Source organism: Myxine glutinosa, chromosome 11 (assembly GCF_964187855.1).
Source record: "Myxine glutinosa chromosome 11, kmMyxGlut1.1, whole genome shotgun sequence".
NCBI classification, from domain to species: Eukaryota; Metazoa; Chordata; class Myxini; order Myxiniformes; family Myxinidae; genus Myxine; species Myxine glutinosa.
In genome coordinates, this window is record NC_136271.1 from 38,061,086 (window position 1) to 38,133,174 (window position 72,089).

Genomic DNA, 72,089 nt, shown 5'->3' on the forward strand with positions numbered 1-72,089 from the left:
GGTTTGCACGCCGTCCCTCCGTCTGTCAGTCTGTCAGTCCGTCAGTCCGTCAGTCCGTCAGTCCGTCAGTCCGTCACGCAAAGAACAGCTTTCCGGACTTTTTTTCTAAACGCTTAATGCTAATGATTTCAAACTTCGCACATGGTTTCCTCATGATAAGTTACAGATCAAGTTCGAACTTCACGACGTTTCGATCATTTTTGACAAAGTTATGGCACTTTGAACTTTGGGAATTCTGATAATTCTGATGATCCTTAACTCAGTGCCATTTTAAGTTTTAATTTCCTTTAAAAACCAATTTCTCTGCAATATTTGGACCGATTGAGATAAAATTTTCACCATAGGAGGGACTCGATCTGTAGAATATTTTAATGGTAATTATGATGTTACAGGTCACGTGGTTCGGCCGCCATATTGTTTTTCTTGAAAACACGGAAACCCCTTTTTCTCTGCAACGGCTGAACAGATCGAGACCAAACTTTGCAGGCAGAATCGCATACCCATGACGAACAAAAAAGGCAGCGAGCATGACGTCATACGTCACATGGTTTCAGAGTTATTACGTTTTTAAGCATGAACATTTAAAACCGAGCTCCTCCGTCATTTTTGATCCAATCGAGGGGAAACTTCACAGATATGTTCGGCATGTCAATCTACTAAAATGTCCTTATATAATTTGCGATAGGGCACGTGGTTTGGCAGATATCGTTAATTAAACGAAAATATTTTTAAAATGGATATCTCTTGTTTATTCTAGAGTTCTCCTCAAGCCGCACCGCGCGCCCTCAGCCTCGTCTCGCGAACGTCAACAGCGAGACACAGTGCGCGCTTTCCGAAGAGGCGGAGCCAAGCCGAGCAACATATATATATATATATATACATCGATCATTGATCGTGAACCGGAAAATATAATAAATTACTGATATTTAGCGACTCGAAAGGTTCTTTATCAACAACTTTTTTTCTCGTGCTTCTGCTCACCTGTCTGCAAGGTGTATAAATCGAAGTCCCGAGTGCGAATCACAGGTGAGCCCGTCCTGAGGTAATTAGAGATTGGGAACGATTCAGAACCTGTGGGTGAATAACCCTTGGTAATTTCCCCAACAGTTTTCCGGACGACAGACTGCCGGTAGGGGACATGTATTGCAGCGCAATACTCAGAATGCTTGTTTTATTTATACCTTTGCTTGTGTTCTGCAAGTGATATGTGTATGTTATAAGACGCTCTTTGAAACAAATAATAACATATTGAAGGAACTGCGCTCCAACGCGAGTCGAAAGAATTGACGCGACCAAAGACGGAATTCGTCCGAGTTGCTTTATTGAAACAAAACAGCTCAGGTATTCTCCCAAGCCCGTTTATCAGGCAGCAATATATATACACATTTATGTCGGGAAGTTTGCCCGGCAAAAGCTATACCGGGCATGCCCGGGTGTCAAGGGCGAGCCTTGGAAAGGCGAGTCTGGACCTGCCCGGGCGTGTTTGGCTGCGGCCTGGCAAGTCGAGGCTGGGCGTGCCCGGGCGCTCTGGACGAGCCCTGGAAAGGCGATAGCGGGCATGCCCGGACGCTCTGGGCGAGCCCTGGAAAGGCGATAGCGGGCATGCCCGGACGCTCTGGACGAGCCCTGGAAAGGCGATAGCGGGCATGCCCGGACGCTCTGGGCGAGCCCTGGAAAGGCGATAGCGGGCATGCCCGGACGCTCTGGGCGAGCCCTGGAAAGGCGATAGCGGGCATGCCCGGACGCTCTGGGCGAGCCCTGAAAAGGCGATAGCGGGCGTGCCCGGACGTTCTGGGCGAGCCCTGGAAAGGCGAGAGCGGGCATGCCCGGGAAAGACGAGACCGGGCGTGCCCGGGAGGTTCGGGCGTGCCCGGGAACAGTGAGTCCGGGCATGCCCGGGAGAGGCGCGTCTGGCCGTGTTCTGGCCGGTGCAAGGCGATTGTGTGCATCCAGCAGTAACCGCTACAATATTCTGATTCTGATGTACCAAAATCTGTTTTGAGTGTCGGTGTTGGCAAAGCAGTTACTTGGCAAGGGTTATACTGGGTGGTTTGCCATTGCCTTCCCTGCAGTAGTTCAGGAGGGAATTTGACCATGGTGTCGGTGACAGCTTGCGTACTCTTTTCCAAGGGCAGCATGGGATCTTTATCATCCATCAACTAATTCCGGAAGACGGGATGCCCAGTTTAACGTCCATCCGAGGGACGGCACACACATTGATGAATCATCCTGCCTGTGAAATACCAGAATGACAGTTTATAGCTGGGTCGTGACTCTAACCCAGGCCAGACAAGTTAGAGATGGGTGTGTGTACCTAGAGGCCATCCTGCCTAATAACATATACTTCAACATTTATAAACATTGCACATTGAGTACAATTGAGTTGTAGATAAATTTGAAACCCATGTTCGTTTTCTAGCAGATGATGTCAAAGTCTTTGTAAACCTGGAACTTTCCTCACCTTGTACTTTTTTATTTTTGGAAAACAAGGAGGTTTAAGTGTTGCACTAACCCTACAATAACCCACGGCTGAGTATTACCAAGGAAAGAGGAAATGGTTTTTTAATGGGATGCCTAGCTTCTGGCTAAGATTGTGTCTGTCCAGGTTGTATATCGTCAGTACTTGTCTCTTAATCGGTCCTTGGTACTCAACTTCAGTGCCATACTAAGGGCATTGTGCATGAAAACTGTAGATTTTGATAGCACCTGTACAATTGCCCTGCATGGCCAGGGACCTAAATCACTGATTACACTATGCTTACAATTAAGGCGAATGAAGTGTGCCTTCCCTCATTTTAAAGTTGATTTCCTTTTGTGGATCCAAAATGTGGGCTTGTGAAAGGGCAAGGTTATGGGGATTTGAAGGTTAACCTACTGACAATATAGGTTGACAGAGAAATAACTGGACAGGACCAACCCATCCACATCCTCTTGGCCCTGGTACAAATGAATTCTCTGAAGAGGCGATTGGGGGTTAAGCAGCTTGCTTTTTCAACGTGTAAACCAAAACATATTGGGGGTAACTTTAGGGCCACTACATAGGTCACGCAACAAGTTGTTGTCCATCCCAAGGCAAGATGTAAAACATTATATTGCAACTCTCAAGGCTGAATACTGGTTTGAGTTAAAATGAAAATGGGGTGGATGAGGACACAGTAAAGGCAAACCAACCACAGAAAGACAGAAAAACTCTATCAACGAGGGATTTTACTAAATAGAGGAATTGAATGATCCCAATCACAAGACCCATGAGAGGAATCAAGAAAGTTAAAGGGGAAAAGTTGGTTGTTCTGGTGGAATGAGGCTTTCCCTTTATCCTAGGAGCTGTGGGATAGACTTGATATATATTTTTTGTATACAAAGTCGAGGCTCATGTAAGACCTAACACATTAAACACAAAAAACATAAACGAAAAAATAAAACATACAATAAAGGGAGCAGGAGACAAGAGGGGGAGAGAGAGAGGGAAGCACACAAGCACAACAACAGTAGAGAACAGGAACATCAGGAGATCTGTGGGAGAGGGCAGGGTGGGTAGGGGATAGGGAGGGGGATCACGGTTTACAACAAATGGACACTACTAGGAATTTCAGGAATGAAGTCGAAGATTGAAAGAGGTGGATTTGGGGTGTATTAACAGGGCTAGAAAATATCATGGATTCGGATGGGGGAAGATAAGAGATGGTGGTGAACAGCTGTTTTTGAAGACCTGGAGGAAGAAGTGGGATTGAAGAGAGTGTGGGAGTTTGTTCCAGAGGCAGGAGAAAAGAGGAATGAAAGAGTGAAGGTGAGCAGAGAGTCTTGATTTTGGCAATTTCACAAGAAGAGGGTTGCTGGCGGCAGATCTTATGCGTCCTGAAGGAATACAGAGCACAGATAGAGCAGGGGGAGCCAGGCCGGAGAGGAGTCGGTAGAAGACAGAAAGACCACCAACCTGCCGAGAGAGAGCGAGAGAGAGAGCGAGAGAGAGAGCGAGAGAGAGAGCGAGAGAGAGAGAGAGAGAGAGAGAGAGAGAGAGAGAGAGAGAGAGAGACCCTCAGAATCAGCTTCATTGCGGGAGATGCCAATGATTCTGAAAGCTTTGGTTTCCACAGCGTGAAGCCAAACTAGGTGTGAGGCGGGTGCACCAGCTCAGAGGGGAGAGCAGTATTCCATCAAGCTGTGGATGAAAGCTTTGTATGTGGTGAGGAGCTCAGAAGTGCCAAGGAAGGACCGCACAAAGGAGGATGCCCAGTCGGCGACTGGCTTTTGAGGAAAGCTTGGAAATGTGGTTTTCCCAGGAAAGATGATGGCAGATAGTGAGACCCAAAAGCTTGAGTGACAGAACTTCTTCAAAAGGATTGTTGAGAATGTAGATGGGAGGGTTTATCAGATGGTCTTTTTGGAGAGACATTATAATGAGAGTGTGAGATTTGTCAGGATTGAAAGACATGTTCCACTTGTTTGACCAGTTTGTGAGGTTATCCAGGTCTGCAGAGAGTAAGGAGGTTGCTGCCTGCCGTTCTAAGGGTTGAGATATGGAGCGGCATAGAGTGGAGTCATCAGCAAAGAGATATAGAGGATTTTCAAGAGAGTCGGAGAGATCATTGATGAAGACCAGAAAAAGCACAGGGCCCAGAACACTGCCTTGAGGAACTCCAGCCTGAACAGGAAGGGGCGATTAGAGAATTCCATTCAGGGCCACACATTGACTGCGATCGGAGAGGAAGTCTGCAAGCCATGAGTGGAAATTTCCATGGATACCGTAGGAGGAGAGTTTGGCAAGCAGGGCGGGGTGCTAGACCGTATTGAAGGTACGAGATATGTCAAGGGAGACAGCTCTGATTTCCTGTTTGGCATTGAGAACCTCCATCCATTGTTGAGACAGCATAAACAGCATGTCCAGAGTAGAGTGACCTGGTCTGAACCCAAATTGATGACAGGCTTCCTCCGCACCACACCACTAATTCGCAAGGTGGGCTGCCACGGGTTTGACCATATTAAAAGAACGCCATCCTTCAGGGCCGGGGTATTTGAAGGAGCCGAGGGAGGACATGCAGGCGTGGAGGAAAGGAGAGGACGGGTAGGCCTGGAGGAAAGGGGACGAGGTGATATGGTCAGGGAGTGGTGAAGGGTGGCAGGATAGTCAATTGTGGAGAGTGCGGCAGAGTGAGAGCCTGTGGAGCGAGAGATAGACTTGATCGCACAAGGAACTTTTACAGAGTCTGGTGTGTGACATCACACTTGCTGTTCATTGGTCGCCTGCTCTGGTTGGGCCAGCTTCCCATTGGTGCTCATGTGGAATTTAACCCATTCGTCTGCAAGGCCCCACGTAACTGCCCATTCGGCCAAGGCAGGTGGTCTCTTCAGCCAAATTGGGAGCCGGCTTTCGTTCTCTATGACGTCACATGGACCAGACATTTCTAAGACCATTAGGCATGCTGTTTTCAACACCTGACCATTCGATAGATATGGGTGGGTGATAAGTTAAAAAAGAGCATGGAATTCGTGAAAATACTAATTGATGGAGGGGAGATGAGGAGCTAAACTGAATGGCAATATTTTTAAATGAAATAATGGGTGTGAATATGCCATTTGAATTGAAAGGCACTCATTGTTCAAATTGCAGTCGAGATAAATCTTACATTGCGGTAATCACATTTGCATATTTCAAAATGAAGTTGTCCAACAACCTACAAATAAAAAGCAAATGTTGTCACCTCACATGCACTTTTGTTCTCCGTTTCAGCAATGCTATGAAGTGCCGATTTTACTTGGTTCATATGGTTTTTGCAATCAGTGGCAATATGCCCACCATTGGTTCTCCGCTAAGTTGTCTTCCTTGCCTGATATGATCTGTATGTGATTGTGGTTGTGGTTGGCCCTTAAATGTCCTCAGCATAACTCGGGTTGGGTAATGGAAACTCACTTAAACTTACTGCAAGGTAATTAATGGCATGAAAAGGAAAACTTACAGTTGATGATGATATTGTGTCCTGATAATAAAATTATATAGGTAATTCGTCAATTTTGACAAGGCCATAAATAATATATTATCATTTAATACCATGGTCGTTTTAAGACACAAATTCATAGTCATGATGCTTTTAGAACCATAACTATCAAAATGCTAGAAAGTCAAGTGCCCTTTATATTTTCTCTATGTCCCTTCCATTGTAATGAAGCTTTCAAGGACTGGACAAAACAAGTATTTTTATTCCACTAGTACACCGGTCACTACGGGAGCAGCAGTGGGAGTCATGTTATTATCCTTATTATTATTATTGCCAATTGTTATAACGATTACTTATGTTAGATCAGGTCATTGAAAGGAGCAGAACATGCATGATATAACATGTTAGATCAGGTCATTGAAAGGAGCAGACCATGCATGATATAATAACATGTTAGATGAGGTCATTGAAAGGAGCAGAACATGCATGATATTATAACATGTTAGATCAGGTCATTGAAAGGAGCAGAAAATGCATGACATTATAACATGTTAGATCAGATCATTGAAAGGATCAGAACATGCATGACGTTATAACATGTTAGATCAGATCATTGAAAGGATCAGAACATGCATGACGTTATAACATGTTAGATCAGATCATTGAAAGGAGCAGAACATGCATGACGTTATAACATGTTAGATCAGATCATTGAAAGGAGCAGACCATGCATGATATAATAACATGTTAGATCAGGTCATTGAAAGGAGCAGACCATGCATGATATAATAACATGTTAGATCAGGTCATTGAAAGGATCAGACCATGCATGACAATATAGCATGTTAGATCACGTCATTGAAAGGACAGGAACATGCATGACATTATAAAATGTTAGATTAGGTCATTGAAAAGAGCAGACCATGCATGATATTATAACATGTTAGATCCGGTCATTGAAAGGAGCAGACCATGCATGATATAATAACATGTTAGATCAGATCATTGAAAGGATCAGAACATGCATGACATTATAACATGTTAGATCAGATCATTGAAAGGATCAGAACATGCATGACATTATAACATGTTAGATCAGATCATTGAAAGGATCAGAACATGCATGACATTATAACATGTTAGATCAGATCATTGAAAGGATCAGAACATGCATGACGTCATAACATGTCAGATCAGATCATTGAAAGGAGCAGACCATGCATGATATAATAACATGTTAGATCAAGTCATTGAAAGGATCAGACCATGCATGATATTATAACATGTTAGATCAGGTCATTTAAAGGATCAGAACATGCATGACATTATAACATAAGTGTTGGTATTACGTTTGTAATGAGAAGCAGCTTTGGAAAAATCAAAACACCGTGAAAGCGCCTTGGAAGAACTCCACGGAAGCGCCAGGAAGAGTCGTGTTATTAACCCTTGTGGGGTATACAGACTGCAGTATATCTACGATCAGGACCGATCGTCGACGTGATAAGCATTGACTAATGTCGGAATTTCTCTAAACTTATTTCAGTTCTTTGTCAAACAGCATTATCAACCATTTAAAAACGTAATCATACGTGTTTGTGGTTTACAATGTTTTTTACTTCCTGTCAAAGCCGTTGCTCCCACGGAAACGCCATTATAAGCTATTTATACACGTATCACTTCATCAAAAACCCCCTGTATTGGGGAAGTGGGACATTATTAGTATTAATACTGTTTTGTAATAACATTAATACTAGTACCGACTGCAAAGCCGCAATGAGCCGGCGAAGCCAAAACCTCTTGCCACTATTTTACCCATCACCATGGCATCAGTAGGTTAGGTAGTTGGTAGTAGGTAGGTAGGTAGTTGGTAGTAGGTAGGTAGGTAGTTGGTACCGTACCTGGTAAGACTTGGTAAAAGAGAAGAGCAGACAGTCCTCAAAAAAAACATGACCCATCACCAGGGACATCTACTGCAGCATATTCCCAAAAAGAAGACAATGGTGTCACATCCGATGGCTTTACTTGGTGCAACGTAAAAACCTCTCTCAAGTTACCACGGACTGTTGTCGAATCATGTTTCAGTGATGATAGCACTGGTGGAGGTTGTACCATTTTTCCTTTCATTTCGGTTCTTGTTCTTTCTCCGTAACAGACAACAGTGCCCAAAGCAATGACGATTTAGCTTAGGAAATTTGAGTATATGATGACAACTATTTCGAGCAGCATATGCTTACGCGTGATTCGGTTGTTTTGCACCAACCTCGTTCCCAGCGTCGCAGACGTGTCGAGGGCGCTGGTAAGATGTCCTGTGTCGAGGGCGCTGATTGGCTGATTCGGTTCTCCGACGGCCACGAGATTTCTAAAAGATAATTTTTCGTCAATATGAAAATATTTGACGCCGTTTTCACCGTCCGAAACGCGTAATAAGCTTGTAAAAAAATATTTTTTCAAATGCTCGAATCTCATTGGTTCTGGTCTTTGATGACCATTTTCGTTGAAGATAACGAGGTTGGTCTTAACGTATTTTAATTACTAATGAGAGGTTTCATTTGATTATGAATCAAAGAACGACGGGTGAAACAAACTCCTATTGAACTTTTTCGCAATTGTTTTATGCAAACTTCCGCATCCGGTCGATGGCTGTCTCCAGCACTCCATCCAGTGAGTGATTTCATTTTAGAAATATTTTTGCAAATGCTCGACTCTCATTGGGTCCGGTGTTTGGTGACGCGTTTTGTTGAAGATAACCAGGCCCGTGCGGGCCGATGTTGGTCTTAAATTATTTTATTAATACATCGGAGGTGCATAAGATTGTGAATCAAACGACGACGGGTGAAAGAAACTCCTAATGAACGTCTTAAATTTGTTATGCATACTTCCTTAATATTATGCTATTATCGTTAGTTTTTCTATTAGAAGTGTCCTTGGAAAAATGCCATGATAAAGCTAACGTAACATGGATATACACCTCAAATGCAACCCCATTGACGGCAATGGCGGGGAAAACCCGCTCGGGGGAGAAAAGCCCATTGGGGAGGGGGGCAAATGAATGCACTACAACCTTCATTGTGTAACCCTTAGTCCTCCTGTCAGGTTTGGTTGAGTTGGATAAGTAACGACAGAATGTATCACAGTTTAAAATCATCAAACAGACAGATACCAAATCGCGTATTTTATTATGATTAGATGAAATCAACAGGACGTTTATCGAGATAAGACAATCACCATAGGAAGCAAAGTGAAGGTGACATTTTGGGCGTTAACTCTTCACCAGAGCCAAATAGAGCCTTCATGAGCAAGACTCGTCCTCTATTCTCCATATTGTACACCGCTCCTTTGCTATTGCTGCTCCAGGTGCTGCATAACGTCATCGCCAGACGCCGAATGGGGCCCGCGATGACGCACGAAGAAAGGGAGTCTCAGTCTTCACGTTTGTTACTTGCGAAAATCGAAGATTTTTCAAGTGTATTGGTGAGTTATTCTGTCTATGTCAATAGCCTACAGGTCACAATTTCAAACTGATCTTTAAGAAACTTCACCAAATGGTCGAGTTGGTCATAAGGAAGAAGGCCATTCATTTTGAGGTCGAAAGGTCAACCTAGGCCAAAGGTCAACAACTTTGTCAAATTTGTAAAATCCTCTGTTTTCATCCGATTGACTTGAAATTTGAATATAATTTACACATCAGATCACTGAATTCTACCACCAATTATTTTTGAGGCCAAAAGATCAACATAGTTTTTCATACATTGCCCATTGCATCATACATAACCACATAGCCCAGTCAACATAGCCCATTGATTAAGAAATTCATTATTTTACAATTAATATTTATTTATTTTAATTACGCAATTAATCTAATCAATTATTGTACACCGCTCCCTTCCAATTCCATCTCCATGTGCTATATGGCGGCAATGTCGTGCTGTGAATATGAATGAATGAATGATCGTTTTAAGGCCATTTTCCCCGCTAGAGCAGGGGTTAGCCTTGCGGGCCCCAGGCCCCCATGACAATCATGGTTCCCTGTTTGAGGCAATGTTTTTATGGCCGGATGCCCTTCCTGACGCCAACCCTTGATCACCTCTTACGAGGCACAGGGATACAGTGTACCTATTCTAAACCAGGGTACACACCATGATCATTCATCCCAGCAAGCTGGTACTCAATTTGCCGACCTCAAAAGGATGACAGGCTGAGTCACCCCCCTGGTGTTAATTCAGCGATTGACCGGGATTAAAACCCAGGATACTAGAATCCCAAGCCTGCACCCTAACCGCTAAGCCAACACCAGGCTGTAGGATATGTTATTTATTTGGCATGGGGATGGTGTACTTTGAATGTATCTTTACTTGTTGTCATTCTAGTTAACATACAAAAGTAACTTCTGTTAATCAGGTCTGCAGCAGTTTTCCTGCATCCCATAAATTATACAATTGTTACTTAAAACACAGTTTAAAGGATGATTTTAGCCTTACATGTGTATTTGAGTAAGCTGGGCTCTCCACATCGCCAGCGACCTTTATCTGCAGCAGTGTTTGCCTGTGCCGTGAGTGATTAAGTCAAACGTCTTTGTCTGACATTTAGGGTGAACTTCACTCACTAAATGTCCTTATCCTTTGGCGATACATTCTTCTTCCCCCCATTTCCACCCACATGTTTTGGCAACCCAGCCTCAGAAACTATGCGTGGTATAAAAGTAGCTGCATGGTGAATGATAAGAGAAAGCTGGATGGTTCTGGAGAAGCATTGTTTGAGCCAAACATAAATCACCAGATTATCGCTTGTGATATACGTGCACGATTTCTCATTTTGTTATTTGTTGACACACCTTTCGCGGAATATACGAACAATATATTACCAACGTTAAGTATTAAGGTCAGTACCACAGGCTCACGTCTAAGTGCAAGCTTCCATGTGACAGTCACAAAGAATACAGATGCGACAACTTATGTCCAGACCAAATAACTAAATTCCTGCATTCACAAGTTTATAAGTAAAGGTCGTGAGAAGCTTTCATCTCAATAAACACATACTATCACATATACAAGTACATATTGATAGATGACAAGACGATGGCCTGATGAAGATGGCCAATTAATGAAACTCTGAAACAATTAAAAAAGGAAGAATTATAATTCATAAATAAAATATAAAAAATAAATAATGAAAAAAACCCAAATAATTCATGAAACTGAAAAAACCCTGCCCCAGCGCTCTCCCTTCCACAGATCTCCTGATGTCCCTGCTGTCTACTGTTGTTGTCCTTCCCTCTCTTGTCTCCTGCTCCCTTTAGTACATCTTTCCATCTTTTATGTGCGAGTTCTTACACCAGCCTCGACGAGTACATACTTGGTATAATACCAATACTTAGTAGACTTAGTAAATCCTACTACTCTTAGTATACGAAGAAGACATTTTCCTCCCTTTTTTCTGAAACACTTTTGAATGAAATTTTCTACTTTATTCCTTTTACAATAAATTTCAATTCTGAAATTAACTATGACCTGAACTATAATTTTTCCTGAAATTCTTGGTAGTGTCCATTTGCTGATGCTGACCATTTTGTTTTGCTGATGAAAATTCTGCCATTACGTTTTTGGCTTAGTTTTTCTCCACCACTTTTTATTTTTGGACACCCAATAAGAAAGTAAGTATATCAAGGGATTACTACGTAAATTTTATTTTGGCCTCGACAAAACTTACAATGGACAAAAACAGGAGAAAAATAATATTGAAAGTGATGTGGTGCAACATCGGTTTCCATACATGAAAGCTTTATTACCCTCATGTATCATTTCAGAATTTATGGTGGCACAATATTCTCAGACTATTCAAAGGTTTCAATAAATTTGAATCATAAATTATGCAGTTTGTCATATTTTCCCACAACGTACCTTGTTTTTACACTTATGATTATAATTTATTTTTTAGCTGCGACGAGCAGATCTATGAGAGGACCGCATTGTTGTTCTTGTTGTTGGGGTGCCTTTTTGAATAGCGCATGCGCATACACTCGGACGTGCGTTGGTATGAGGTAAGAACATCGCGGACTACAACAACAACAACATGCATTTTAAGGCCATTTTCCCTGCTAGAGCGGGGGTTAGCCTTGCGGTCCCCATGACAATCTTCTCCATCTTGCCCTATTTTCTGCATCTCCCCTTGCCCGAATTTCTTCTTCCACCATCTTTAGCCAAGTCTTTCTCGGTCTTCCCCATCCTCTACTTCCTTCTACATTCATTTCCATCACTCTTCTCAACCAGTCACTTTCATCCTTCCTCAACACATGACCAAACCATCTCAACCTGTTCCTCTTCACAGGAAGAACATCGCGGACTAAAATCGCGATTTGTTTGAGGAAACCAGAATAAATTTAGCAACAAAGACAACATGAATGTTTTCATATCAATCACGTTTCACAGAACTTGACACAAATTAGGTGTAATTATTGAATAGCGCATGCGCATACACTCGGACGTGCGTTGGTATGAGGTAAGAACACTGTGGACTAAAATCGCGATTTGTTTGAAGAAACTAGAATAAATTTAGCAACAAAGATAACATGAATGTTTTCATATCAATCTCGTTTCACAGAACTTGACACAAATTAGGTTTAATTATTGAATAGCGCATGCGCATATACTCGGACTTGCGTTAGTGTGAGGTAAGAACATCGCGGACTAAAATCGCGATTTGTTTGAAGAAACCAGAATAAATTTAGCAACAAAGACAACATGAATATTTTCATATCAATCTCGTTTCAGAGAACTTGGCACAAATTAGGTGTAATTATTGAATAGCGCATGTGCATACACTCGGACTTCGCCTAACGACCAAGCCCATTTCAAATTATCCCTCTGCCACCCAGAATTAACATCAATAAATAACATTAATGAATTAACATTAACATTAACAGAAATAACATTCACGTCCATACATTATATGTAATCAGTTGATGAAGCATGTTGCGTCGCAAAACAAAGGACAAGACCAGAACTGAAAGACAAAAAGACGCATGCATGCGTATAATTTAATGACTGGTCGAATTTGGTAGTGCATATTGCAACGGATATCCTTACGATTCTACACGTCGCAGCTGGTGACCACACTATGGTCATTTTTCTCTTGTTTTGGTACATACTGTTACGTGGAGGGGAGCTCCCAAAATGCAGGCTTTCTGGCCACCTCCACTATTTTGTTATTCTTTCCTCCCGTTTGTGGAACTGCCTTTTGTACACTGTTGAATGGCACTCTTCCATCCAGAGCTTTTAGCAAATAGTTGTTTGTTCACCATCTTTCTTATCCTTCCCTGTACAGTTTTCTACTTCTATTAACCATATGTAACACAACCCTCTGACTTGCAGGAGGGTAATTTCTTCTGAAATTACCTTTTTAAAAATCATATTACTAGTACCCGACTGCAAAGCCGCAATGCGCCGGCGAAGCCAAAGCCTCTTGCCACTATTTTACCCATCACGATGGCATCAGTAGGTTAGGTAGTTGATAGTAGGTCGGTGTAGGTACCGTACCTGGTAAGACTTGGTAAAAGAGAAGAGCAGACAGTCCTCCCCAATACCTACATGCAATAAATGTCACAAGAAGCTTAAGGAAGTAACTATACGATGTGCTAGCTTAAGGCCTATTTTAAGAAATTTTAACTGGGCTTAACATACGTTTTCACAGTATGTGTGTAGTCTTCTAACTTCAGTCGCTGTCAGGGCTGGTTCTATCCGGGCACGGCAGCTTCCTCCACCAGAAGAAGTTAGCTTGCAGTAAGATCAGTGCCGACGGGTCAGACGATAGCGCCGTTTCAACGGCAATGTGTGACTGTTGTTAATCAAACCGAGCTTTCTTTCTTTATGTAAAGTGCTTATACCGTATTTCTGGCCATGAAAAACTATCCCCTACGGCCGCGAGATTTCAAAAAAATTATTCTTCGTCAATTTTAGAATATTTGATGCCGTTTTCAGCGTCCGAAACGCGTAATAAGCTTTCAAAAAATATTTTTCAAATGCTCGAATCTCATTGGTTCCGGAGTTTGGTGACGATTTTCGTTGAAGATAACGAGGTTGGTCTTAAAGTATTTTAATTACAAATTAGAGGTGCATTAGATTGTGAATCAAAGAAAGACGGGTGAAACAAACTCCTATTGAACTTTTTCGCAATTGTTTTATGCAAACTTCCGCATCCGGTCGATGGCGGCCTCCATTGCGTGATTTGGTTTTAGAAATATTTTTTCAAATGCTCGAATCTCATTGGTTCCGGTGTTTGGTGATGCTTTTCGTTGAAGATAACCAGGCCCGTGAGGGCTGAGGTTGGTCTTAAAGTATTTTAATAATAAATTGGAGGTGCATAAGATTGTGAATCAAACAAAGACGGGTGAAAGAAACTCCTATTGAACGTTTTTCAATTTGTTATGCATACTTCCGCATCCGCAAGATGGCGGCCTCCATTGAGCTTCGGAATTCTCAAGCCAAGGCATGATCTGGTTTTCGACATAATACGTACGCGTTTATTGACAACACCGGCTTTGCCGGCTACTAGTACCCGACTGCAAAGCTGCAATGAGCCGGCGAAGCCAAAGCCTCTTGCCACTATTTTACCCATCACTGTGGCATCAGTAGGTTAGGTAGTTGGTAGTAGGTAGGTGTAGTAGGTACCGTCAGTGTAGTAGGTGTAGTAGGTGTAGTAGGTGTAGTAGGTACCATTTGCATTCTGGATGAGATTAAAATTGATAAAATTTACTTCTTGATTAATTCGGTGAATTCCGTCTCAACTTCGGATATTTCCGGCCGTAAAAACTATCCCCGACGGCCGCGAGATTTCTAAAAAATAATTATTCGTCAATTTGAGAATATTTGACGCCGTTTTCACCCTCCGAAACGCGTAATAAGCTTAAACATTTTTTTTTTCAGATGCTCGAATCTCATTGGTTCCGGTGTTTGGTGACGATTTTCGTTGAAGATAACAAGGTTGGTCTTAACGTATTTTAATTACAAATTAGAGGTTCATTAGATTGTGAATCAAACAACGACGGGTGAAACAAACTCCTATTGAACTTTTTCGCAATTGTTTTATGCAAACTTCCGCATCCGGTCGATGGCGGCCTCCATTGCGTGATTTGGTTTTAGAAATATTTTTTCAAATGCTCGAATCTCATTGGTTCCGGTGTTTGGTGACGCTTTTTGTTGAAGATAAACAGGCCTGTGCGGGCCGAGGTTGGTCTTAAAGTATTTTAATTACAAATTAGAGGTGCATAAGATTGTGACTCAAACAACGACGGGTGAAAGAAACTCCTATTGAACGTTTTTCAATTTGCTATGCATACTTCCGCATCCGCAAGATGGCGGCCTCCATTGAGCTTCGGAATTCTCAAGCCAAGGCATAATCTGGTTTTCGACATAATACGTACGCGTTTATTGACAACACCGGCTTTGCCGGCTATTATTTTAATTACCTTTTTGAAATTATCTAATTACCACTTCTTCTTTGTTCCCCACCCTCTCTGCTTTTTTTTTGTTTGTTTTTGTATACAAGATCGAGGCTCGTGAAAGAGCTAACATTAATCACACAAAAAGTCAAACCGACACACAAAACACAAAAACTAAGGGGGAGCGGCAGACAAGATGGGGAGAGAGGGAGAGAGGAGAGGGGGAAGGACACAAACACAACATTTGAGAGCAGGGACAACGGGAGAAATGTGGGAGGGGGAGGGCTTTGGGGGAGGTGGGAGAGGTATAAAATATATGAACACTGCAAGGACTTCCAGGAAAGAAGTTGGAATTAAAGAAAGAAAAAAAAGTGTATCTGGGGTGAATTAGCGGGGGTAGAAAACATCCAGGTTTTGGATGGGGGGAAGATAAGAGATGGTGGTGAACAGCTGTTTTAAAGACCCGGAGAGAGGAGTGGGATTGAAGGGAGTGGGGGAGTTTGTTCCAGAGGCGGGAGAAAAGGGGAATGAACGAGTGAAGGTGAGCAGAGAGCCTAGATTTTGGCAGTTTAACCATTAGAGGGTTGCAGGCAGATATTGTGCGATCTGAAGGAATATTCATTTTTGGATACATAAAAGGGAAAAAGACAAGACAGGCCAAAAGTAAAAATTGAACAAGTACAGATATATTCAAAGTACACCACCCCCATGCCAAATAAATAAATATCCTCTAGCGCGGCATTGCCGGGGTGCCTTCTGCGCCTGGCAATACCGCCGTGCAGCTCAGAGGCTGTATTGGGAGGGAGAGGTGTACAATAATTGATTGATTAATTGCATAATTAAAATCAATAAATAATGATCACAAAATATTTCCTTAATCAATTGGCTACCTCAACCAATTGGCTACCTAATAGCATACCTAAACCACCAGTGCTTCATCCGAAGCTGTAACTTTTTGAAAATTAATTAAAGAAGTCATTAATGGAAAAAAATAATTAATTGATTATTCAATAAATAATTAATCGATAAATTGATTATTCAATAAATCAAAAATATCCTTGATAGCCACATCAATTGGTCACTGTCATGTCCAAATATCAGCTTCCCAGCTCAAAAGGTGCCTGAGATATTGCCCAGATGAGAAAGAAAATAAATAAATGATTAATAATGAAAATAATTAAATCATAATCATCGAATAATTAAATAATTATTCAATTGGCTCATAGAATACCTAAACCACCACCATTTCATCCGAATCTTTAACTTTAAAAAAACGAATTGTCATTAATCGCATAATTAAATAAATAATCGATTAATTGATTAATCAATAAATCTAAAATTGCTTTTATAGCCACATCACTTGGTCACTTTCATGTCCAAATATCAGCTTCCTAGCTCAAAAGGTGCCTGAGATAATGCCCAGAGGAGAAAGGAAATAAATAAGTACTTAATTAATCGATAATAATTAAATAACTAATCAATTGATTGATTATTCAAAAAACAAAAAATAACGTTTTTGCCAAAGCACTTGTTCACTATTGTGCCGAAATTTCAGCTTCCTAGCTCAAAGGATGGCTGAGATATCTCCTGGACAAACAAAAAAAAAAAAAAAAAGAAACCGGAGTGAAAAATGAGTACTCCCTTTCAGCGCGCGTCATTGCCGGGCCTCCTTCGGTGCCCGGCAATGACGACATGCAGTGCCTGGAGATGGCATAGGAAAGGAGCGATGCGCAATACCATTTCTGTACATTATTTTGCAAAAGTTTACTGGAAGGTTTTCTCCCAGATACTCATATTTTGTTTCTCTCTCTTTTCCCTTTATACTGCTCTTCCCCAATAACAAGCTGCCATTTATGTGAGCAATCAGTGGAGTGGTCTCCTTGCTTTATGGAAGATAAAATGCCCCATGAATAGGGAAATGTATCAAATAAAACTTCCGTTTGGCGAAAGTGTCTCCGACACTACAAATTATGAATTGAAATAATAAAGAACAAAAAATACTACCATACAGGAAATTCAGAAGATTACAGCACCAATGGCCCTATTGTAAGGGATAAAAGGCATTACACCTTTCATTTATCACCCACGGTGCTGCAAATGTAGTGCACAAAGTGTCTCCATCTCTTTGAAGTAGATCTGAAATTTGGAAACAGCTTCGCCATTTGTACGATACATAATAGAACTGAGCATTTTGCAGTTGTAAGTCCAGGCACTTTGATGCAAATTCAGGGTTTATACACTCAACCGGCTTTTCCAGAGACTGCCTTGAAGTCGAGCAGCGTTTGTACAATTCATGACCATGTTATATTCCCAAAGGTTTCCTTCCAGCCCATTTGCCGGCAAATGGTAGATGTGAATAAGGCTGATTTACCCACCTTCTTGTGATGTGTCTTTTGTCTCTGTTGTGTGAGGTAGGGCGTGTTCCCGAAAGGATGTCCTTGCGAGGAAGGAAGTGAGGGTTGACTGCACTTGTCTAATCACCGAGACACCGACCAGACTTTCTTTGGTAACCTTTGGGATTCAAATGCTAGAATATCTGCCTAATGAAGTGCTGCGAGCTTCCAACTGGTAATTGGCGTGGGCAGAAACAAGCTCATTAATGACATTAATAGGTCCAACCAAATGTTCTCAGGAGGGAGGCTGTTGTAGTTCGAATTGGCAGGGTGAATTGTTTCGAGACAACAAACCCCGCGCCTTGACCTCGAAAGGTAGTGCTACTTTTTGTTATAAGGCTTTCACAATTTGACTGGGTTCATTAGGATGTCAGGTGGCGTAGGTAAAGGGTTTTCATCATATACACACTGATGAGGGCCTGATGAATAAAATTAAGGCATCAATTTATTAGTTGACCACTTTCGATGAAAATTAATGCAACTAAGGGTTGTAAGTGATTTAAAGTCCCCAATGAATTGCATATATGGGCTGTGTTTTTTTAATTAAAGATGAGGAATTGAGGCATTTTTAACAATCTATTAATTTAATGACAAATCTCTGTCTTACCCATTCATCTTCAAGTGGAATTCAAACATTATTTAGGATCTTCCACATTGTAATGTTGCCTGGCCATTGAAGAATGAAATATTGTATTGACAGAAAATTAGGATAGCTTTCTCATTATATCTACAAGCGTGAATCAACTTGCTACGCTGGTCTCACCACACGTTGCTGCAGAGAAACGAGCTTGTTTAAACTGAAGCTAATGACCTGACTGAACTTGAGTTGTTGTAATACGCCATTTGGTGTCTGTCTGTCTGTCTGTCTGTCTGTCTGATGAATATTTGACCGTGATACATTCTGTCGTTACTTATCTAATCTCAACCAAACTTGACAGGATGACTAAGGGTTACACAATGAAGGTTGTAGCGTATTAATTTGCCCCCCTCCCCAAAGGGGTTTTCTCCCCTGAGCAGGTTTTCCCCACCATTGCCGTCAATGGGGTTGCATGTTAAGGTGTATATCCATGTTAAGTTAGCTTTATCATGGCGTTTTTCCAAGGCCGCTTCGAATAACAAAACTAACGATAATAACATAATATTAATGTTATTACAAAACAATATTAATACCATTAATATCCCACCTCCCCAAGGTGTTTTTCCTCCTTGAACAAACGTCGAGTTAACGTTTATATATAGCTTATCATGGTGTTTCCGTGGGAGCAACGGTCTCGACCAGAAGTAAAAATATTATAAACCACTAACACGTATGATTAGCTTTTTAAACAGTCGCTAATGCTGTTTATAACATTAAAAAAAGAAATTTGAAGGGATCCCGCCATCCGTGAGGTAGGTTTACTTACAGAACTGAGTGAAGATCTACTGTACTCTATATACCCCACATGGGTTGGGTAAATAACATGACCCTTCCTGCCGCTAACGTGGCGTTTTTCGTGGTGGCCTTTTGAAACTTGTTCCTGCTGTTTAACACGAAACTGAAAGGGAGTAAGCCCGGTTGTGCTCATTTACGAAGCAGCTACCCAGTGCTTGCCAAGCCTGCCGTTCCTTAACGGTTTTGAATGGAGTGCTTACTCGAATGCTTAAACCACTTGGCGATCTCTCCAAAATAAACTTGGTAAATTAACACACTCCCAATGTTCTTGAGACCCGACCATAGATCGACTGTAATTTATATACCCCAAAGAGGAATGATCCTTCCTGCCGCTCCCGTAGTGCACGGGTGTACTAGTCATACTAAAATACGAAATTTGCCATCTGTCTGATGATTTTTGACCACGATACAATCCGTCGTTACTTTTTTAATCTCAACCAAACTTGACAGGAGGACTAAGGGATACACAATGACGGCTGTAGCGCATTCATTTGCCCCCGCTCCCCATTTGGGTTTTCTCCCCCGAGCGGTTTTCCCCACCATTGCCGTCAATGGGGTTGCGTGTTGAGGTGTATATCCATGTTAAGTTAGCTTTACCGTGGCATTTTTCCAAGGACGCTTCAAATAGAAAAACTAACGATAATAGCATAATATTAATGTTATTACAAAACAGTATTAATACTAATAATGTCCCACTTCCCCAATGGGTTTTTCCTGCAATGATAATGTGTATAAATAGCCTATAATGGCGTTTCCGTGGGAGCAACCATAGATATATATATATATAGATTGGCAGTTGCCGGCCAAGCGCAAGCGGCCGAGCGAGATTTGCGTCCGCCATCTTGCCACAGGATAACCGGGCGTTGTCATCAATCTGCGCTGCTGGTAGCCAGTGGTAGGTGCCACGTCTTAATGAAGTCTGACGTCGGCCAGGCTTCAAATATCACAATGTGCTTTAGGCCTTTGCTGTAATTATATTTTGAAAGGAGTGGGAAGTCAGAAGATGTTTGGAGACTCTTGTAACGGGCTCGAGAGAGGAAAAGGAAGACGTGACTGGCACTGACAGCTCTTGTTTCAGGATTCGCGATGGTACTCTATATCAGCCTGTGGATATGGCCTGTTGTTTGTTCAGCGATTTGTTGACCATTCAACAAGGATAAATGCAAAGTCATGCATATTGGTCCTGGCAACAAACATATCGACAACATGGAAGATAAAGAATTGAGCGAAACATCACCAGAAAATGAATCTTGGTGTACGGATTAATATAACTAGGGCATGCCCGTACTATATATATAGGACGTGCCCGTAAGTGCGTGATGTTACCGTACAATGAATGTATCGTCCCGACGCCGCAGCTCGGATGGCGCTGCAGTTAATCGGGCCCCCAAATTCCTCATCGACGATAACTAAACAATATATTATATGAATCGCACCGTACATACCTCCTTCTAGATCTTGTTCTTGTCTTGATATACTCACTCAGGCTCACTCTATCACGCTGAGTCCTCCCAGCTCCTCCAAATGGCGCCCGCTCGCCGCTACGTAAGTCCGGAAGTGACGTCCTCATTTGACTGTCCGGAAGGTCGCATATCGCAGGAAAGCGAAAGAATCGCAAATTAGTTTTAATTAGTTTTAAAACATCGTTTAACGCCAACATAGCGCCAACATAGTTTGCCGATGGGAAATAAATGAATACGCTCTCAAATGTGCCATCCGAGGCAGAGTCTGTTCGCCACGTTCGGCACACGTGATAGCTCGCTGCTCTCTGATTGGTTGAATCGTTTTTTGGACATAGCTCGGTAACTACTTCTGCGATTAATTTAAAACCTTGAAAAGGCACATCCTCGGGTCCCCAGCAATATACCTGGCAAGTTTCAAGTATATCGGACCGGTAGTTGTCGAGAAACAGCGGTCACAGACATACAAACATACAAACATACAAACGTACAAACAAACATACACACAGAGATTAGTGGAATTATAGATAGATGATCTCAAACCCAGACTGCAATGCTCCAAAGCCGCAGCTGAAGCCATTTTGGGACTAATAAACAGACCATTTAAATACATGGACAAGGATGAATTCATCATATTGTACAATACAGTACCTTATACTGAGCGAGGGGTCTGGGACTATTTGCCCCAGTGTGAGAACAATATGTTCACATATTAATTATTGTAACAGTGTCAAGGCGTTCATTGTTTGACTTGCTATTTGCAGGAGTTGAAGGTTGTCACTCACAAGCACAATGTGGATCTGTCATTGAATTTAACTGCTTTCTTTAACATTTGTACTTGTCCACTTTTGCGTTGAAAATAGCAATAAATATATAGGCTTACATTATATGCTAGGGCTGTCAACCGAGCCGAGACCGGGACGAAATCCTGGCGGTTTCGGCTTCGAGACGGTCTCGGGACGGTCCCGAGATAAATTGATTGACGCAATTTCTCGGTAAAAAAATCCCGGTTAAAATTCCAACTTCTTGCAGATATTTTCCATAATAGAGGCATTTATTGAGCCTTGCTTTCATTACTCTGCTTCTGCACAAGCATCATTTTTCGCAAGTGCAGCTGAACTGACAAACGATGATAGATAAAGTAAACTCACTGTTCCAGGATTTTCCCCTTGTCAACAAACAATGCACTGCAAACGAATCCGAATTCCGAATCCGGATCTTCACCAACATCTAATCATGTCGTCCTTGTCACACACGCTGCATCTCCACAAAATTTCGTCCGAATCCGTCCACAACTTTTTGAGATATTGTGTTCACAAACAAACGGACAAACAGACAGGAGTGAAAACATAATCTCCATCCACCTTTGGTGGCGGAAGTAACGAAATCAGGATTAAAGGTCACAATGAAAATCCGCCGCATCGCGGCTTTATTTAAACCGTTGAATCCTTCCGCTGTATCACTCCGCCTCGCTCCGCTTTACGCTGCGGTCACGTGTCCGTCCATGGAGACGAGTTACGGAATGTGGTTGCTATGGTCTTTTGCACATTAATATCGAGGGACTCGCTCGAGGCTCCGTGAATGGAGGGACGATGTTTATTTAGATTAAAAACACGTTTATAACGGATTATTCTACACACAATGTATTAATACAAGTACAATACATTATGTAGTTTTATGAAATGAGTTTTTGATGAACGTTTATGTTTAATTGCAACGCTAAATCTATAAATTGTAAGAATCCCTCGGGGTTTGGTGTGACGGTTTGAATGTGAAAGTATTTTGGTTATCTTATCTCCACTTTAGGCCTGATAAGTTGATTACGTTTACTTTAGTCACAGAGTCAAAATAAGGAGGGGGGGGGGGGGTGATCACTACACCGCCTGCTTTATAATTTACTAGCAGAAGTACCCGGCATTGCCGGGCGGGGGAGGGGAGGGGAACGGGGGGGGGGGGGGGGGGAGCGAGCCCCTTGGCGATCACAACTCACAAAATGATAATGAAACTCCAACCGGGACTCGAATATGCCTGGGCAGAAACATTTTCTCCCTCTCTCTGACATTCCGAGCAAGAAATTACACGACAATACAAACTGTAATGAGATAACCCGGTCCCATCGGTGGCCGATCATCTGCATGTAGGCGGTGTATTTTATTTCATCCCGGTAAATGGAAGCTAAGTCGGAATTTAAGTACTGAACATCAGAAATGAATTTTTTTCATTGTTGTTTATATATTGTAATGAAATTCCATTATTTCTGAAGCCTTATTATTTATTTATTTATTTTTTTATTTTTATTTTTATTTTTTTTTATTTTTTACTTTGCCGGGAACCGAGCCGAGCCGAGATCCCGTTATAAAAATTGAAAATTTATCGAGACGGTTCCGAGACGGGATTTTGAATCTAGCTAACAGCACTATTATATGCACCACACTTTCCTTGCGGTTTGAACTCTGCCTCACAGCAATAGCAGACCAGCACATCACACTAGTTAACGACGGTGCAATCTTCGCAACACCAACGAAAACTGCTCTCCCAAGCAAAGTTGAAGGGATATGAACAGAAAACTTACGCAGACACCCACACAAAATACCAGCAGCTGTGGCCAAATCTCTGCCAAGCATTTGTTGGTTTCCTGTGCAAATATTAACGGAGAAATATTTGTTTGAATTAAAGATGCCACTATCATTGCGCAATTTTAATAAAAAGAATCAAAGATTGTTACATGTAATATATTCATGGATATACACAGAGCTAAGAAATAAAACCACATCACACGTTAACAACATTTTAATAAAACACAAATACACGGGTTAGTGATATCACACATGTACATATAGTGCAGCGGCATAGCAAAAATTTAAGAAGAATTGTGCATTTTGTGATGGAAGCACCAAATTTGGCACAATGATAGAATGTTATATTTAGAACATTTTCAGATATGGAACCACTTTGAAATTCACCCAAGGTCGCCGCCATATTGGATTTCAAAATGGCGGCTTTAAAAATCTGTAACCCTTAGGGGGGGTGGCGGAAACAAATCCTACAGGCACAATTATTGCCCCATTCACCCTATATCTTTTCTAACATCAGTAGACACATTACAGCGGCGATTCTGAGCTCAAGGGAACATCTAGGGGTCTGGGGAGTGAAAAATTTGAAAATTTCGGCCAAAAATACCCCTAAAAGAGGTCATTTGGTGTCAAATTTCAGGGGGGGGTCGTGTATTGTCCTGTAGATAAAACATGCTGGTCCGTTGATTAACCCCTAATTAAACGACTTTTTTGTTTGTTTGCTCCATCCAGGTTTCAATCATGTCGAAGCAGTTCAAGTTAGTTCATGTTACCAAGCATGTAACTTCAACGCCAAAGACGCCACTGGACTGGGAACTCTGTGTTCTGTGTCAAGTTGATATAGGAGAGTCCCTACAGTGTCCTGCTGTCACGAAAAGAACTGATGCAGGTGCTGGATACAAGACACTTGAAGACAATCTATCAGCATTCAATAAACTAGGCAAGCTGCCACAAGACGTGGACTTGCAACGACTGGATGAAGGCCAAGGGATAGCTGCCACTCTAGCTGCCCACCAAGCCAAGTGGCACAAGTCATGCAGGGTGAAATATAACACTACCAAGCTACAGCGGGTACAGAAGAGAAGTCATCCAGAGGGAAGCCCTATCCCCAGTACAATCACAGATAAGTACAAGCTTACTAGGTCTCAGGCAGCTTGTGTTGATAGCATATGCGACAATTTGTACTTCTTCTGCCAGCAAGAGCTTGGTTTGGAGTTTCATCAAGCAGCGACATTGGAACTAGATAAACACGTTCGCAAGGCTGCAGAGTTTCTTCAGGATACCACTTTGTTAGCCCAACTGAGTGCTGGGGACATGGTCGCAAGAGAGGCCAAGTACCATAAGAAATGTTTGACATCCCTATACAACCGCGTGAGGGCAGCAAAAAAGCTTGCTGAGCAAAGCCAGAGCACGGTAGATGTCATTTCAGCAATAGTCCTTGCTGAACTGGTAACGTACATAGAGGAAACTGCTAAAGAAGAAGACACTGCTCCTGTATTCAAGATGGCAGACCTCACCAAGCTCTACACAATGAGAATGGAACAGTTCGGAGTTGTGCTGGAAACACGAGTCCATACAACCAGACTCAAGGAGCGTATCCTGGCACACTTCCCTGATCTGCAGGAGCACAGGCAGGGAAGAGATGTCCTGCTGGTGTTTCAGGAAGACATTGGCAGTGCATTAGCCAAGGCATGTCAACATGATATTGACAGTGATGTTGTGCACCTGGCACGAGCTGCAGGGATTATAAGGAAGGATATGTTCCAGTCATCTCAGCCTTTCAATGGGTCCTTCTCAAACAAATGTCAAGAAGAGTCTGTGCCACAACTGCTGCTGACAATGGTCTCCATGATTTTAGAGGGCGCAGGCATCAAAGATCAGGCATGTCAGTCATCGGCATCGGCGTCTGTGACAATAGCTCAACTTCTCAAATACAACAGTGTGAAGCATGAGAGGAGAGGTGCAGGCACAGACGTACGACACAGCATTAGTCAAGAGACTCCTTTGCCAATATATCTTGGCTTGATGCTTCAAGCCCATACGAGAAAGAGGGAACTGGTTGACACATTATCTGGACTAGGGATCAGCATTGCCTATGATAGAGTGCTACGGATCTCTGCAGAGCTGGGGAACGGGGTCTGTCAGAGCTTTCGGGCGGAGAAGGTGGTCTGTCCCCCAAAGCTCCGCGGTGGAGTGTTCACCACATCAGCTGTGGATAATATAGACCACAATCCCAGTTCCACGACAGCACACGACTCCTTCCACGGAACTGGTATTTCATTGATACAACATCCAGACTATGACAATCAAGGCACAGACCGAGGTATTGTCATCATCGGGGGTGTCTCAAATGTCAAGACTGTGGAGGACCTTCCACGGTATTACACAGATGTACAACCAGTTAGTTCACTTGCCAAAAGCCACCCTGTACCAGCTGGAACCCAGGCGTCGCTGCAGAGGAATCCTGCACAAGCTGAACTGGATAAAGAGAAGAGGTGGCTCCAGACTGTGAAGGATGCATGTGACAGTGGTGACACACAGAATCCAGGAAACATTTCTTGGGCTGCACATCACGCAGAGAACCAATCGGCCAAGGATACTAGTATCACAGTCACACCCACTGCCTTGCTTCCCCTCTTCCATGACCAAGCCCACTCAGTGCCAATGATCCGCCATGCCATGGATGTCGTGAAAGCAGCGATCAATGAGCTAAACCCTGGACAGATACCCGTCGTCACACTGGACCAACCACTTTATGCGATCGCCAAGCAGGTGCAATGGAACTGGCCAGACACACATGGTGAAGATCTCTTTGTGGTCATGCTGGGTGGTCTACACACAGAGATGGCAGCTTTGAAGACAGCAGGAGACTGGCTGCAAGACAGCGGTTGGACACAGGCATTGGTTCAGGCAGAGATAGCAACAGCTGGCACAGCAGACTCCTTCTTGCGTGCAGCTCACGTCAGCCGTACAAGACGCGCCCACCAAGTAACTGTTGCTGCCCTACACATACTGCAGCATCGTGCATATGACATATACAACGAAAGAGCAACTGCAAGAGATGAGGAACCATTGGAGTTCGAGGCATGGTGTGACCAGAGAGCAGCGGCATGTCCACAGTTTCAGTACTGGGCCACTGTACTTAACCTGGAGCTCTGTATACTCCTCTACATACGTTCACTGAGAGAGTCCAACTTCACGCTGTACATGGACACCCTACCAGAGCTAGCTGCATGGTTCGCTGCATTGGACCATATCCACTATGCTCGCTGGTTACCAGTCCACATCAGGGACATGGTTGGCATTGCAGAGAAACACCCAGATGTTGCTGCCAAGTTCCATGCGGGGCACTTCACATCCAAGAAGACTAGGCATGCTTTCTCCGCCATCTCCCTAGACCAGGCTCATGAACAAAACAATGCCACGGTCAAAGGCGATGGCGGGGCAGTGGGCCTAACTGAAAATCCAAGTGCCCTTCGACGGTGGATGGTGGCTGGCCCCGAAGTTGCTCGGGTCATCACAGAATTTGAGACCTCACAGCAACTGCGCCAAAGGGGAGAGCACACCCACCACCATGAGCAAACCGACAGTGTGCAGAAGAAGTTCGTCCAAGATGTCCGTGCACTGACAACAGTCATCGAAGAGATGGGCAGCCCCTTTGAAGAAGAAAGCACAGATTTGCTGGTCCTGGGCACACTGGAGATCTTGGGCCCAGCTGTTGTAGATACTGTGCGTACAGCTGTACAGATTGGGAGAGATCAGTTCCATTCATTTGAGAAGGAACGTCTGGCAGACAGATCCAAGCCACTCAATGATGTCATCAAACGCAACAAACTCCCGTTGTTTTCATCCATCAAGGTCAAAGCTGCCCAGAAGAGCAAACAACAAGTAGCCTCTGCAAAGAGTGATTCAGAGCTCTTCTCCAGACTATACATCGCATGCCAAACCAGAGATGGGGGTCTCGAGCAGTTCTTCAAACATGAGAACAGCGCACATCCGCCAGCACTCTCGCAAAATGGACAGCTCCGCTTTGGTTCCAAAGCTGACTTGTTGCAGCCCTTAGAACAGCTTGTCGAAACAAAGTCGGACCCACCACAAGTATCTTCTGTGATCCTCGATGGAGCTGTAATAGTTCAAATGCTGAGCCCAGGCCAGACCAAAACATTTCTTGACTATGCCACAAAAGTATTCGTTCCATACATTATGTCACAGCTTCAACATCGATCTCGTCTCGATCTAGTGTGGGACCGCTATGCAAAGTCAGGCAGCCTGAAGGCAACTGCAAGGACCAACAGAGGCAAGGGAATATGCAGACGTGTCACTGGCTCTGCCCTCCTACCAGGCAACTGGCACAGTTTCCTCCGTGTCGACGAGAACAAGGAGGAACTCTTCAGCTTTCTGTCTAAGCAGGTCACGGAGTCCATCGATGTGCCAGACAAACAGCTGATTGCTACTGACGGTGAACAGGTAATGTGCATGATGTATGTTAGTGTGTGTTAGTGAAAGTGTGTGTATGTGTCTGGGTGGTGAGAGTGGGTGCGTGCCTGCTTGTGTGTTTGAGAGTGTGTGTACAACAGCCATTCCATGTCAAATCATCAAAGAATCTGCCGTCATCTCTCAGATTTTTGTAAAACTTTGGGAACCAATTGGGACCCATGAAAAACGGCAAGAACTCAAATATTTTTGCTAACAGCCTCTTAATTAGTGAGATACAGACTAACGAACTTTGGACTAATTAGCGCGACGTCGCAAATTCAAATGGCCATATCTCTAAAAGTATAACACCTAGAGAGCTGGTTTTGGTGTCATTTTAAAGGTATTTTCATGCCCTATGAATTTGTCTGGGCAACATTTTCCTACCTCCAACCACAAAAAAGTTATCACAAAATATAAACGTCAATTGTGAATCCCCAAAAAATGTATCCTTCAAATTTCCTCAAATTCATCCCAGAGGTACCCTATGATGTCAAGAAGCTTCCACATACATTTTGTGATGGGCACTCCAATAGTTTCTGAGATATGAGCAATAATGTACATGTACGTATGGCATATAGGTTCGAAAATCAGCATTTGTAATGTATTATACAATCAATAAGTGAGTTCAAGTACACAGTGTTCACTAACCTGACTTAGGTTCACTAACCAGTGTCACCGATTTTCTTGGTTTTGGATTTCACATATTTATCTGCAGCAAGTCTCTTTTTTGGAATAGGTGATTCTCCAATCAATCCCAAAGACTCATTCAGGGTATTCAGTTCCATTTCAGGAGAATGAAATTCAAACTCCCCTGAACTGCCTGGTATTGGTGATTCACCTCCACCATCATTGTCCTCACTACTGCTAATAGCGCTGCTGGTCACTGGTAATGGTATTTCACTCTGAGTCTCTACCACACCTGGTTGTCTTTTTGCCAGTTTTTTTACGACACTGGGTACAGATTTTCTGTGCACTTTGCAGTTTGAGGCTTGGATGAGCGGCTATGGCTTTTTGGCTAACAGCTCTCAAGCCAGACGACTTTGGTTTTTCATGAGCTCCAAAGGGATTGCAGCAGGATTTCTGCTTCAAGATGAACTTTTCCTTGGCAGTCGTCATTTTTCTGCAGCTCCTTCAGAAGTGAACTGCCAATTTCTGTTGGTGGCAGGCCTAAGCATTACACTAAGCCAACTTGGACTTTCCCTGGGGATCTTAGACTGTGAAAGTTGCATCACCTCGAATTACCAACATGGGAAATCCCAGTTGGAATTCCCCAGATGAGAATTCCCCTCAGGCCCAGTTGAAAATGAAAGTATATGATACTTCAAAGCAATTGATGGTTGTTCCCTGTGTTCCCTGTCATGGCTAGGTTAGAATGATTGTATAATACATTACAAATGCTGATTTTCGAACCTATATGCCATACGTACATGTACATTATTGCTCATATCTCAGAAACTATTGGAGTGCCCATCACAAAACTTATGTGGAAGCTTCTTGACATCATAAGGTACATCTGGGATGAATTTGAGGAAATTTGAAGGATACATTGTTTTTGGATTCACGATTGAAGTTTATATTTTGTGATAACTTTTTTGTGATTGGAGGTAGGAAAATGTTGCCCAGTCAAATTTATAGGGCATGAAAATACCTTTAAAATGACACCAAAACCAGCTCTCTAGGTGTTATACTTTTAGAGATATGGCCATTTGAATTCGCGACATCGCGCTAATTAGTCCAAAGTTCGTTAACCTGTATCTCACTAATTAAGAGGCTGTTAGCAAAAATATTTGAGTTCTAGCTGTTTTTCATGGGTCCCAATTGGTTCCCAAAGTTTTACAAAAATCTGAGAGATGACGGCAGATTCTTTGATGATTTGACATGGAATGACCCACAATCTTCTGTGGTTTCAGTACATATTATACAATGTATTATTGATTTATGCTGTTGTAGAGTAAATTCTTACCCACATATGTGTATTCTTTTCATATAATTTAATTTTGATTATATAATCCCGATTTGTATTATCTATTCGGAATAATATTTTGTATTGTATATATAATCTTTAGCTGTCCACGGTACACTCCCTCAAATTGTTAAGAAAGGCCTATTGGCCATAGTGTTCTTGAATTGCTTTTTTCTTTCCTGGCATCTTGGGGGAGTGTACATGAACAGGCTACTGTTATATGTACAATGTCATATTGTATGATTTCATGTGTTTGATGCCAAGTAAATAACAATAATAATAATAATAATAATAATAATTGCCCTGTATTTATGTACTTGAAATAATGTACTGAAATAAATTAATAAATGTTATGCAGATTCATGTCAGGTTTTATTCGTGACCACCTACACCAAAGGAATTCACATTTAATTTACATCACGGTATTGTTCATGCTTACACCAACAGGTCATTGCTGTACCACCATGTGCAGACACAGCCGCTTTGGCCCCGTGCAATCACGAGGAAGCAGACACGCGCATGATGCTCCACGCAGCAGCTGCTATGAAATCTGGACACCGCAGAGTACTCATCCGCACCGTGGACACAGATGTGGTGGTTCTCGCTGTGTGGATGGCCCAGGAGCTTAATGAGGTAGTGGACGAACTCTGGTTAGCGCTTGGAACCGGAAAGAACTTCCGCTACATAGCAGCACACGAGCTGTCTGCTACCCTGGGACCAGACAAAGCCAAGGCACTGCCAATCTTCCATGCAATCACAGGGTGTGATACCGTCTCGAGCTTTGCAGGTCGTGGCAAGAAAACAGCATGGGCAGTATGGGAAACTTTTCCAGAAGTGACCAATGCATTCCTGGACCTGGCATCTGCACCAAGTGAGATCTCTGAGGATACACTGGCAACCCTGGAGAGATACGTAGTGCTTCTGTACGACCGCACATGCACATGTTCTGAGGTGAATCTGGCAAGAAAGAAACTCTTTGCAAAGAAATCTCGATCCATTGAAGCAATACCTCCAACACAGGCCGCCCTAGTACAACACGTGAAGAGAGCAACTTACCAGGGTGGACATTGTTGGGGACAGTCTCTTGTCCCACACTGCTATCTCCCATCACCATGCGACTGGGGGTGGGTGGACAATGACGGACAGTTCGATCCTCTGTGGACAACACTACCAGAAGCTGCCAAATCCTGCTATGAACTCATCTGTTGTGGGTGCGAAAACGGTTGCAGTGGGAGATGCAAGTGCAAGAAAGCGGCTCTGAAATGCACAGCACTGTGTGCCTGTGATGGTGACTGCTCACATTGAGTTGGAACTGTGACACTTGGCATGACTTGATGCAATACGCTCGCTAGTTCTCTTGCTGAACGTGTGTATACAATGTACGTAATATGGGATTATCAGTTGCTTATGTGCATTAAAACATATTTCAATACAACCATTCAATTCATTGACCTCAGAAATGTACATCTAGACACCAGAATCAAGTATCTAGCTGGCATAGAACCAGAGATATCGGTCAGCAGATTTTCGGAAGCCGCCATCTTGGAATCCAATATGGCGTCAGTAAATCAACTTCTAAGTAGAACCATTCAATTCCTTGACCTCAAGTTTGTACATCCAGACACTAAAATTAAGGCTGTAGCTGGTATAGAACCAGAAATATTTGTAAAGATTTTTAAGCCGCCATTTTGAAATCCAATATGGCGGCCACATTGGGGTGAATTCCAAAGTGGTTCCATATCTGAAAATGTTCTCCATATAATATTCTATCATTCTGCCAAATTTGGTGCTTCCATCACAAAATGCACAATTGGTTTGCTATGCCGCTGCACTAATATGTACACTGAGTGTGTGTACAGTAACTGTACACTGGGTATGCCTGTCAATCACTGGCCTTTGAACAGCACCAGCTTGGTTGCCTCGTGTCTTATTGACATCCCCATTCGCCTAACATTGTAGGTCTTTGCAATGTGGTTGCTTCCACCCCTCTACCCATTTCATCTGAATACACCATTTCCTTCTTCTTTCTTCATGCCCTTCACTGGTGGGGAAGCTGAAAATAAGATAGCTAATTGTTTAAATTCAATCTGATTGAGCTGCATGGAAAGCAGACCTCAAACCTGCAGATTTTATTAGGTCTACTACCCTGTAAACACAAATAAGAGATATACATGTCATATATTTAGAAGAGATATTGTGGTATTCAACTTACAGATGAAATGTCAGACCATGTCAGACCATTCTCCCTACACCGAGAATTAACATTCTCTGTATATTTCGGCATCTTGCATGTGCACACTGCCTGGGCATCTTAACTGTAGCCTAGGCTACTCCCTCCTATATTTGAAGAAAGAACAAGCACAATGTAAAAGTTAATGTTTATATTTATAATGCTTATATAAATATAATAGGCCTACCTTTGACTGCTTGGCAATAATATTGAATACAGGATAAGTCAACCCCTTGGTGTTGAAGATCTCGGTCGAGAATTCTAACCCCATGAGAATTCCTGAACATGGCCAAGTTTCCTCATGAGTCATGGATAGTCCCAAATGTGCCCCAGAATCTCCTATCTTTATTCAATGATTTATGAGAGCTGCATTTTGGAGGTACATGTACCTCATGGACAGAACATTTAAGAGAATTAACATTCTACTATGAACCAGTGTTACTGTTAGTGTAGACAGGCAGACGATGCGTTAAATATCACCAAAGTTACAACATTATCAGAGTCTGGCAACTGAATGTGTTTTAATCCAATGTACGACACTAACCTGATACTTTGTTCGCCAGTTGTAGTCAATTTAATCAACAATAACTTGCAAATGACGATGACGCAAGTGCATTCCACAGATGGCAACTTGAAAGCTTTCCTGTGGCAATATGGCGGCCGGAAATCTCGCCCTGTCGTGACCCACTGCCAATCTATATATATATATATCTATGGGAGCAACGGCTTTGACAGGAAGTAAAAAAATATTGTAAACCACAAACACATTTGATTACGTTTTTAAATGGTCGATAAGGCTGTTTAACAAAGAACTGAAATTATTCATTATTATTTCATGCTTACCACGTCAACGATCGCTCCTGATCGTAGATCTATTGCAGTCTATATACCCCACAAGGATTAATAACACAACCCTTCCTGCCGCTTCCGTGGAGTTCTTCCAAGGCGTTTTGGTTTTTCCAAAGCTGCTTCTCATTACAAACGTAATAACAACACTTATAATAATGGCATAACTTTAATGATATTGTGGCGGACACAAAAGCCCACTGGCGTGGTGACATCATTCCGCGCACCAAGTGGGCGGTGGCCACGCCCAAGGGGTAGGCGCGGCCTCATGGTATACACCGGGCGCCCAGCCCGGAGCGGGCCAGTGTTACAGTGAGCTCCTGAAATAAAGACGTTTATAAGTTACCGCTTGTCCGCTTCCTCCTTGCTCGCAAGCAGCGCGCGTAACGCCGCGCTTTACTGGTGACCCCCTCGACGTTGGATCTGCCGGAGCGATCCTTTCACACGCGACGCCATTGCCATGGCCAACTTCGTCAAACTTCCCGAATTTTGGGAGGCTCAGGCCGAAGTCTGGTTCGTCCAGGCCGAAGCCCAATTTCAGCTTCGGCACCTCACCGGCGATGACACGCGCTATTGCCACGTCGTCGCCTCCCTCGGGCCCGGCACGGCCGCTCGAGTGGTGTCCGTCCTTCGCCACCCACCGGACGGCCACAAGTACGAGGCACTCAAGCAGCTACTCCTAGCCACGTTCGGCCTCACGGACGACGCACGGGCCGACCGCCTCCTGGATCTCCCCGAGCTCGGTGACACGCGCCCGTCGGTCCGAATGGACCATATGCTGTCACTGTTGGGCGACGAAGCCCCCGGTTCTCTATTCCGGGCACTTTTCCGTCGCCAACTTCCAGCGCAGGTTCGCCTCGCGTTGGCCGGGACCGGGCTAACGGAACCCCGAGCATTGGCAGCCGAGGCGGACAGGTACTTCGCCGCTTCGGACACGCGGGCGAGAGTCGGCGTGGCCGTCACGGCCCTCGAGGCTGATGCTGCTGATGCTGCTGATGCTGCTGTTCCACAGCATCAGCTTCTACAGCAAACGCAGCATGCTGATGAACGCATTCCACAGCATCAGCTCGTGAACGCCGCCTCGCCCCGCCCAACGCCGCGGCGAAAACCGCCACCGCGGGGAAACCCGCCAACTCCACCGGCCTGGCGGAGCCAGCCGCGCTCCTCCAGCTCCACCACCTGGTGCTGGTTCCACGCCAAGTTCGGCCACGAAGCTCGGCAGTGTCATCCGCCATGCTCCTTCAACAGGTCGGGAAACGCCCGGGCCGGCGCTCAATAGTGGCAATGAGCGCCGGCCGTTCGAGCAGCCTGCTGTTCATAACGGACACCTTCTCCGGGCGCTGTTACCTGTGCGACACGGGAGCGCAGGTGAGTGTCATTCCCGCCGGCACGTCAGACAAGCACGCCGCGGGTGGGGGCCCCGCGCTGCTTGCCGCGAACGGGACGCCCATCCGTACGTACGGAAAACGCTGCCTCTCTCTGCGGTTTGGAGGGCAGGTTTTCCGATGGACGTTCGTCACCGCCGACGTGCCCATGGCACTGCTTGTCGCGGACTTCCTGTGCGCTAATGGGCTCCTGGTCGACGTCAAGTGCAGACGTCTTGTCCAGGCCGAGACGTTCAGCTCGCTCGCTTGTGCGTTGCCCAGCTCAACCAGCTTGCCAAGCGGCTTGCCGAACGGTTCGGTTCCGGCCACGTTGGTCTGTACGCTTCCGGCAGCGGACGCATTCACCCGCCTCCTCGCCGGCTTCCCGGCCCTCACGCGGCCCACCTTCTCGGCGGGGGCCGTCAAGCACGGGGTGGCCCATCACATCCCCACCGTCGGGCCACCGGTCTACGCCCGGGCACGCCGCCTCGAGCCGACGAAGCTGGCGGTGGCAAAAGCGGGGTTCGCTACCCTGGAGCGACTCGGCATCGTTCGGTGCTCAGAGAGCGCTTGGGCGTCGCCGCTGCACATCGTGCCGAAGCCCGGCGGGGGATGGCGACCGTGCGGGGACTATCGCCGTCTCAATGACGCCACGACTCCCGACCGCTACCCCGTCCCCCACATTCAGGACTTTTCCACCCGTTTGGCGGGTAGGTCCTTCTTCTCGAAGGTGGACCTCATACGCAGCTACCATCAGGTCCCCGTCAGGCCGGAGGACGTCCCGAAGACGGCGGTCATCACGCCATTCGGACTCTTCGAGTTCCTGCGCATGCCCTTCGGTCTGAAGAATGCGGCTCAGGCGTTCCAGCGACTGATGGACAGCGTCCTGCGCGACTTGGATTTTGTCTACGTCTACCTGGACGATATCCTCGTCGCCAGCGCATCCCGCGAAGAGCACCTACCCCACCTCCGCACGCTCTTCGAACGCCTGGGCCAGCATGGCCTGATTGTGAACCCCACAAAGTGCCGGTTCGGCGCCGCCATCATCGATTTTCTGGGGCACCGTGTCACCAGGCACGGAGCCGTCCCCCTGCCGGCCAAGGTGGAGGCGGTGAAGGGGTTTCCGCGCCCCCGCACGATCAGAGGGCTGCAGGAGTTCCTGGGCATGGTGAACTTTTACCATCGGTTCCTGCCCCGTATCGCCCAGCTCCTGCGCCCCCTGCACGAAGCTCTCCGAGGTAAGCCGGGCAAAGGCGACGTTACCTGGACCGAACAGATGGACACGGCGTTCACGGGCGCGAAGCTCGCCTTGGCTAATGCCACCATGCTCGCGCACCCGGCACCCGATGCACCGATCGCCCTCACCACCGATGCCTCGGACTACGCGGTGAGCGCGGTGCACGAGCAATGGGTGCGTGGAGCTTGGCAACCGCTGGTGTTCTTTAGCTGGCAGCTTCGCCCGCCCGAACGCCGTTACAGTACCTTCGACCGCGAGTTGCTCGGACTTCACTTGGCGGTCAGGCACTTCCGCCATCTGCTCGAGGGCCGTGCGTTCACTGCCTTCGTCGACCACAAGCCGCTGATCTTCGCGATGGGCAAGGTCACCGAGCCGTGGTCGGCCCGGCAGCAGCGTCACCTCTCGGCCGTGTCCGAGTACACGACGGACATCCAGCATGTCGCGGGGAAGGACAACCCGGTGGCGGATTGCCTTTCCCGGGCCGTCGCCCACGCAGTCCACCTCGGCATCGACTATGCCCGGATGGCAGCGGACCAGGCCGCTGACCCCGATGTCCAGGCCTTGCGGACCGCCGTCACGGGCCTCCGCGTCACCGAGGTGCCGTTCGACGGCGCGGGCACGGCCCTCTTGTGCGACGTCTCCCTCGGGCATCCTCGCCCCATCGTGCCCGCAGGCTGGCAGCGCCAGGTGTTTGACGCCATCCATGGCCTGTCCCACCCGGGCGCGAGGGCCTCCCAAAGGCTGATCGCCGACAAGTTCGTCTGGCATGGCCTCCGGAAGGCCGTCCGCGGCTGGGCCAGGACGTGCCTCGCGTGCCAGCGCGCCAAGGTGCACCGGCCCACCCAGGCCCCGTTGGCCCCGTTCACGGTGCCGGAACGCCGGTTTGACCACGTCCACGTGGACCTGGTGGGACCTCTGCCCCCCTCGCGGGGTTTCACCTACGTCCTCACCATGGTGGACCGCACCACCCGGTGGCCGGAGGCCGTGCCCTTGGCGTCGACAACGGCGGCCGATGTCGCGCAGGCTTTCATCGCCACCTGGGTCGCCCGGTTCGGCGCCCCTCAGACATCTCATCCGACCGCGGCCCCCAGTTCACCTCGGAATATTCACCCCCCAGAATATTATGAAACAATATCCCTACACCGCAAGTTTTGTGGATTGCGATATTGCCCCCTCCCCCACCCTAACATCGTCACTGAAGTAAATGTTACTATCAGGAATTCAAAATGGTGTGGCACGGGCTGATCGTTTCATTCACCTGATCTAACATGTTATAATGTCATGCATGGTCTGATAGTTTAATTAACCTTATTTAACATGTTATAATATCATGCATGTTCTGATCATTCCAATGACCGAATCTAACATGTTATAATGTCATGCATAATCTGATCCTTTCATTCACCCGATTCAACATGTTATAATATGCATGTTCTGATCCTTTCAATGACTTGATCTAACATGTTATATTGTCATGCATGGTTTGCTCCTTTCAATGTCCTGATCTAACATGTTATAATGTCATGCATAATCTGATCCTTTCATTCACCTGATTCAACATGTTGTAATATGCATGTTCTGATCCTTTCAATGACTTGATCTAACATGTTATATTGTATTGTCATGCATGGTCTGCTCCTTTCAATGACCTGATCTAACATGTTATAATGTCATGCATAATCTGATCCTTTCATTCACCTGATCTAACATGTTATAATGTCATGCACGGTCTGATAGTTTCATTCACCTGATCTAACATGTTATAATATGCATGTTCTGATCCTTTCAATGACCTAATCGAACATGTTATAATGTCATGCATAATCTGATCCTTTCATTCACCTGATCTAACATGTTATAATGTCATGAAAGGTCTGATCGTTTCATTCACCTGATATACACTACCGGTCAAAAGTTTTAGAACACCTCAATTTTTCCAGTTTTTATTGAAATTTACGCAGTTTAATTTCCAATGTACTCGGAAATTAAGCATAGAACAAATAAACAATTGGAGATAAAAAAAGAAATCATAGAATCATTTTGTTTAACAAAATGTAAATTTTTGACTCAGCAAAGTAGCCACCTTTTGCAGATACCCACTCGTGGCATTCTTTCTACAATGGAAATCAAATATTGTCTGGGAAGTTCTTCCCAACACTGTTGCAGAAGTTCCCACAAATGTGTTGCACTTGTAGGTTTTTTTGCTTTCACCCTTCTGTCCAGTTCATCCCAAACCAGCTCGATGGGGTTTAAGTCTGGAGACTGTGCTGGCCATTCCATGATTTTAAGCCTACCGTCTTGTTCTTTTCCTTGAAGGTAGTTTTGACATAGCCTGGAGGTGTGTTTATGGTCATTATCTTGCTGTAGGATGAACCCCTGACCAACGAGGCGTATACCAGAGGGTATTGCATGGCGCTGCAAAATGCTGTGGTAGCCCTTTTGGTCCAGGGTGCTCGTCACTCTGTGCAAGTCGCCGACTCTGGATCCAGCAAAAGAGCCCCAGACCATCACGCTTCCTCCTCCATGTTTGACAGTTGGTGTCACACACTGAGGAACCATCCTTTCGCCTACTCGACGGCATACAAAAACCCTGTGTGATGAACCAAAGATTTCAAATTTTGATTCATCGGTCCATAAAATCTTCTTCCAGTCTTCAGTACTCCACTGGTGTTCCTTCATGGCCCAGGAAAGCCTCTTTTTCTTATTTTGCCATCTTAGCCATGGCTTTCTTACTGCCACTCGACCTGTTATGTCAAACCTGCAGCTCGAAGTCTTCTCTTCACAGTTGAAACTGAGACTTGCTTACTTTGACCAGTGTTAAGCTGTGCTTGAAGCTGTTGTCCTGTGAGCCGCTTATCGCGCAAGGTATTGACTCAGAAACTTGTCTTCTGATTCTGTTGTGGCTTTGGGTCTGCCAGACCTCTTCCAGTCAGAGTTTCCTCCAGTTTCCAAGTGCCTTTTGATGGTGTAGGAAACTGTACTCACTGACACCTTGGCTTTTTTTTGCAATTTCTCTAAAGGAAAGACCTACACTTTTAAGGGTTATGATGTTCTGTCTGTCTTCCTTTGTTAATTGCCTTTTTCTCACCATTATGATAGCAATATACTACTTCCTGCAGTGCAATATTGTCCAAATAATGCTTCAGAGGGTGTAATAACAGTCTGTTCCAATACTGCTTTTATACAGACAGGGGGTTTGTAATCAAGTAATCAGCAGAGGTTGGGACACCTGGAGGAATTGTTTGCATCAACTTTCAAGGCTTAATTTACTTACATTGCTGCAGAACAGCTGTAAGTTGTTAACCCATTACTTGTTCCCTGAAAAAGGCCTTTTTTACAATATATCTGTGCAATTTACCTTATTTTCCCGTTTTTGCTAATCTAAACTTTTTTTTTTACCTCGAGCATCACCTTACAATTATTGTTCAGGTTAAGTTGTATTTGCCAATTTTATGCCAAATCTATGAAAATATCAAAACTTTCCTGAATCTGATCATCACCCTCTCTGATATTTACTTTACCTTCAAGCTTCGAATCATGTGCAAATTTGGAAAGCTTACTCTTCACTCCACTCTCCAAATCGTCGATGAATATGATGAATAACAAGAGCGAGAATTGCTTTGCAAAACATGTCCCCATACCAGACCCAATGAATGTTCTTGTTCCAAGCAAAAAGGGCATAACTCTGTGAAAAATTGGCGAAACACCCCGAAAATCAAAGGTTTTCTGTAACTAATCATAATAAAGCCATGCACCAAGTTTCAGTTGAATATGTTATAGGGTATGGGGAAAAAAGTGCAGAAAACGACATATGGGATGGGCCGGCGCAGAGGAAACATATAGTCCCACCAGGTAGGGGACTAATAATGGTTATCGTACTGACCCCAGAGGTACCCTCCTACTTACATCCTCCCAGCAAGACAACCTCCCACTCACAGCCATTCTTTGCTTCCTACCACTAATCCAGTTTCCAATCCAGTTAGATACCTGACCAGCGATGCCCCAAGACCTCACCTTGGCTAACAACCTCATATGTGGTGCCTTATCAAACACATTCTGAAAGTCTAGATATACTATATGCACAACACATCCCTCATCAACCCAATCAGAAACTGCTTCATAGAACTCTAATCGTAATACATTTGTTAAACAAGGCTTCCCTTTGGTAAATCCATACTGACTGCCATGGTTCCTCATCTGAGCCCTGATTTTCGTCTCCAACACCTTCTTTACAAGCTACAACAGAAGTTAAACTAATCTAAACTATCAACTACTTCTCATGCCCATTCTGTGTGCAAAGTTCTACCTTTGTCAAAATACAGTTGATTTTGCTTCCATTAGCTAGTGTTTTGCTGCACTGTTTCATGTTTATTTAGCACAAAATGAGTTTGTGTTAATTGCTTGCTCTTGATGCAATTCTGATGTAATGATGCGTTCAGAAACAATTCACTGAAGTCTGTTCCTGTGCTAAGTATTAGGAACTAGCCGAAACCCGTGGAACATCCACGGAAGGGAGGATGTGGTGTATGGATAGAGTGTACCATTATGGATGGCATAGGGGATTTGCTTGGCCGAGTAAGAGTTAGGAAGAAAGATGAGAATGAAGAGTGCGTATATGAACAACGAATTTATTGCAATCTACTTAAATGACAACGCGACGATATACTTTTGAAAAATGAATGGATTCGTAATAGGAATCGGCATAGCACCACTCTGGGATTGTCCACTCAGTGGACGGCTTGCTGTCGCCTTCGACTGTCCAATCAGCAGACGGCTTGCTTCGCCTTCACCCAGCAGACGCCAATAAGATGGCGTCGTAAGATGGCGTCGTATCGGGAGTTAATCGGATGCTTTTGGGCCCCAACGTCGGCTAATTCAGATTTTTCGAGTATGTCTGTACGTGATGAACAAAGAGCGCGGTTCGTAGATCGTAAATCCATTAGTGCCGTGGGCATCGGGTCACTGGGTGCGGCGTAAAAGGGATAACAAAGTCGAGTCCTTACGCTATTATTATATAGATGACTGATGCATGCAGGCAGGTGCTACATGGATTCGCACAATGTATGCATCAGTTTGGACTTTCGGGACATATGCTAAATTGTACTAGCAGTAGCACTAAACTATCATAGGAAAGTGGTAGATTCGCCATTCCCAAAACACTGCATGCAGTTAACTGTTTATTTTGTTGTTTTTGTTTGTGGAGCTACAGTCACGTGAAAAAGTAAGTACACCCCATGTAAAGTTTTGACTTTTTCAACATATTTGAACATACAGCTATTTGATCTTCATTTCCACAATATTGATAGGTAAACGTCATATAATATAACAAATTTCATGAAACATTTACATTTTGTAGTCCATTGTATAATTTAAATAAACATAAATGCAAATTTCGCATGTGGAAAAAGTAAGTACACCCGTGGCTCTAATAGGTGGTATTGCCCCCTTTGGCAGAAACAACCTCAAGTAGGCGTTTCTTATAACTGGCCCCCAGTCTCTGACATCGACTGGGAGAAATTTTTGCCCACTCCTCCATGCAGAATTCTTTCAGCTGTGCGATGTTTGAGGGGTTTCTTGCATGCACAGCTCGTTTCAAATCCCCCCACAACATCTCGATGGGATTTAGATCCGGGCTTTGACTTGGCCATTCCAGAACCCTCCATTTCTTTCTTTTCAGCCATTCCTTGGTGGATTTACTGGTATGTTTAGGGTCATTGTCATGTTGCAAGGTCCACCTTCGGTTGAGCTTCAACTTTCCGACAGATGGCCTCACATTATCCTCAAGCACCCTCTGGTACAATGAATAATTCATAGTGGATTCTATGATGGTGAGCTGCCCAGGCCCTGATGCAGCAAAGATGCCCCAAACCATAATATTTCCACCACCATGCTTTACAGTTGGTATCAGGTTCTTGTGGTCAAATGCTGTCTTTGGTTTTCGCCAAACATGTCTTCTGGTACTGTGGCCAAATATCTCTACCTTTGACTCATCTGTCCAGAGCACATTGCTCCAGAAGTGCTGGTCTTTGCCGAGGTGTTCATTGGCAAACTTTAGTCTTGCCCTGATGTTCTTTCTGGACAGCAAAGGTTTCCTCCTGGCACACCTTCCATGTAGATCAAATTTGTGCAGCCTCTTTCTAATGGTAGATTCGTGTACTTTGACATCAACAGTGGCAGGAGCTACCTGTAGGTCCTGTGATGACATTCTGGGGTTCTTTGAGACTTCTTTCAGCATCTTGTGGTCTGCTCTCAGGCTGAATTTGCTGGGGCGGCCTGGCCTGAACAAGTTGACAGTTGTTTGGAAACTTCTCCACTTGTAGATGATCTTCCGGACAGTCGAATGATTGATTTCAAATTGTTTGGAAATCTTTTTAAATCCCTTCCCAGACTCGTAGGCATCTATAACCTTCTTTCTGAAGGCCCCAGAGAGCTCTTTTGATCTAGGAATGGTGACGCCGCACACTTCAACAACGAAGAGCAAACCAAACGAAATGTCTGAGGTTTAAATAAGACAGGTTCCTCCAAGATCCTCTCTAATGATGTTCTAATCATTTGCACCTGAGCTGGTGCACCTGATTCTAATTTTAGGTGTTTGAAGTAGTGATAAATGTACGGGTGTACTGACTTTTTCCACATGCGAAATTTGCATTTATGTTTATTTAAATTATACAATGGACTACAAAATGTAAATGTTTCATGATATTTGTTCTATTATATCACCTTTATCTATCAGTATTGTTGAAACTAGGGCATGCCCGTACTATATATATATCTAAAATTATATCCCCCCCCCTCTATTTACATGAAATGGTTTGGTGCAAAGCAAACGGCTTGCGAGTACGGTGACAATCCCCCCCCCTCTATTTACATGAAATGGTTTGGTCCAAAGCGAACGGCTTGCGAGTACGGTGACAATCACCCCCCCTCTATTTACATGAAATGGTTTGGTCCAAAGCGAACGGCTTGCGAGTACGGTGACAATCCCCCCCCCTTTATTTACATGAAATGGTTTGGTCCAAAGCGAACGGCTTGCGGAGTTTGGTAAAGAAATCGCCATAGCTCGGTAACTACTTGTCCGATTAATATGAAACCTTGAAAAGGCACATCCTCAGGTCCCCAGCAATATACCTGGCAAGTTTCAAGTATATCGGACCCGTGGTTGTCGAGAAACAGCGGTCACAGACAAACATACAAACATACAAACATACAAACATACAAACATACAAACATACAAACATACACACAGAGATTACTGGAATTATAGATAGATGAAGATCAAATAGCTGTATGTTGAAATATGTTGAAAAAGTCAAAACTTTACATGGGGTGTACTTACTTTTTCACGTGACTGTACATTGTACTCACACAAGTCAACATGTCCCTTGTTTTTGAACACTTTCCATAGAAAGTTTATATCTACAGCTTTTCTTCCTGTCTTGCATGTTTCGCCAACTTGGCCCTTTCTTACCGTAGAGCTCCACCATGGCAACTACATTCATCAGGTTAGCCATTTGTTGTTAACCTCTCTAGGCTTACTGCTAATCTTTACTCCCACATCTTCCTGTTTTCTTGGTTGTGGAATTTCTTACCCTTTGAGTCTGTAAGTTTGAGCTCTTCTCTATAAATGCTTCTCGGTTGCAGCCCCATCACCATCTTGTGCTGCTGTATTCCTTACTCAGCCATGATATAGTATTTAGGGGTATTCTTCCCATCCCTGACTTCTGGAACTTTATCCAATCACTCTTTAAATTGTATTTGTTTTTCTGTATGTCCCTTGCTCCTTTGTTCCACTCTACCACAGTCCATGCATTGGCTACAATGAAGTATGGATGATTTCTATATTCTAAATTGCATGTGTGCTTTCTGTTGGTGTGCGTGAGTACTTATTACTTACTCCATCTTGTGGAAGTGCAATTTGATTGACTATGGAGCCTGGTTAATTAAATAATTTCTATGAGATTTGAGTGCGAGACAAACTCGGTTTTTATAAAGGCCAATTGTCTCCTTGTGCAAAACATATGCAAGTCGAGCCACTGCCGCCCTATTAAACCCAATTCAATTGCTTGCTTAAAGTGGCAGACATATACATATACATACAAGTGAATAAAAAAAAAATTATGCTAAATTAAAAAGGCAATGTAGGGATGACAAACTACAGTCTAAAAAAGGTCCTAAACAAGATAGGGATGAGACCTGCATAGCTGACCCGTGGGCTGATGCAGTCTGGACCAGATGGGAGGGTTGGTTTAGAGAGAAGCTAACAATATTTCCATCACATAACAATCCCGACATCACTGCCTCATTTACACTTCATCAGTTATTGCTTCAAGCTACAACAAACACTTCACTGGTTACAACAGTACTTGATTACTCTTGTAGTGCAGCCACATACTGAGACTCTACAAATTAGCAGCCCAAGTACAATGTTATAATATCAGTACATGATCATCAACTTCTTACAAACTGCATGGACATCTCCAATAACAGCATTCTATAATTATCTCCATTTGCGATTGGTTACTCTAAGTTGATAAAAAAAGAAAAGTAGGAAAGACAACTGAAGCTGCAAGAAGTCCCTGAAATTATATAGCAGCTTCTCATGCTTGTGCAGAAATGAAATATAGGAGCTTCTAATACTTTTAACTAGGCCTAGCCCCAGACAATTGCCTGGAGATAATGATGTAAGTGTGGGAGATTGTTCCAGAGGCAGGAGAAAAGAGGAATGAAAGAGTGAAGGTGAGCAGAGAGTCTTTTGGCAGTTTCACCAGAAAAGGGTTTCTGGCAGATCTTGTGCGTCCTGCACGAATATTTGGGGGAAAGAACACAGACAGGGCAAGGGGAGCAAGGCCAGAGAGGAGTCGGTAGAAGACAGAAAGACCACCTACCTGCCTGCGGTGAGTGAGTGAAAGGCCCTCGGAGTTAGCTTCATCATGGGAGATTCCAATGATACTGAAAGCTTTGGTTTCAACAGCGTGAAGACGAGCTAGGTGTGAGGCATCAGCACCAGCCCAGAGGGGAGAGCAGTATTCCATTGAGCTGTGGATGAAAGCTTTGTATGTGGTGAGGAACTCAGAAATGCCCAGAAAGGACTTTGCACGATGGAGGATGCCCAGACGGCAACTGGCTTTGGAGGTCAGCTTGGAAATATGGTTTTCCCAGGAAAGATCATGGCAAAAAAATCATATCATAGTGAGACCCAAAAGCTTAAATGACAGACCTTCTTCAAGAGGATTGCTCAGAAAGTAGATGGGAGGGTTGTTCAGACAGTCTTTTCGGAGAGGCAAAGTGAGAGTGTGAGATTTGTAAAGATTGAAAGACATGTTCCACTTGTTTGTCAGTTTGTGATGTTATCCAGGTCTGCAGAGAGTGAAGAGGCTGCTGCCTGCCGATCTAAGTGTTGAGATATAGAGCGGCAGAGAGTGGAGTCATCAGCAAAGAGATAGAGAGGATTTTCCAGAGAGTCGGAGAGATCATTGATGAAGACCAGTAAAAGCACAGGGCCCAGAACACTGCCTTGAGGAACTCTTGGGGAGATGTGAGAATTCCATTCAGGGCCACACGTTGACTGCGACCAGAGAGGAAGTCTGCAAGCCATGCGTGGAGGTTTCCATAGATACCATAGGAGGAGAGTTTGGTGAGCAGGGCGGGGTGCCAGACCTATTGAAGGCGCGGGATATGTAAAGGGAGACAGCTCCGATTTCCTGTTTGGCATTGAGGACCTCATCCATTGTTGAGACAGCAGAAGCAGCATGTCCAGATTAGAATGACCTGGTATGAATCCAAATTGATGATCTGAGATCAAGCCATTGGAGAAGAGGAAGGATTTGATGTCAGAAGCGGTGATGGATTCCATGACCTTGCTGATTATTGGGAGCAGGCTGATTAGTCTGTAATTGCAAGGATCTGTTTTTGCACCTTTTTTGTATAAAGCGGTAATGTTGGCTGATTTCCAAGCAGATGGCAGATGACCTTGAGCAAAAGAAAGGGTGAAGAGAACAGAGAGAGGGTGAGATAGAGTGGCAAAGTAGGATTTTATGATCCGTGGGCTGATGCAGTCTGGACCAGTTGCAGAATCGCAGTTGAGGTTTGACAGAAACTTCTCCACCTTGTCAGGAGAGAAGGACACGGTGTCCAGGAGCAGCTGGGTTCGACTGCGTAAGGTGGGTACAGAGAGAGATGGGTTTGGGACACAAGATTTTGAGGCAAACGCAGAGTTGAGGCATTCGGCTTTGTCAAGTGCGGTGTCAGCTGTGGATCCATTTGAGGTAAGGGAGGGGATGGAGGGGGAACAAACAGCAGAAACAGATTTGACCAGACGCCACCAGGATTTGGAGGAGGGAGACAGGTTTGAGAGTTCAGTCTTGAGAGTAGAGAGATGGTGTTTCCTGGCTCTCCTGAGGGTAGACACACACTTGTTCCGAGATTTGTGAAAGGAATGGAGATTACCTTCAGTTGGATGAGCCTTCCAAGAGGCAAAGGCAAGTTGTTTCAGGGGAACTGCCTCACCACAAGATTCAGTGTACCATGGACGGGAGGAAGGGTATGACATCTGAAGACGAGATGGGATAAATCTGTGCATGAAAGAGAGCAGTTTACTTTGGAAGAATTCCCAGTAAGAGTTGATGTCAGAGGTAGTAGAGATGGGAGACCAGTCCAGATGATTGATGGCTGCTTGAAGACCGTGCCAGTCGGCCTGAGTGAAATGCCAGACTAATGGACGCTGAGGAGGCTCTCTGAGAATGGCCAGAGAGATGTTCACTTTAACAAGCAAATGATCAGATGAACCAATTGGGGCAGAAGAAGAGCAGCAGACATTTGCAGGGAACTTTGTCATAACCAAGTCTAGAAGAGAAGATGCTCCGTTGATCTGGGTCGGGAAACTGACAGATTGTATTTGTCCCAGTTGGTCGCAGAAGTCCTTTGCTGAGGTGCTGTGGCTGGTGAGAGGGGTCCCCACACCCAGCCAGCTGGCATGATGACAGTTGAAGTCGCCACATATGAGGAAGAGAGAGTTGGGATGAGTGGATAGAAGTTGGTCCATGTTGTCAGATTGCGAGATGTAAATGGAGTCATTACTATTTGATGGACGGTAAAACAGCAACTCATGTGCTATTTAAGATTTCAACAAAACTCAACAAAACGATTTAAGAGCCACATCAACATAAGAACTTCAGAGAGATCCTGCTTGTTGTACTGTGTGCTTCAGTGTATTTTGTTGGTTTCATATGCTGTATTTCTCTGTAATCAAGTGATCTCTCTCCAGGCTCCATGTCATCTTCAATTGGAGAGCACATTCCATAATTTACTTCTTCAACAATCTCTCCTTTCTTTCCTCCTTTCTTTCTTTCTCTCGTTCTTTCGTTTTCTATGTCTACGGAGGGGTGAATCTTGCAAATCGTTTTTGCAAGGTCCACCTGGCTGCACCTGGATGAGTTTGAGGGTAGAGGCCGGTAGCAGCCAAAACCCAAATCCTATCTAGGTTCTCCTGATGACTCCATCTTTGTCTATTTGGGTTCCTCCTGATACTCCAGTGCTGTACTTGGCGAGTTATTCCATTTAGAATACAAAAGTCTTTCACACCCATTGACACAATCTGTCAATTTCCCAACCCGGATCTCAGTCAACGGAGCATCTTCTCTTCCAGACTTGGTTATGACTAACTTCCCTGAAAATGTCTGCTGCTCTTCCTCTGCTCCAATCGGCTCATCTGATCATGTGCTTGTCAAAGTGGACATCTCTCTGGCCATTCTCAGAGAGCCTCCTCAGCGTCGAAGAGTCTGGCATTTCACTCAGGCCAACTGGCACGGTCTTCAAGCAGCCATCAATCATCTGGACTGGTCTCCCATCTCTACTGCCTCTGACATCAACTCTTCCTGGGAATTCTTCCAAAGTAAACTGCTGTCTCTCTCATGCACAGGTTTATCCCATCTCGTCTTCAGTTGTCATACCCTTCCTCCCATCCATGGTACACGGAATCTTGTGGTGAGGCAGTTTCCAAGTAGTGACCTCTCTGCTTTTACAAGCATATTCCTCAGCCTTACTGATGACTGATGGGAAACACATGTGTTCTGGCGCCGGCCTGGCTGCAACTTCCATGACCTTTTAATCACTCTTCTGCCCTTGCACAAACATCAGAGAGCAACGGAAACTATAAAGGAGCTGTACTTCACAAGGGTATTAAGAAACTCACTTGATGTCTTGTTGATGTATGTTGATGTTGTATGTTGTATGTATGTATGTTGATGTTGATGTCACTTGATGTATGTTCAATGAAGTACTTGGTGTAAATGCAAGCGAGTTTGTTCCAGCAAGTCGAATAAATCGTTCCCCAGAAAGTGGTAGTCTCTGTCTCTCTTTATCTTAATTGAGTAGAGATATTACACCTATAACACTACCATGCAAGACACAATGTCAGTTTGTGTGTTTGTACAGATGTCTGTCCCCCTTCATAAGGGCAGGTTTTAAAGGCAAATCTTTAAACACGAATGTGTGTTCACTACAGCCTATTTTTTTAGGATGAAACAAACTCGAAAAGCATTTTCCAAAAGAGTAATTATATCTCTTCTATTGGAATTGTAAATGGTGGCTTGCAAACCGAGCCTCAAGGGCGGTGTGCAGAAGCGTTTTTATTAAATAATAAATACAAAGCAGAGGGAGGTGAAATTCGCTGCAAGTGATGTGTAACGCATGCAGAGCAAAATGAGTGTTAATTTACATCTGTATGATGCCTAATACATAAAGAAGATACAAGCAAACCTGACACTCGGCCGAGGCTTCAGACTTTAACACTCTCACGAGGCTGCACCATTGAATAAACTGTTCCAACCCGTCACTTTGACGGGATTTTTACCAGTCTTACTATAATGGAGCAAATGTCGATGTCACCAAAACTCTAAAATTGACATGTGGCCGCAATAGCACCCCCATTGGTGGTAGCCGGTATTACATAATATATCCCCTTTATATATATATATTGTTGCGGTTTTGAGTTTTTACAATAAAGGTTAATTTCCCCCTCATAGTTTAGTCACACTACAACACGTAGCCTCGCGATAGTTCAGTTATTTCTTAGTAAATGTAAGCATAGTCCTTTTCCTGTGTTAGTTTTGCGTTGAGTAGAATAATGAGATTTAGGTCCTTTCATTGCTTATGCCGCCTCGATACTTTGGCTTTGGCACGAAATGCCACGAGGCAGGCCTGGACAAGTCGAGGCAGACCGAAGGCAGGCGGAGGAGGAGGAGCCGACGGTAAGCGTGAGCCGCCAATCAGGGCTCGAAGGGAGTGGCTTAGCACTGCGTCAAAAGGCGTGGTTAGAACATTTGATGCAGGCTAAGGGCGTGGCAATAAAACCCTTTGTGCAAAGCCCCCACCTCAGTTATGGGGAGAGGCGCTTGAGAGTTGGACAAGTTCTGAGGAGAGGTGCGCTGAAACGAGTTCTCAGTTTCGAGGGGAGAGGCGCTTGAACAGTTGAACGCTCGGTTGAGCTTGAGGCAAATCCTCTATTGAGTTACGTGAGTGAAAGCGCGCCATTGATTAATCACGCTGTGAGAAACCGCCGAGCCGGGCGAGAGACGCGAATATTCACCAACCTGCCTTTGTCGAGAGACGTGCTGCAAGGATCCCTCCCACCTGCCTGCCTGCTTCATCGAGGGACGTGCTGTGACCGCGGAGGGCCACACCGGTGAGCTGCTCCTGAACAACGGAGCCGGCACGTTCAGCACATGAACCATTTCCTTCTTTCATTCCCCCTGTGAGTGTGAACGGGCCTGTGTCTGGGGAATAAGCTAAGACTGCTTAAGTGCCTGCCCTGTGTCTCTGCTTCTACCGATCTTTGTACATAATAATTATTAAACCTGTGTTCTTCCTTCTATTGGACCGTTTCGTCCCTTCCATCTATTGACTGAGCATGGTACGAATAAAACCGCTCGAATCGGGTTCCAATACCAGATAACTGCACGGACCACGTGGTACGCCATCTGCTCGGATGTACTCAAATTACGCGTGGTTCATGCGAGACTTGATCCCCGCTTCCGCGGTGGCGTGAGTACTTAGGTACGTGCGAACATCGTTCCGAAACCCTGTCTTGCGTCCGACCGGAAGTGGCAATTCAAGTCTCTCGGTTGCGACGACCCAAAAAGAACAAGGGGCTTAATCTCCCCTTGGTAAGACCGGGAGGGTCGCGCAAAAACCGTAACATTTGGTGTCAGGAGTGGGATTGGACCTGGATTGCGCTTCACGCACTCGAAATTGCGAGTGGATGAAATTTAGTTATTAAATCCAAATTGTATTCGTACCATGGCTGGCCAAGATGGTCGAATGCTGGTGGGGGTAGATGAAGAGGTGGAATGGATAACCTAGGATCTGCAGGAGAGACAGTTGGTAGTGGAGGAAGCCGAAGAGGGGGCGGTAGCTGGTGAAGTAAATGGCGGCGCCTCGCACGTGGTGGTGGCAGCCAGGCCCGCTGTGCGACCCGGGTGCAACATTGAATTATACCTAATCCAACTAATGGCAAAAATGAACACCCAAGAGGATAAAATGAAAGAACTCAGTGACATATCCACCCGGGAATTGAAAGAAATGGGGGACAAATCCACCCGGGAATTGAAAGAAATGGGGGACAAATCCACCCGGGAATTGAAAGAAATGGGGGACAAATCCACCAGGGAATTGGAAAAAATGAGGGTGGCATCAAAGAAGGACATAAAAAAAAGCGGGGGAGGACATTAGGCGCAGGTTGAGCAAGGAGGTCACAATGGGGCGCGACGAGGTGAAGCGATGTGAGGAACGCGTGGAGAGCGAGGTAGAGCGAGGCACAGCCAAGTTGACCGGGGATAATGAAGTCACGACGCAAGAGGAAATTGTAGAAGAGCCAACGATCGTCGAATTGGGGACGAAAATGTCGGGGGCGTCGGGGAAGGTCGAATTGGAAGACAAAATTTTATGGGCGCCGGCAGTCGTCGAGCTAGAAAAAGAAATAATTGGGGCCGAAGAGAAGGCAGAATCAGAAAATAAATCACGGGAGAAGGAGCTGGAATATGTACAAAGTTCGTATTCACACCGTGATGCCGTGCTTGCTAACGAAATAAAAAGTTTGCAGGTGCTGGCGGAAAAGGAGGACCCCGAGGTGAGAAATTATGGCACGAATGTGTTTGGCGCGAAAGGGTTTTTGGCACGCTTGGGGCAGAGACGAAACCCGGGTGGTCGCAGAAGGTCCATTGTGCGGTGTACGAGGGCGACTGGCACGAAGTATGAGAGAGAGAGTGCGCCGAGGTGTGAGCGAGAAAAGTTTGCGCCAGGGTGTGCGATGATTAGGTGTGTAACAGGAGAGTGCACACCCGAGGGTGTTATGGAGTGTGTAACGGGAGAGTGTGTTGCAGAGTGTGTGCAGGAGTGCACACCCGGGGGTGTTACGGAGTGTGTAACGGAAGAGTGTGCATGAGGGTGTGCGATAATGAAGTGTGTGGAAGGCGCTTGTGTGCCTGGTTGTGCGGTAGAAGAGTGCGTAGAAGAAGAGTGCGTACTGAAGTGTGTGAGGGGCGTGGGTGCGCCTAGGTGTGTGGTAACGGAGTGTATGGGAGGCGCGGGGACACCTGGGTGTGCGAGTGCGGAGTGCATCGCGAGTAGTGAGGACACGGCTCATGCATCGACACAGAACAGTGGGGGGTAGCGCGTAGGGGGACGGGTAGCGTATGTGAGCCCCTGGTGAGTTGTGTGCATCAGGGACTGGCTGGGATCGGTGCCACGGCGGTTTCACAAGGACCGCCATGCACGACCCGTGCCGGCCCCCGCACTGTATGGTTGGTGCCATGCCGTGGCGGCAAAGGCGATCGGCGGGGTTCAAGGGGAGGTAGGAGATTTCGGAGCCGCGCACCTTGGCGGGTGCGGTGCTCCGACCGTGTTCGGTTGGGTCATCGTGCGTGGGAACTCGAGGCCCCACGCAGGGATGGAGCCCTGCATCTTGGCCCGTCCATACCTCCTCCTTTGGATCGAAAATGCCGGACGGACCCAACATACAGGAGACCAACCACCGCATGGATCACTCGGCCCGTCGAGGCCGAGCCATGACAAAGTACATCCACATGGAGAGGCTCAAGTGTAGCGGACTGATGGAAGTAGTGTACCCTATGTGGAGGAATGGTAGTGTGACCATTCCTCACACGCCAGGGCTTATGAGCATTAGTTTAGGGGGATGGCAGTGATAGGCACATGGAGGTGCCAGCAATGGTTACCTCCATGGGGCACCGAAGCTAGCCGAGGGAGGGCTAGGATAATGATAGGGAATTAGCAGACTGTAGAAGACATGAGATTTTAGTTGTGACACTGTACCTATAGTGGGGACGTCGGTAGTTTAGGTGGTTGATAATGACGAAGGGAGTGCATAGTGTAACGGGACGACTGGGAAGCACGAGAGTAGGGGAAGAAGTAGTTTACATTCAAATACACATGTGTACAAATAAATATAAATTACCAGACGTACAGTCACGTGAAAAAGTAAGTACACCCCATGTAAAGTTTTGACTTTTTCAACATATTTCAACATACAGCTATTTGATCTTCATTTCAACAATATTGATACATAAAGGTGATATAATATAACAAATATCATGAAACATTTACATTTTGTAGTCCATTGTATAATTTAAATAAACATAAATGCAAATTTCGCATGTGGAAAAAGAAAGTACACCCTGACATTTATCACTACTTCAAATACCTAAAATTAGAATGAGGTGCACCAGCTCAGGTGCAAATGATTAGAACATTGTCAGAGAGGATCTTGGAGGAAACTATCTTATTTAAACCTCAGACATTTAGTTTGGTTTGCTCTTTGTTGTTGAAGTGTGCGGCGTCACCATGCCTAGATCAAAAGAGCTCTCTGGGGCCTTCAGAAAGAAGGTTATAGATGCCTACGAGTCTGGGAAGGGATTTAAAAAGATCTCCAAACAATTTGAAATCAATCATTCGACTGTCCGGAAGATCATCTACAAGTGGAGAAGATTCCAAACAACTGCCAACTTGTTCAGGCCAGGCCGCCCCAGCAAGTTCAGCCCGAGAGCAGACCGCAAGATGCTGAAAGAAGTCTCTAAGAACCCCAGAATGTCATCACGGGACTTACAGGTAGCTCTTGCCACTGTTGATATCAAAGTGCACGAGTCTACCATTAGAAAGAGGCTGCACAAATTTGATCTACATGGGAGGTGTGCTAGGAGGAAACCTTTGCTGTCCAGAAAGAACATCAGGGCAAGACTAAAGTTTGCCAATGAAAACCTAGGCAAAGACCAGCACTTCTGGAACAATGTGCTCTGTGCAGATGAGTCAAAGGTAGAGCTATTTGGCCACAGTACCAGAAGACATGTTTGGCAAAAACCAAAGACAGCATTTGACCACAAGAACCTGATACCAACTGTAAAGCATGGTGGTGGAAATATTATGGTTTGGGGCAGCTTTGCTGCATCAGGGCCTGGGCAGCTCACCATCATAGAATCCATTATGAATTATTCATTGTACCAGTGGGTGCTTGAGGATAATGTGAGGCCATCTGTCAGAAAGTTGAAGCTCAACCGAAGGTGGACCTTGCAACATGATAATGACCCAAAACATACCAGTAAATCCACCAAGGAATGGCTGAAAAGAAAGAAATGGAGGGTTCTGGAATGGCCAAGTCAAAGCCCGGATCTAAATCCCATCGAGATGTTGTGGGGGGATTTGAAACGAGCTGTGCATGCAAGAAACCCCTCAATGATCGCACAGCTGAAAGAATTCTGCATGGAGGAGTGGGCAAAAATTTCTTCCAGTCGATGTCAGAGACTGGTAGACAGTTATAAGAACGCCTACTTGAGGTGGTTTCTGCCAAAGTGGGCAATACCACCTATTAGAGCCAAGGGTGTACTTACTTTTTCCACATGCGAAATTTGCATTTATGTTTATTTAAATTATACAATGGACTACAAAATGTAAATGTTTCATGATATTTGTTATATTATATCACCTTTATCTATCAATATTGTTGAAATGAAGATCAAATAGCTGTATGTTGAAATATGTTGAAAAAGTCAAAACTTTACATGGGGTGTACTTACTTTTTCATGTGACTGTATTTAAATAAAAACAAACCTCTTCTGGAAATGGTCGAACTTGGCATACCTCTCCGCTTCCTCCTTCAAGAACATCAGCATTTCTATAGATGGTCCCCACCTTAGTTGGAGACAAACTTAATAAGCCGAAAACATCAACCGCACGTTCACCAGCATCCATTCGACGAATATCGTCTATTTTCACTTCTAAGGTAACACTTTAACAATGCCTCTAGCCAATCTGCAGGAACAGTACATTTCTTTGTGTGCGACGCAAACAAAGTGCAGTAGTTGTTTCCGCGATTTTGTGATCTCCCGATTTGGTATTTTATCTATGTATTCTGGCATCCTCATCAGTCTTGACGGTTCTGTAAACGCTGGGAAATAAAAGGTATTGCTTTTAAAACAACTTAAGTACGAGATGAGGCGACGCAAATTGGGTAGTGGTATTAATAACGTGACGACGACGCATATGCAAAACGACGTAAAAAGGGGAGACGTAAATTGGGGTTTTACTGTACTATAAATGGATATCATTTTAAACGGACTCCATTTTTGAACTGATTACATTATTTATGTCATGCTGTAACATTGTTAAGTTAATAGTGGTAGGTGAGGGAGGGGGAGGAGTCACTGTACTAGTTTAAGACCTTATCAACCATTTATATGTTCAGGCAGATTCTTAGGACATTTGACCCCTGTATTAAGAAAGTGGTGGGCTTAAGTGTCTGGTGTGTGGCCCACAAGAGAGATGGGGCTTGTCTATTTAGATGTATAGACATTAAGGACGTCATGCTTACATGTTTCTCATTTCAAACTCTGTGTGTGTGTGTGTGTGTGTGTGTGTGTGTGTGTGTGTGTGTGTGTGTGTGTGTGTGTGTGTGTGTGTGTGTGTGTGTGTGTGTGCGCGCCCCCGTGTTCAGTCGAGATGTGGCTGGTTCTGGGTATGCTGTCATTGGCCATGGGTAATCATTCGGATGGGAGGAGGGAACTGCCAGAAAAGGCATGTTCTTTCCCTTCGCTCGCTCGTTCTCTCCTGCTGCTCTCTGCATGCACTCCCGCCTCACCTCTTTTCTGCCGGGACGTTCCGACCTCGAGAGGTGCCAGCTTTATCCTGCCTGCTCCCTCTCAGGGCCAGCTCTATTGGCGCTCGGCCCAGTGTCCTTCACTCCATGCTTGCTATTTCTCACTCCAGGGTGCATAGCAGTGTATGTGTGATGCCATAGTGGGAGTTAGTTTCTTTTGTTTGCTGGTTAATGTGTTTATGATTCCTGTTTTCTTAGTTTCCAGGATTTCGATCCTTGTCTAGTATGCCAATTTTTTGTTAACTTGAGATTTGGTGGGTATTCCCACCATTTAATCATGCTGACGTTTTGGTTAAATTGGACAATCACTGGAGGATTAGATTCATGATAATCCTGAGTTACATGAGCGTCCATGTTTGTAACACGCACGGAAGATGAACGATGACATTCACTCAGGCGTTGGTTTGTGTAAGTTGTCCTATTGCCAGTCATTCGTGAAGCTCTCTACAATTACCCTACAATGGTAATTATCAATTAATTAATTCAGTAGTTTTGATAATACTTCTGGTTAGTGAGTTAACTCATTTTCAAAACAAAAAATGTAATGTGGATGATTTTTCAAGATTAATGTTAAAACCGATGCAATCGCCTTTCTGAGGCAGTTTAATCTCACTCTTCCCTGAAGAGCTTCAAGCAAGAGTGACATCGCAATCTCATGCCATTCCCCATCCCTACCATTGATATTTATTAACCCCATTAACCTGACCTTAGCCAACCCTCTAACTTGCAGGTTCCTGTGTTTCCTCCCACTCACTCTCAACCTTTCCTGTTCGTCCATCCCCTTGTTTGTTGTGTGCAAATTTTGCCCCACGTTTCCACTGCCGGTGCATTGCCTTTTTACCCGCAGTCACCTCGTCCCTCCATGAGCCTCGATCTCGTATCTTTCTCGAGGTTTCCAAGCAAATTTTGCACAGATGTGTGAACTTTTTCCCCGTGAGAAAATGGTGGAAGCATGATATTGCAGTTGCATCATGATGCAATGCCTTGACTTTTAATAATGGCCCATCAATCTTGTCTTGAGAAAGAATCATTGCCGAGCAAACAGCGAGGTCGTACATCATTGAACACATCGGAGGACGCCGCAGTTGCTTGCAGTTACCAGCCACTGCCATCCCATGCTCAGCAGCTCGCTTCCCGGTCGTTCGTCGTGATAAATATGCTTTGTATTTCCAAGGTTCCCACACGACTATGGGAAATACGACCACTTCGTACAATGCACAAGCAACACATGCGATTAAGCAAGAGTTTTGACAATTGCTCTAGGCCTCTTGCTTAATGGCTGGCTGCTCCCAAAGGCCTACAGGCATGGCTCTATTGAAACTAAGTACCCCCTTAAATATTCCACCATTAAGCAAACCCAGAATGCATAATTGATCGCAAGGTGAAGTTATAACTCAGTCCTAATTTAGCCTTTCTAACAAAGGGCCACCCTTAGGCATCTTTTAAATAAAGGCTTACCAGATTACAGTTTCTTAGTGCATGAAATGCACAAAATGGATCATTTTCTCTATAATTTAGCTTTTACACGCTCGGCTGACCACCCAATTGGCTTAAGCACCATGGAAGAGATACCATTTTGGTATTCAAAGAACATACACACTGTGCCAAGAGATGTTTTATAAGCCATTAATTTCATTCGGCCTTCTCAAAATGTTCATTGAGCGTGCTGGTTTGATAAGCTGTGCTCTTAACTATACTTTTCACAAGGTTGCCTTTATTTGCAAAGTTATGACTACATTGTCTTTGTTTAAGAGGCATGGACGCAAATTATTGTGTCGTCTCTGCATATGTCAAATTATTATTGCATTGGCCAGCCATGAAAAGAGAATAATTTGCATTTAAAACTGTGTGCCGGTATGCAATATTTAATGTACCTTGGATCTCGTTGAGATATCCAGTTGTCTAATACATGCAGCGCTAGGTCATGCAACATGATAAACTCATTACATTTTAGAACTTGTTCTCACTTATTTTGCACATATTTTGCACAGAACTTGTTCTCACTTAATGTTACATGTTTATTTTAAAAAAAAATTTTTTTTTTCATTTTTTGAATATTTTTGAATTTGTTTTGAAATTTTATATTATCCAATCAACGAATTTGGCATATGCAGCATCTTATGAACCTTTGCCGCTTTCAGTGGTCTTGTGTGCACGTGCCACTTTTACTCCAGGTGATTTTCCATTCCTTTAATTTCCTTCTCGAGGGTACGTTGCCAGGTCCCTCTTGGCCTTTCAACTCTACTATTCCCGTCAGGTGCCTAGCATATTGCTCTTTCAGTCTATATTGATCCTCCATGTGCAACAAGTGACCAATCCATCTCCACCTCCGAATTTTGATCTCTTCCAACATGTTTTTCCTCCCTGTTGACCTTTTAACCTCCTTCTTACTAGCCATGTCAAGCCAGAAGATTATCAACATTTTCTTCTGGCTGCTTTAGATGAAGGATTCCAGTTTGCCTGCTATTTATTTTTGTGATTTTTCCAAGATTCACATCCAAATAGGAGGACTGACATTTTACATTGCTGTCAAACATCCTCAGCTCACTCTTGGTGTTATACTTCCTCGACTTCCAATTTTCCTTGATTCTCATGAATGCACCCCTTGGCTTTTGTACCCATTGCAGTACATCTGCATGTCCCCTCCTGTTATGGTAACCATGAAACTCAAATTTGTAAACTTGTCAACTTCTGTAATTGGTGAATTGTTGCACATGACGACGATGATGATGATGTTGTTTGTGTGGTTTATAGACTCATGCTTTCTGTTTAGACTATGTTCATATTAAGCCCCACTTGCATCATGTACTCCTGTAGCCTATTTACTTTCTCCTACATGCTATGTAAACATTGTGTCATAAGGTACAATCACGTGAAAAAGTAAGTACACCCCATGTAAAGTTTAGACTTTTTCAACATATTTCAACATATAGCGATTCGATCTTCATTTCAACAATATTGATAGATAAAGGTGATATAATATAACAAATATCATGAAACATTTACATTTTGTAGTCCATTGTATAATTTAAATAAACATAAATGCAAATTTTGCATGTGGAAAAAGTAAGTACACCCCTACATTTATCACTACTTCAAATACCTAAAATTAGAATCAGGTGCACCAGCTCAGGTGCAAATGATTAGAACATCGTTAGAGAGGATCTTGGAGGAACCTGTCTTATTTAAACCTCAGACATTTCGTTTGGTTTGCTCTTTGTTGTTGAAGTTGTCTTTTGTTGAAGTTGTTGTTGAAGTTGTTGAAGTCTTTGTCAGACATTTTTTCTGCTTGGAAATCAGCCAACATCACCGCTATGCACAAAAAAGGTGCAAAAACAGATCCTAGCAACTACAGACCAATCAGCCTTCTCCCAGTTATCAGCAAAGTCATGGAATCCATCATTGCTTTGGATATGAAATCTTTCCTCTTCTCCAATGGCTTGATCTCTGATCATCAATTTGGTTTCAGACCAGGTCACTCTACTCTGGACATGCTGCTTCTGCTGCCTCAACAATGGATGGAGGTCCTCAATGCCAAACAGGAAATTAGAGCTGTCTCCCTCGACATATCACGTGCCTTCGACACGGTCTGGCACCCCGCCCTGCTCACCAAACTCTCCTCCTTTGGTATCCATGGAAATCTCCACGCATGGCTGGCGGACTTCCTCTCTAGTCGTCGTCAACGTGTGGCCCTGAATGGGTTTCTCTCATCTCCTCTTCCTGTTCAGGCTGGAGTTCCCCAAGGCAGTGTTCTGGGCCCCGTGCTTTTTCTGGTCTTCATCAATGATCTCTCTGACTCTCTTGAAAATCCTCTCTATCTCTTTGCTGATGACTCCACTCTCTGCTGCTCCATTCCTCTTCCCTCAGATCGGCAGTCTGCAGCCTCCTCACTATCTGAAGACTTGGACAAAATCACAGACTGGTCAAACAAGTGGAACATGTCTTTCAATCCTGACAAATCTCACACTCTTACTATGTCTCGCCGAAAAGATCGACTGGACAACCCTCCCATCTACTTTCTCAACAATCCTCTCCAAGAAGTTCTGTCGCTCAAGCTTTTGGGTCTCACTATCTGCCATGATCTTTCTTGGGAAAACCACATTTCCAAGCTGGCCTCCAAAGCCAGTCGCCGACTGGGCATCCTCCGTCGTGCGAAGTCCTTCCTCGGCACACCTGAGCTCCTCACCACATACAAGGCTTTCATCCACAGCTCAATGGAATACTGTTCTCCCCTATGGGCCGGTGCTCCTGCCTCACACCTAGCTCGGCTTCACGCTGTTGAAACCAAAGCTTTCAGAATTATTGGAATCTCCCGCGATGAAGCTATCTCTGAGGGCCTTTCACTCACTCACCGCAGGCAGGTAGGTGGTCTTTCTGTCTTCTACCGACTCCTCTCCGGCCTTGCACCCCCAGCTCTCTCTGTGCTCTGTCCCCCAAATATTCCTACAGGTCGCACAAGATCTGCCAGCAACCCTCTGATGGTTAAACTGCCGAAATCTCGGCTCTCTGCTAACCTTCACTCTTTCATTCCTCTTTTCTCCCGCCTCTGTAACAAACTCCCTCACTCCCTTCAATCCCACTCCTCCCTCCAGGTCTTTAAAACAGCTGTTCACCACCATCTCTTATCTTCCCCCATCCAAAACCTTGATCTTTTCTATCCCCGCTAATTCACCCCAGATCCACCTTGTTTGAAATTCCAACTTCTTTCCTGGAAGTCCTGGCAGTGCCCATATGTTTTATACCTCTCCCACCGCCCCCTTCCCATGCCCCCCCCCCCCAAAGCCCTCGCCCTCTCTCAGATCTCTCGATGTCTCCATGTCTCTCGGTCCCTGCTCTCAAATGTTGTGTTTGTGTCCTTCCCCCTCTCTCCCCATCTTGTCTACCGCTCCCAATGTTATATGTTTTATGTGTCGGTTTGTCTTTTTGTGTGATTAATGTTCGCTCTTTCACGAGCCTCGATCTTGTATACAAAAAGAAAAAGAAAAAAAAAGTGTGCGGCGTCACCATGCCGAGATCAAAAGAGCTCTCTGAGGCCTTCAGAAAGAAGGTTGTAGATGCCTACGAGTCTGGGAAGGGATTTATAAAGATCTCCAAACAATTTGAAATCAATCATTCGACTGTCCGGACGATCATCTACAAGTGGAGAAGATTCCAAACAACTGCCAACTTGTTCAGGCCAGGCCGCCCCAGCAAGTTCAGCCCGAGAGCAGACCGCAAGATGCTGAAAGAAGTCTCTAAGAACCCCAGAATGTCATCACGGGACCTACAGGTAGCTCTTGCCACTGTTGATGTCAAAGGGCACGAGTCTACCATTAGAAAGAGGCTGCACAAATTTGATCTACATGGGAGGTGTGCCAGGATGAAACCTTTGCTGTCCAGATAGAACATCAGGGCAAGACTAAAGTTTGACAATGAACACCTAGGCAAAGACCAGCACTTCTGGAACAATGTGCTCTGGACAGATGAGTCAAAGGTAGAGCTATTTGGCCACAGTACCAGGAGACATGTTTGGCGAAAACCAAAGACAGCATTCGACCACAAGAACCTGATACGAACTGTAATGCTTCAGTCACATTTGGCTCGGCGGCTGTAGGGTCTAAAAAATCTACGGCCACTAGCAATTATAGGGCGGCCGCAGTATTTCCACGGTCACACAATGTAGCAGTCACATATGTTTTTATTTTTCGGGTAGCCGCACGGGGTATTTAGAAATTGTGGAGACCGAAAACGTGGGAGTGCCGTACGGTCTTTGATTTGATGTCGCACGGTGACCTTAGGGCATCACTGCGGCGGCCATAGAATTTTCAAGGCAGACGCAAGGTAGCCTCAAGGTGCCCGCAAGGCGACCGCAAGGGGGCCCTAAGGCGAACGTGCGGCCAGACGGACGGTAACGAGTGGGTATATATACCAGTTATTTTTCATATGTATAACAGCACTTACAGTTGTCATGGCTACGGCTTGTCGAATTGCTACGGCCGACCTAGAAATGAAAAAAGTTATAACTCCGCACTATAATTCCACGGTGACCCCTACGGCCTGTAAAAGATAGCCATATGCCCTAGAGCCACCCTGAGGCCACCTCAGAAACTCTGCGGCCCCCGCACATTTCTGTCAATTTAGGGGGGGTACGGCCGCCGTATCCTAGCCGTAGAGCAAATGTGACTGAGGAGTAAAGCATGGTGGTGAAAATATTATGGTTTGGGGCGAGGTTTTTGTCAAACCTCGACTCTGATTCTGCAACTGGACCAGACGGCATCAGCCCACGGGTCCTAAAATCCTGCTCTGCCGCTCTATCTCACCCTCTCTCTGTTCTTTTCACCCTATCTTTTGCTCAAGGTCATCTGCCAGCATCCTGGAAATCAGCTAACATTACCGCTTTACACAAAAAAGGTGCAAAAACAGATCCTTGCAACTACAGACCAATCAGCCTTCTCCCAATTATCAGCAAAGTCATGGAATCCATCATTGCTTCGGATATGAAATCTTTCCTCTTCTCCAATGGCTTGATCTCTGATCATCAATTTGGTTTCAGACCAGGTCACTCTACTCTGGACATGCTGCTTCTGCTGTCTCAACAATGGATGGAGGTCCTGAATGCCAAACAGGAAATCAGAGCTGTCTCCCTTGACATATCAAGGGCCTTTGATACGGTCTGGCACCCAGCTCTGCTCACCAAACTCTCCTCCTATGGTATCCATGGAAATCTCCATGCATGGCTTGCGGACTTCCTCTCTGGTCGTAGTCAACGTGTGGCCCTGAATGGATTTCTCTCATCTCCCCTTCCTGTTCAGGCTGGAGTTCCCCAAGGAAGTGTGCTGGGCCCTGTGCTTTTTCTGGTCTTTATCAATGATCTCTCTGACTCTCTGGAAAATCCTCTCTATCTCTTTGCTGATGACTCCACTCTCTGCCGCTCCATTCCTCTTCCCTCAGATAGGCAGTCTGCAGCCTCCTCACTCTCTGAAGACCTGGACAAAATCACAGACTGGTCAAACAAGTGGAACATGTCTTTCAATCCTGCCAAATCTCACTCTCTTACTATGTCTCTCCGAAAAGATCGACTGGACAACCCTCCCATCTACTTTCTCAACAATCCTCTCCAAGAAGTTCTGTCACTCAAGCTTTTGGGTCTCACTATCTGCCATGATCTTTCTTGGGAAAACCACATTTCCAAGCTGGCCTCCAAAGCCAGTCGCCGACTGGGCATCCTCCGTCGTGCGAAGTCCTTCCTCGGCACACCTGAGCTCCTCACCACATACAAGGCTTTCATCCGCAGCTCAATGGAATACTGTTCTCCCCTATGGGCTGGTGCTCCTGCCTCACACCTGGCTCGGCTTCACGCTGTTGAATCCAAAGCTTTCAAAATCATTGGAATCTCCCGCGATGAAGCTATCTCTGAGGGCCTTTCACTCACTCACCGCAGGCAGGTAGGTGGTCTTTCTGTCTTCTACCGACTCCTCTCCGGCCTTGCTCCCCCAGCTCTCTCCGTGCTCTGTCCCCCAAATATTCCTACAGGTCGCACAAGATCTGCCAGCAACCCTCTGATGGTTAAACTGCCGAAATCTCGGCTCTCTGCTCACCTTCACTCTTTCATTCCTCTTTTCTCCCGCCTGTGGAACAAACTCCCACACTCCCTTCAATCCCTCTCCTCCCTCCAGGTCTTTAAAACAGCTGTTCACCACCATCTCTTATCTTCCCCCATCCATAACCTTGATCTTTTCTACCCCCACTAATTCACCCCAGATCCACCTTGTTTGAAATTCCAACTTATTTCCTGGAAATCCTGGCAGTGTCCATATGTTTATACCTCTCCCACCCCCCCCCCTTCACATGCCTCCTCCCCGTCACATGCCTCCCCCCTTCACATGCCTCCCCCCCAAAGCCCTCTCCCTCCCACAGATCTCTCGATGTGTCCATGTCTCTCGGTCCCTGCTCTCAAATGTTGTGTTTGTGTCCTTCCCCCTCTCTCCCCATCTTGTCTACCGCTCCCGATGTTATTTGTTTTATGTGTCTGTTTGTCTTTCTGTGTGATTAATTTTCGCTCTTTCACGAGCCTCGATCTTGTATACAAAAAAAAAGAAAAAAAAAAGAAAAAAAAAAGAAGCTTTGCTGCATCAGGGCCTGGGCAGCTCACGATCATAGAATCCACGATGAATTCTTCATTGTACCAGAGGGTGCTTGAGGATAATGAGAGGCCATCTGTCGGAAAGTTGAAGCTCAACCGAAGGTGGACCTTGCAACATGACAATGACCCTAAACATACCAGTAAATCCACCAAGGAATGGCTGAAAAGAAAGAAATGGAGGGTTCTGGAATGGACAAGTCAAAGCCCGGATCTAAATCCCATCAATATGTTGTGGGGGGATTTGAAATGAGCTGTGCACGCAAGAAACCCCTCAAACATCGCACAGCTGAAAGAATTCTGCATGGAGGAGTTGGCAAAAATTTCTCCCAGTCGATGTCAGAGACTGGTAGACAGTTATAAGAAACGCCTACTTGAGGTTGTTTCTGCCAAAGGGGGCAATACCACCTATTAAAGCCAAGGGTGTACTTACTTTTTCCACATGAGAAATTTGCATTTATGTTTATTTAAATTATACAATGGACTACAAAATGTGAATGTTTCATGATATTTGTTATATTATATCACCTTTATCTATCAATATTGTTGAAATGAAGATCAAATAGCTGTATGTTGAAATATGTTGAAAAAGTCAAAACTTTACATGGGGTGTACTTACTTTTTCACATGACTGTATAGTGTATATATACCTTTCTATAGGCACTGTATGTGTAGTTGTGTGGTAGTTTAGGCCTTTTTATCACTTGCATATTTGAACTATTAGTTGGCTCTGTGAGTGAAATTGTGCTTACAATAAGTGTCAGTGGATAGCGACTGTGGTTGAGATTATACTTGTTTTGACATGAATGATTATTTAATTAGTCATGCTGCAGCCATAAGCTGAGTTCAGGAGTATTTGGATGACCAGGTCTGTGTGTTTTTCTGTTTGTCAGCAGAATAACTGGACATATCAGACAAAGTGACTAAATGTTTAGGCTCAGATAAAATCGGCAAATTTGTCACAGAGCTTCATATTGTGAATGTCTGATCAATGATCTACATTGTGACAAACTAGACCCACTGGTTTTCTCACTCAAGGGGGAATTGTCTGTGTGGGAGGAATTGTCTCCCGAATGTGAACTAGATTTGCGATATGAATGGTGGTTAGGTGATCGCAGTACCTATGAACTTGATGACTACAGAGCTGTTAGCGTTACAATAGTATCTGGCTCCAAAATATCAGATCTCTGATACTGAGCACATACAAACCGGCCTGAATGCAGAGGTGGATATTCACACGTGCGTGCGTACAGATCATGGTAAAACTTCTGATATCTTTGACAATTTACAAGCTCATCATGGACAGCATTTTCGGGGTCCAGAGTGTACGCAATATGGCAAAGTACAATAGATCTGAATTTCCTGCCCATAAGGAATCGTGCTGGACTATCCAGTGCACGACTGACTATCGACGTCAATCGCCACGCGAGGAGGGCAAGTGGGCAAGTGTAGTCAGGGCAAGTGTAGCCAGGGCAAGTGTAGTCAGGGCAAGTGTAGCCTGGGCAAGTGTAGCCTGGGCAAGTGTAGCCTGGGCAAGTGTAGTCAGGGCAAGTGTAGCCTGGGCAAGTGTAGCCAGGGCAAGTGTAGCCAGGGCAAGTGTAGCCAGGGCAAGTGTAGTCAGGGCAAGTGTAGCCTGGGCAAGTGTAGCCTGGGCAAGTGTAGCCTGGGCAAGTGTAGCCAGGGCAAGTGTAGTCAGGGCAAGTGTAGCCTGGGCAAGTGTAGCCTGGGCAAGTGTAGTCAGGGCAAGTGTAGTCAGGGCAAGTGTAGCCAGGGCAAGTGTAGCCAGGGCAAGTGTAGTCAGGGCAAGTGTAGTCAGGGCAAGTGTAGCCAGGGCAAGTGTAGCCAGGGCAAGTGTAGTCAGGGCAAGTGTAGTCAGGGAAAGTGTAGTCAGGGCAAGTGTAGTCAGGGCAAGTGTAGTCAGGGCAAGTGTAGCCAGGGCAAGTGTAGCCAGGGCAAGTGTAGCCAGGGCAAGTGTAGTCAGGGCAAGTGTAGTCAGGGCAAGTGTAGCCAGGGCAAGTGTAGTCAGGGAAAGTGTAGTCAGGGCAAGTGTAGTCAGGGCAAGTGTAGTCAGGGCAAGTGTAGCCAGGGCAAGTGTAGTCAGGGCAAGTGTAGCCAGGGAAAGTGTAGCCAGGGAAAGTGTAGTCAGGGCAAGTGTAGCCTGGGCAAGTGTAGCCTGGGCAAGTGTAGACAGGGCAAGTGTAGCCAGGGCAAGTGTAGCCAGGGCAAGTGTAGCCAGGGCAAGTGTAGCCAGGGCAAGTGTAGCCAGGGCAAGTGTAGCCAGGGCAAGTGTAGCCAGGGCAAGTGTAGCCAGGGCAAGTGTAGCCAGGGCAAGTGTAGCCAGGGCAAGTGTAGCCAGGGCAAGTGTAGTCAGGGCAAGTGTAGCCAGGGCAAGTGTAGTCAGGGCAAGTGTAGCCAGGGCAAGTGTAGCCAGCACCTGCATCTTTACATTTCTTCAGAGCCTCTTTGATAGTTTTTACATTATGCTCAATAAAACTTTTGGACCTGGTATGATGATAATGGTGTGAGTCGTCGCTTTCGCCGAATCTCCTCCCTTTGTTGGCATGTTTACTAATCATTGTGCATTGTGTGATGGAAGTATAGGTAAAAATGTGAGCAGGTGAGCCGGTGCCAATGAAGGGAAAAACCTGCACAGAGAAGTGGAAAAACGTGAACAGAGAAGAGATTAAAGTGATAGAGGTGTGTGCTATCCCTCTCCCACTCTCTATTCCTATGAGCATCGTCGGCTGCAGGTGCAGTAAATGCAACGTGAAGGCTGATGCACATAGGCCCAGCAGACTCGCCAGGTTGTTGGTATGATGACGGCTGCTCTTGATGTCCAAAATGGATACACCTAGCTGCAGATGCTTGTTGTGCAGTGATGCCTAAATTGGTGCCACCACTGACTTTCATGGACACATTTATCCACGATGTAGAGCTGCCCAGGCTGACCTGCAGGTGCGGTTTGATATCTGAGTGTCCTTCTCATAGCCTTAACCTAAAGAGGCTTCCTCCACAAGGCAGTGGGAATCTGTTACCCTGGACAAGGGGCCCATACCAGGTAGCGTCAACCGGAGCCAGCTGAGCCCGGGACTCGCTTAAGGCAGGATCATCACTCCCTGAGGTAGCTGAAAAACAGCTACCCTGCTACCATAGACCGGGTACACAGGGGACTTGACGTCATTACATTATAATTCCATGATTTTACAAGAGCTTGAAATTCAGCATCCGCTATCAAAATGTCATTAGCAATAGCTTCGAAACCTGTGACTTTTGATACCTCTGGCGTGTTTGACAACTATTGACAGTATAACCAATATGCCTGTTTATGTCAGGCCAGTATACTGTGTCTTTAGCGAGAAGTTGGGTCTCCTCGTGACCGAAGTGCCCCAAGTGGAGCTTTGGAAGAATTCCATGTTGTAGACATTTTGGGATGCCTACTTGCTCTCCCTTGAGAATGATACTATATTTAAATGACAGTTCGTTGCAAAGGCTGCAGAACTCTCCAAGATGCTCTCATAAGTCCTTCATGTACTCAAGCAAGGCATCGATGATGACGTCACAAAGGCAACTAAGATCTGGGTCATGGAGCATTTCTTCTGAACCTTTTCTGCAATACAGAAATATTTCTTTCTTTCTAGTTCTTCTGAATTTCTTTCTGAATCTTTCTGCTGTAATATAATCTGAACCTTTTCTGATGATAATTAGATTAGGTAAACAGCTAGATATTTTTTGATTCCCTCCACCACCAAAGGCGGACGGACGTTATGTTTTCACCCCTGTCTGTCTGCCTGTTTGATTGTTTGTGAACAAAATATCTTAAAATGTTGTGGACGGATTCGGATTAAATTTGGCAGAGATGTAGAGTATGTGACAAGGGCGAAATGATTCGATTTCAGTGAAGATCTGGATTCGGATCCGGCTACTAGAAATTTAAAAGTGATTCTTCACCATTTGGGGGGTAGGGCCAAAAAGGATACAAAGCAGGATATCTCAAAAAGTTGTTGACGCATTTGGACGAAGCTTGGTGGACCGGTTGGGTGTCTGACAAGGACAATTCGATTCGATTTCGGTGAGATCTGAATATGGATTCGGATATGAGAATTATTTAACTTATTAAGTGATTCTGCACCATTGGGAGACAGGGCCAAAAAAGATACATGGCAGGATATTTCAAGAGGTTATGGACGGATTTGGACAAAACCTGTTGGACAGGTTGTGTGTGTGACAAGGAAGAATCGATTCAATTTTGGTGGAGATCCGGATCCGGATCCAGCTTGCAGAATTTTAAAAGTGATTCTTCACCATTGAGTGATATGGACAACCAGGTGGAGGTATGCTCTCTACAGAGTGCCGTTCTAGTTGCACAGATGTTGGTCAGACTAGGTCAGACTAGGCAAGAGAGTCAATCTGTGAATCGATTGTGCCCTTGCGATGCTCGATGTCCGTTCAGATGAACCAATATAGGTTGAAGATGCAAGCGGCTTCTCCATGATCATTGTGATCCGTTATCACGTTGAAATTGCGAGCATGAAATCGTAACACACCAAAAACTGTTGCAAGCAGTTCCCTCTCAATACAAGCATACCATTACTCGGCAGTGGAAAGGGTCTTGCTCGCAAGTGCAATGGGTTGTAACTGGTTGCCATGAGCATGGAGCAGGGTGGCACCCAGGCCATGACTACTTGCATCACACTGGAGGTACACCAGATTGATATCACGACTCCTCGCTGGGCAGGGAAATTTTGTGATTGCATCGTTTCAAAAGAAGTCGGTAACTGCACAATTATTGAAATCGTCTGAAATTGTCATCCACGGAATACAGGTCTTGTGAGAACTGGGTGGTTGCCAAAATATAAAACAATAACACAATCCAAAATACTCCGAAGGCGCTTTTCCTGTACCTGTACAATAAGGAGGTCAAGCATACAATCATATGACAGGCAGCCACATATCGTAACGGATCCGGAACCAAACCGATTGTGCTCGGGTGTATAGGCAGTTTTAGGTTGCTGCCAAACCCGAGTTCTATCATCGGTCGCTTGCATGAGAAATCGGCCCTCGTCAAACCAATGGATCTTCTTCCAGGATGCAAGAGGTTCCATTGTTGATGTGCACGGTGCCATGACAAAGAAGCTGCTTTGTGTTCTGGGGCGAGAAGAGGGAGTCATTTCGGTTTGCTGGCTTTGTAACCTGCAGCAAGAAGACGATTCCGGATATTTTTCATGGATAATCTAAGAGTGAGATTCCATTCGAGCTGCAACACTGTGCTTCTGGCAAAATGAATACATCTGACAAGTCTGAACGTAAATGCATTTTCTCTGCCAGAGGTCTCTCTGGGTCATTCAGATTCAGGTCTGTCTTTACCATCATTGGTTTGTTGCTGTTTGCAGACCAATCTGCTGATAGCAGTCCGATGGAAGTCAAGTTGACATCCAATTTCTCTGTCCGCCATCCCAGCATTGCTCACACCAATAATTTGCCATCTTTAGGCTTCAGGAAGTCTTCTACGGGCCATAATAACACGGTCAGCCATTGACAGTATGCAATGATATTGTTACCTTTTACAAACCTTGACCAGGTGACATTTTTTTTTCAGGTTCATACCCCTACAGTGCTGCATGTGCTGGGTGTGCAAAATTGCTTTGTTCCAGTGATGAATGGAAAATACAGCCTGCGCATTGAGGGTTCTTTGGTTTGTCTTTGGAACAAAATTGCTATTTGCTTCAATATTTTTTGTTTGCAAACATCACTATTTTGTAGGCATGCTTAACTTTTTCCTGTGCATATTGAGATTCAAGACACTTCTTTGAACACTTTGCACAGCATGTATGCTTGGTATTCAGTATACAATGGCAGCAACCGTCTCGTTCAACGTATCTATTTGAATCTACAAAACGAGCAGAGGTAAGCAGTATAAGTCACAAAGATTTCCTTTTTCATTATACTGTTCCCTGCCCTTTCCACTGCAAATTCAGCATTGTCAGAGATAATTATAATTAGCAATTAAACCTTGACCTTCTGATACACTAATACACATGCAGGTCATTTTGTCACAGAGGCATGGAGAATCTTTAGTAGTCACCTTTTTACTGTGGCTTTGCCGCTACGTGTGAACACATGGCAGTGCAGATGATCAGTTGGGCAATTAGGCAAGTGGCAAAATAACTTACGATCTTCGTACACCAGCACAGTCCGCAATGAGCAGATAAGAAGGTTGAAAGCAGCAGGCTCATATCGCTTTTCTCTGTTTTAGACAGATGACAGCAATTTAGACACTGGTTGGTCATGCTTGCAAGGCATCTTCAGTTACAATGCCAACTAGAAAACATCTTAAAATGCAAAGCATGCCAAATGCTTTGGCATGCTTTGGCATGCAAAGGGAAAATCATCCGTTTGTATTCAGACATCTTCCTCTTCTTCTGTATGCTCAAAATAACAAAAACAGTTAAAAAAAAAATACAAAATGAAAATTTATGATTTTATGCAGCCATGACTTTTGAACTTTATAGATCTAAAAAAATAATCAGCTTTTAGCTTTTGATTGGTTAACCAATTCTGTGACCCAATAAGCAAATTCTTAACATTTCAGGTCAGTTGGACAAAAAATTGACGATTTTATGCAACCTTGACCTTTCATCTAAAAAAAACAATCAACTCCTACGTTCTTATTGGTGAACCAATTCAGTGGCCCAATATGCAAATTCTTAAAATTTCAGGTCAATCAGAAGAAAAATGATTTTATGTGATGCTGACCTTTGACCTTTTAACCAAATTAGTAATTTGCCTTCTCCATAATGTCATAATAAAGCTTTCTTGAGAACTTGATGACAAAACTCAAATGGTAAATTTAAATTTCAGGTCAATTGGATGAAAATTGATGATTTTATGTGATGCTGACCTTTGACCTTTTGACCTCTTGATGGAATTATGAATTTACCTTCTCCATATCCTCATAATAAAGCTTTATTGAGAATTTGATGACAAAACTCAAATGTTAAATTGAAATTTCAGGTCAATTGGATGAAAATTGATGATTTTATGTGATGCTGACCTTCAAACTTTTGACATTTTGACAAAATTATTAATTTGCCTCCTCCATATTATATCATAATAAAGCTTTGGTGAAAATTTGATGACAATAGCTCAAATGGTAAAAACGTTACGGATTCGGACCCGCGGACACACTGACACACGGACACATGGAAACACACACACACACACACACACACACACACACACACACACACACACACACACACACACACACACACGTGATTACAATACCCGTCTCCTTCTTATCAGGGGACGGGCCAACAATAATAAATAAATAAAAACACCTAGCATATTGCTAGAAAAACAAGCAAGGGTGAGAGCGGGTTTTTCTTATATCAGAAAATACACAATTGTTCAATTGTGATGTGTTTAACCAATCATAACTTAGGCAGCTGTGTTTATTTACACCAATATTCAGATTCCTTTTAGACATCATGAATTCAAACACTTCTATAAACCTGCCGAAGTTCAAGCCACTAAACCCAGTGCTCACAGGCCACAGCCAACGAATAGTCTTCCCATCAAAGCAGCGGGTGAGTGAGCCCCTCTCTATTTGAAGGAAACTCAACCTTGGCATGAAGGAATTTTATATCCTGCTAGTCCTGCCTGCATTTAGATCCCACAGACTTTGCATTTTTTGAAAAAGAGTAGGACATTATGTGTGGGTAACCTGGCAAAAATCTTAACTCAGGTGTAGCTGTATAATTATGAGCACCTGCATCAATGCGATTACTGATATCTGAATATGACGCATGCATTATTGGCCAAATAGCTTATGTCAGTGTCTGTTTCCTTCATTTACTAGATGATATCACGTTTGCAATATTAGCACTCGGGGTTTATGAGCCTTCACAGTCTGGATAAGCCATGCTCTATTTAGCCCATTTCCAACGGCCATTAGGGTCCCAAGTGTTCCAAACAGGCCTGTCGGTATGGAGCATCAATATGTACTAAGTGTCCACCATTGTCTCGCCCTGAGCGTGCTGACGGGCATACTTAATAAGGAACTTTAATTTCATTGCAGCCTAGACTTGGATGTGATTTGGGAAAAGACACCAGTGTTTACGGTGGAAGTAAAGGAGGACACCTGTTAAGGTCATGCATGTACTATGTATGGGAGGGAGTGGCTTCAGCATTTTTGATATTATAGGCCCATATGTATTTCATAAATATATAATGTCTTGCATGTCCACCTTGTCCTGGCCTTATCGTCCATTGTACGTATGATGTAAGTCCTTCGACCAACCTTATTTAATCCCTTTAATGTCCCAGCCTGGTGTTGGCTTAGCGATTAGGGTGCCGGCTTTGGATCCGAGGATCCTGGGTTCGAATCCCGATCGATCGCTGAATTAACGCCAGGGGGGTTGACTCCGCCTATCATCCTTCCGAGGTCGGCAAATTGCCACGGTGTGTACCCTGATTTAGAATAGGTACACTGTATCCCTGCGCATCATAAGAGGCGACCAAGGGTTGGCGTCAGGAAGGGCATCCGGCCATAAAAACATTGCCTCAAACAGGGAACCATGATCGTCATGGGGCCCGGAAGGCTAACCCCCGCTCGAGTGGGGAAAATGGCCTTAAAACGATCATTCATTCATTCATTCAATGTCCCAACATAAATATGCCGTCCAGTTTGGTTCATCTAGTGGGGTCACCCATGGGAATCCCACGGGCATGGGGGTGTATCGTGCGATCGGTGCTGCCGTTTTAGCGGTACCCGGGACAATAACGTCAGGCGGGAGTGCAAACCTGAAAATGCTGGAGACCAAAGCTGAAATTGGAAAAACAATATAGCCTATTTTGCTCCAGGGGGTCCCAGGATTACCCACCCAAAATTTCGGTGCGATCGGTTCAGCCGTTTTTGCGATACCTGGGAACGGACGGACAGACAGACATTTGGTGAATCATATTAAGATTAGCCTGGCTGGTTTGGCCACCTTTATTTATTTATTTACACCTGAGGATCACAGAGGAGCTGCAATACAAATTGAGCACACGCGGAGCAGACAGGAGACAACGCAGGACTTGACTTGAGGCAAATGCGGCTGACCTTTGTGAGAAGTGACGTAACTTCCAAGGGCATTCTGGGTGCTGGTGACTCCATCTTTGTGACGTTGCTTTTCTCTCTGTAGCCAGCATGGCAATGAAGGAGGAATTTGACCCTTGCTTTACGGCAGCATTTCCCAACCTGGGGGAAATTTCCCCCTGAGGGGAAATTTTAGGATTCCAGGGGGGAAACTTATTCCAAGGGATATACAATATTAGCATTCGTGTAATATTGTGCTTTAGTGAATAAATCTCAAATCTTTAATTATTTTGTTCTTCGACTTTTTACTTAACATAAACATTTATAACATCGTCGGTAAATAAAAATTTATATACAACAAGCATTCTGAGTATTGCGCTGCAATACATGTC

The 72,089-nt window shown here is 44.7% G+C and overlaps 1 protein-coding gene across 1 annotated transcript; it reads left to right on the forward strand.

The window, feature by feature from the left end:
* Nucleotides 1-23,888: 23,888 nt before the first annotated feature.
* LOC144894254 (uncharacterized) lies at nt 23,889-31,096 on the forward strand. Its single transcript, XM_078786589.1, has 2 exons — nt 23,889-27,691; nt 30,111-31,096. The coding sequence occupies exons 1-2, from the start codon at nt 23,966-23,968 to the stop codon at nt 30,966-30,968; spliced, it is 4,584 nt and encodes a 1,527-aa protein (XP_078642715.1). The 5' UTR covers nt 23,889-23,965; the 3' UTR covers nt 30,969-31,096.
* Nucleotides 31,097-72,089: the final 40,993 nt, after the last annotated feature.

Excerpts from the sequence above, each read along its gene's own strand:
- LOC144894254 (XM_078786589.1), top strand. The coding sequence starts at position 23,966 with ATGTCGAAGCAGTTCAAGTTAGTTCATGTTACCAAGCATGTAACTTCA. Across the intron at positions 27,692-30,110 it reads TTGCTACTGACGGTGAACAG|GTCATTGCTGTACCACCATG; the intron begins GTAATGTGCATG and ends TTACACCAACAG.